Source organism: Littorina saxatilis, linkage group LG11, assembly GCF_037325665.1.
Source record: "Littorina saxatilis isolate snail1 linkage group LG11, US_GU_Lsax_2.0, whole genome shotgun sequence".
NCBI classification, from domain to species: domain Eukaryota; kingdom Metazoa; phylum Mollusca; class Gastropoda; order Littorinimorpha; family Littorinidae; genus Littorina; species Littorina saxatilis.
Window position 1 is genome coordinate 9,794,398 of NC_090255.1, and position 72,089 is coordinate 9,866,486.

At 42.3% G+C, this 72,089-nt stretch overlaps 2 long non-coding RNA genes across 2 annotated transcripts; both read right to left on the minus strand.

Moving 5' to 3' along the window:
- Positions 1-15,415: 15,415 nt before the first annotated feature.
- Positions 15,416-22,944, minus strand: LOC138980717 (uncharacterized). Its single transcript, XR_011460427.1, has 3 exons — positions 22,887-22,944; positions 19,470-19,486; positions 15,416-15,464 (listed from the first exon to the last, which is right to left on the minus strand). It is a non-coding gene; the product is annotated as an uncharacterized lncRNA (long non-coding RNA).
- Positions 22,945-25,445: 2,501 nt separating this feature from the next.
- LOC138980719 (uncharacterized) lies at positions 25,446-58,537 on the minus strand. The gene is made up of 4 exons (XR_011460428.1): positions 58,434-58,537; positions 48,816-49,046; positions 42,293-42,499; positions 25,446-25,557 (listed from the first exon to the last, which is right to left on the minus strand). It is a non-coding gene; the product is annotated as an uncharacterized lncRNA (long non-coding RNA).
- Between the last annotated feature and the right edge of the window lie 13,552 nt (positions 58,538-72,089).

Genomic DNA, 72,089 nt, shown 5'->3' on the forward strand with positions numbered 1-72,089 from the left:
TGCGTCTTCTTCTGGTCATGGCCCCCAAAACCACAAATCTCGGAAGGATTTAAAGGATTTGTCTGCAAAGGACACTGTCGACGCCAATGACCTTTTTTTCCACACGACCAACAAGTATCTCCACTCTGTCGGAATGAACCGCCTCTAAGACCACCTGCACGACTACGTCTACTCCCACGAGTACTGTACGTATCACCTTGTGAATTTGCCTGAGCATCAGACGTACCTCTTCCATAGCTCCAGTTACTCCGGTTACCACCACGTCTAGTAAAACTAGAGCCAAACCCTCGGGACTGCTGACCACCTCTGTAATTGTGGTCCTGTGAGAAAGCAGCAGCCGCATACTCTCCCTGAACGCACGAACCCGCAGAGAAAATAGTAGGACCAGACTTTCGTGATAAGTTCTTTCCCGGTCTCGCTAAACGGTAACTTTCGGCAGCTTTGACCATTTCATCCAGATTAACTATACCTCGTTCACGTATGAACGTTGCCAAGTCGGCCGATACACTCTCAAGAAACTGTTCCCCCAAAATCAAGTTTGTCAAACCACTGATATCTTTTGGTATTCCTGATAGTGCAACCCAACGGTCAAACAGCCTTTGCAACTCAATTCCAAATGTCTGGAATGGTTCTTTTTCGCTTGGTCGAATATTTCTGAGTTTATGTCTGAACGTTTCAGACGTACACTGAAATTTTTTCAGCAAGTTTTCTTTAAGACACTCATATGTCAGATCTTCTGCAGCAGCAAGGCTATGGTACAGGTTTAACGCATTACCTTCTAACAGTGCAGGCAAGTAAGTGATCCACTTTGATTCTTCCCAACCCAGAGTTTTTGCATGAGTCTCAAACCTGAACAAGTATGAATCTATATCATCATGTTGTTCTCTGAACGTAGGAAGCCTGGGATAAACAGGACGAGCACCAACACTAGGGTATGAATCCCGACCATTTTGCGGTGTACGCGACCCAGCATTAATTTCAGCCTGTTTAAGATCAAGTTCTCTTTGTTTCAACTGGTGTTCCATTTCTTTATCTCTTCGTCTTTCCTCAATTTGTGCATCTTCCCTTTCTTTTTGCATCTGTCTTTCTTCCCTTTCTTTTTGCCTATCTGATTCTTTTTGTCTTTCTTCCCTTTCTTTTTCTTTTTGTCTCTCTTCCCTTTCCAATTCTTTTTGTCTTTCTTCTTTTTCTCGTTTTCTCTCCAAACGCTCAAAACTTTCTTTGACGTATTTTTCACGTTTCTCTGCAGCAAGACCCAAAGTCTCTGCCTGTTTAACAAACTTTTCAAACAACGCATCATAATCATCTTCGTTCTCCATAGTGTAATCTTTGAACTTTCAAAATCACACTAAAATATCTCCAAGTTTAAAATTTGAAAAAGTTTCAAACAATAATGCAAGTTCAAGCAATCTACTTGAAAACTGTCAAGTACCACACACAATCTGGCACAAGAATAGTCAACATTAACACAAGACCATATCCAAACACGTTTTGGCATACATCTCACGCAAAAAATCCAACAATTCTGATTAAAGTCAGATACCCAGTCAATAAAGTCAAAGAAACCAAACTTGTTTCAAAACATATATACAAGTACAAAATATCAATACAAGCCTTAATTTTTAAGAAGAATTCAAAATTTTGAAAGTTCCAGCCACTTAAAAAAAAAAAACGAAATATGCAGGAATATCAAAACAATCCAAATACACACTAGCAAACTAAACTCCAAATAAATGAAGTCCAACCGACACAAAAAAATGTAGTTGGAAGCAAACAAGAACAGAGTCCAAAAAATTATGAAGTGACACAATCACTCCAAACAGCAGAATAAGTTAAACCAAAAAATGTCATAGTACCCAATCTATACCAGTTTAATCCTTAAAATAGCAAACCATATGAAAAAAAAACTTCCACTAAATATAGACCAACTCTATATACAACTAATGAAATTAACCTAATCAAGTTCCACAAAATCAACAAATCCAATCAATCACACACAAAAAAATGTCCAAATAAATAAAAAATGTCAAAGTCAGGAAAACCAAACAACTTAAATGAAAAAATTAATCAAAGGCAAACAATCCGCAATGTAAAATAAGGGCAAAGGGTTAACAAACGAAAGATAGTTCCCTATTCCAAAGCAGAAAAGAAAATATTTTTACAAATATTTTACAAAACTGAAAGTACAAAAAAGAGCAAAGAAAAAGAATTGACAGACCCCACAGGAAGAAAAATGAAGTTATTCCCTCAGTGCTCAGAACTATACAATAAGCACTACCGTAAAACTGGAGACGGTCACAATACAAAACAAGACATCAACAACACAATCACTCAAATCTTATGAAAACCTGTTTGTGTTTGACCTACCCAAAAAACTGCCTGAACTACTACCACTGGGAACAAAATCAATTTACAATGCAAGGGAAACAACTACAATTTTTACCTAACACAGAGAAAATCGGGGTCACCAAATGTTACGGATGAATTTTCAGGTAAGTGTCTGTGTGTATAGAAAATATGCGTGCTCTACTCTGTTTACTATCTAACTGTTACTCGCACACAACACTCAAACAAAGCACAAAGACTAAACACTCTCAATGCCCTTTGCCCTCGTACCTGTAATGAATCATCAACACAACAATACAAACATGTTATTTCTCATGCATTCTACAGATCACGTTCATTCATATATAGGAAGAATAATATCTTAACACACGTCGGAGACTAACTGTCTCACGTTAGATGAATGTTCCTGTTCCACACAATTCTGCTAATGTTTACAGTTCCTGTTTACCACAGTGTCATGTTACGCACATCACGTGTCGCGTAATACTTGAATTGACGACGTCTACGTCTCACACAATCTTCTCGCCGATTATGGTTCTTCGGTGGCAGTTCACACTTCCAGTGACTCCACAATTATGTTTCTTCGGTGGCAGTTCACACTTCAGTGACTCCACAATTATGTTTCTTCGGTGGCAGTTCACTCGTACAGTAACTCCACAAACTTAACGGGTACATACCCGGGATACATACCACCCACGCAATACCGCTCGTGGTGGCTATGGGGTGCGGCTCCACCCAGTTCCCAGTACTCCAGCGTTGCTACAACCCTGCGCTCTCAAACATCAATTCGTAGCGCCAAGGAGGGGATGCCCATCTCTCTCTCTCTCCCGCTGTCAAGTGGTCCCACCCATCACTCCGACCGGGGTGCTGCGTAAAAAGTTTAGACTACCATAAGTCTCAATTCTTAGCTAAACTTTTCTACGAAATAATACTGCTATTCTTTCTCAATACTGTTCAACTATCCGTCCACTAACTTATGCGGATATATTATTTACACCAGCTCATTTACAAGTAACTTCATTACCAAAAGAACATACGACCTTCCTTTTCAAAATGGCTGACACAGCGGCTCACGCTTTTCCAGCCCAATTTACAACATGACTCTTCCAGTCATTTCACCAGTCAATATTACTGAGCAAAATACAATTCAATAAATACCTGTATCTTTACAGCCTAGAACCACCCATGGTTCGTCCGCCACACTAGTCTTTCGGTGTTAGACCACAGTGTTCGGGAGCAGCGCTATCAAAACACGTCTGTCTCGTTTGACTGTCAAGTACGCTCTCACCTTTCACACGCCACGAAGCTAACCTCGTTTCCTCCTATTGGCCAAAGCAGCCAATGGAAATACGCCTTACAGAACTAGGCCACGCCGTGAAGTCGTGCTACTTCAAGTATGGCTAACCAATCTGTACACATGTGTTTAAACCATCTAATACTGACTTATGTACAAATCCATTTGTCACAGTGGCCTCTTTTTAACTTGAGGCTTTCCAGTTCCTTTTCTCCTGCATATTTTAAAGCACTGAGGGTTGTGAACTCCTCTTTTTCTAGAACCTCAACCACAGGTTGGGGCAGATTGTTTGCCCATGAAGTAAAATTGAACTCCATTTTGCAGAACTGAAAATCGCTGAACTTGCTTGCTGGCCGCTAATGACTTCGGTCATCGCTCTCTCTCGGACTCTCTTATCTGTTACCATTGTTTCATTCCAGATGCTCTCCTTCACTCATCACATCCCCCCTGCCCTCCAACTGCCCTCTTCCATTCCCCGCATTCGTTCCCACGGGACTCTGCTGGCACTTCCTCCTGCATTACCTCTACACCTCCCCCCCCCCCCCCCCCCCCCCCCCTGTTTTGCTGCATATCTGTCTCGTTTAAATAGAGTTTATGGTCGCTGACCGCTCCCTCTAAACTCACACTAAAATATTAGGGGCCTACGTTTTTGATTTGTGATTTGATGTTTTAGCATGTATTTGTTCAACGCCTGAAGTCCTTTACGTGCAGAAAGCAGGCGTGCACAGCTGCCAGTCAGTAGCACGCAGAGTAAATCATTGCAGGGAGAGACAGTATGGCCCCGTGTCTGATAATTATAAAAGATTTCAAGAAACATTTTCTGCTTCTTTTCCTAGTTCGTAACTATTCAGTTACCTGTTACGCATGCTTGTTTAAGGGATGCCCTTACCTAGCTTTGTCATGCTATCGTATAATTGGCCGGTTAAAAGAAAAATATGATTATTACTCGGCCATACATAATATGGAGATCATGAAAGTAATGAATACCAACGCTTACAGTATTTCTTCAAGGCGCCCTTCTCCCCGTGTTAACAGTAGTGCTCACCGTCTCATGTCGGGCCCGACTTTTACATGGGACCATCCCTCCACTTGGACACACACCAACACTCAACACCCTGACTGCTTGCTGTGGTCAGTTGGGATTGTTGGATGAATTTATTTCAGCTTTACTTCCTTGTGGCTTTTACAAAATTCAATTAATAAAAAAATCCCCAATGTGCATAAAGAGCACCCAGGCTGTTCAATTTCGGTATGTGACCAAGTGGAGGGATGGTATGTGACCAAGTGGAGGGATGGTATGTGACCAAGTGGAGGGATGGTATGTGACCAAGTGGAGGGATGGTATGTGACCAAGTGGAGGGATGGTATGTGACCAAGTGGAGGGATGGTATGTGACCAAGTGGAGGGATGGTATGTGACCAAGTGGAGGGATGGTATGTGACCAAGTGGAGGGATGGTATGTGACCAAGTGGAGGGATGGTATGTGACCAAGTGGAGGGATGGTATGTGACCAAGTGGAGGGATGGTATGTGACCAAGTGGAGGGATGGTATGTGACCAAGTGGAGGGATGGTATGTGACCAAGTGGAGGGATGGTATGTGACCAAGTGGAGGGATGGTATGTGACCAAGTGGAGGGATGGTATGTGACCAAGTGGAGGGATGGTATGTGACCAAGTGGAGGGATGGTATGTAACCAAGTGGAGGGATGGTATGTGACCAAGTGGAGGGATGGTATGTGACCAAGTGGAGGGATGGTATGTGACCAAGTGGAGGGATGGTATGTGACCAAGTGGAGGGATGGTATGTGACCAAGTGGAGGGATGGTATGAGACCAAGTGGAGGGATGGTATGTGACCAAGTGGAGGGATGGTATGTGACCAAGTGGAGGGATGGTATGTGACCAAGTGGAGGGATGGTATGTGACCAAGTGGAGGGATGGTATGTGACCAAGTGGAGGGATGGTATGTGACCAAGTGGAGGGATGGTATGTGACCAAGTTGAGGGATGGTATGTGACCAAGTGGAGGGATGGTATGTGACCAAGTGGAGGGATGGTTTGTGACCAAGTGGAGGGATGGTATGTGACCAAGTGGAGGGATGGTATGTGACCAAGTGGAGGGGTGGTATGTGACCAAGTGGAGGGATGGTATGTGACCAAGTGGAGGGATGGTATGTGACCAAGTGGAGGGATGGTATGTGACCAAGTGGAGGGATGGTATGTGACCAAGTGGAGGGATGGTTTGTGACCAAGTGGAGGGATGGTATGTGACCAAGTGGAGGGATGGTATGTGACCAAGTGGAGGGATGGTATGTGACCAAGTGGAGGGATGGTTTTATCTCATGTAAAAGCCTCACCAGATCTGAGGCGGTGAGCCAAGCTGTTTACACGAGAAGGAGTGTGTCGATGGACCATTACATTTGACAGGTCAAGAGGGTCACGTGATGCCTCATGGACATAATTTTCACCCACCAGCTCATATACTCACTAGAACAGCTTTGTGACACTGCGCACGATTCTCGTGTAGCAATATGTACCTACACCGAAGACTGAATATTTGTTTTCTTAACATGTATGACTCTTAGTGTTCTTCTATTAAAGATCACACACACACACACATACACACACATACACACACACACACACACACACACACACACACACACACACACACACACACACACAGAAAATAACAAATAATATTTCTTTAAATCACCCGAACATGACCGCGCAGCGACCTTGAACGTTCACGTTTTCGGTTTGTATTTTTAGCATGTCCCCAACGCGCGGGAAGCCGGCGTGCACAGCTGCCAGTCAGAAGCACGCATAGTAAAACCTGTATTTGTTCACAAACTATTGCAGGCAGTAGTACAGTATGGCCAAGTGACTTGTAATTACAAGAGTTCAAGAAAAAATGTCTGCTTCCTCTTATAGTTCGTAACTATTCATTAAACTGTTACGCATACCTGGAGTTTGAAAGATAAACTTACCATACAGCGGTCAACCTCTTCGTCGTCCCCCTAAAATGAAAAACAGATATAATATGAATATCATGCAAATAATGAATACCAACTCATGCAGATTTTCTTCATGGCAGCCTTCTTCCCGTGTGAACAGTTTGGCTCACTAGTGGCTTTAGCAAAAGTTATAGACAATAGACTGGGTGGCCGAGTGGTAACGCACTTGCGCTCGGAAGCGAGAGGTTGCGAGTTCGACCCTGGGTCAGGGCGGTAGCAATTTTCTCCCCCCTTTCCTAACCTAGGTGGTGGGTTCAAGTGCTAGTCTTTCGGATGAGACGAAAAACCGAGGTCCCTTCGTGTACACTACATTGGGGTGTGCACGTTAAAGATCCCACGATTGACAAAAGGGTCTTTCCTGGCAAAATTATATAGGCGTAGATAAAAATGTCCACCAAAAATACCCGTGTGACTTGGAATAATAGGCCGTGAAAAGTAGGATATGCGCCGAAATGGCTGCGATCTGCTGGCCGATGTGAATGCGTAATGTATTGTGTAAAAAAATTCCATCTCACACGGCATAAATAAATCCCTGCGCCTTGAATATGTGCGCGATATAAATTGCATAAAATAAAAAAATAAAAATAAAAATAAATATCTGCACTTACAACTGTACCCACGGAATACGCACGATATAAGCCTCATATTGATTGATTGATTGAATTCCCAATGTGAGCAAAAAGCATCCATGCTGTTAATGGTTGGCATGCGACCAGGTGGAGGGACACTCTCATCTCATGATAACCCCTGGCAAAGATGATACGTTGGGTCGAACTGTTAACACTGGAATGAGGGTGCCGATTGACAATCATATTTAACAGGTCAAGAGTGTTACGTGTTACCTCGTTGACAATACTTTCACCCTGCTTCTCATACTCAGAACAGCTTTGTGACACTGCGCGCGATTCTCGTGTAGCGACACGTACATGGAAGACTGACTTGTTCGACTCTCATTGTGTTTCTACACACCCACATACACCCAAACACACACACCCACACAAAGAATAATTTTTCTTGTGCGTTCCCATCTTCAGCAAATGCAAAACAGCACTCAGATCTGCCTGAAACTTTGGCACCAATTGCCTCAACCCTTTTTTGCTTAGCATGCTAAGTCACGATTTTTTGTCCGTAAACCCTGAATTAATAAGAATATTTGTTTAGATCTTTTGGAAATGTTACATAATACGACACACTTGATATACACGTTCACAAAAATCCACACACATTCTGGTCAGCCTATTGGTCATAACTTCTGAAATTTTCAAAGCAATTCATTAGGAACTTGAGCAAATATGGCTCTCTCAGCGGAGGACCCCCTCAAAAATGGCCGCAAAACGTGCCTTTTTTGGCCTCTGAAACAGTTGACACCTACCGCCTTTGACAAAAGGCTCCACAAATACTAAAGACGTAAGGTGCATGAAACAAATGCTCTGAACAGGAAATTGAATGGCCTTTCAAATGGTAGTCAGAAGTGTTTGGTAAGTGCACATTCTGATTTTTTCCAGATTTTAAAATACGGGGCATTGGTTTTTGTAAGGTCGATTTTAGGGGTGACCTTGTTTGACAGGCTGCCACGGGATGCCTATACAAAGTACCACCGATCAAACAAATGATATGAACAGTAGACAGAATTACCTTTTCCAGCATATACAGTTCATTTAAAATGGATTGTGGTTTAACGCTTTTGTGAGCGTGCGAAAATTGTTGCAATCATTTTTTGGACAAGTTTAGATTCATGTCTTGAGGTCATGAAACTCTTACTGCAAAAATGTCTAGCTTCAAAAACGTTTTGCAAATTGATAATAAATTTCACAAATCTGCATAAGTACACTCATTAGAGAAGCTTTGTGATACTGTTTCACGATTCCCGTGTAGCAATTATATTAAAGAGCGCGCGCAAGCACGCACACAATAACCACACACACACACACACACACACACACACACACACACACACACACACACACGCATTCACACCCACATACACACAATAACACCCACAACCACACGCACACACACACACGCACACACACACACACACACACACACACACACACACACACACAATCAGAGGTGCACAGAGGCACACACTACCGGCCAGAGACACAGAGAAAAACACGGACAAACACACACACACACACTTACACTTACAATTTGCGCGCAGAGAGAGAGAGAGAGAGAGAGAGAGAGAGAGAGAGAGAGAGAGAGAGAGAGAGAGAGGGGGGGAGACGGAGAGAGAGGGGGGGGAGAGACGGAGAGAGGGGAGAGAGAGAGAGGGGGGAGAGAGAGGGGGAGAGAGAGGGGAGAGCGAGAGAGAGAGAGAGAGAAAAGAAGAGAGAGACACATACAGACAGAGAGGGAGAGAGAGAGAGAGAGAGAGAGAGAGAGAGAGAGAGAGAGAAAGAGAAAGAGAGACACACAGACAGAGAGAGAGAGACACACATAGACACTTACAAGAGGTATTTGTGCAAACTACAGTGCATTATGATAAATGTTATCTGTAACGTTTCTACACTGGTTGACGCATGCTGTCTTTTCATTCTAGGAATCTGAGTGGTTTGGGTTGGTGAATATCTATCTATCTTCTTTCTCTTCAGCGTTCCAGAATTGTCTGGTTACGTGTGAGCTCGTTTGCCTATTTGGGTTCCCCAAACTATACTCTGAGAGCATAGTCAGCTTCACTCCGCTTTCGTTGAGTAGGCATGCTGGGTATTTTTGTGTTTCCATAACCCACCGAACTCCGACATGGATTACAGGATCTTTTCCGTGCGCACTTGGTCTTGTGCTTGCGTGTACACACGAAGGGGGTTAAGTCACTAGCAGGTCTGCACATAAGTTGACCTGGGAGATCGGAAAAATCTCCACTCTTAACCCACCAGGCGGCAGCGACCGGGATTCGAACTCGCGACCTCCCGATTAGGAGGCCGACGTCTTACCACCACGCCACTGCGCCCGTCGAATATCTATCAATATATTACCTGCTGTCAGGATATTTCGTTCATCTCGAAAAGTGAGCATGGGATCTTTAGCGTGCACAAAACTCAACATTATCTCACGATCTCAGAATCATAGTCATAATCCCAGCCGCGTACAACCGCATGATCACCGCAATGGATTAAACGTAACATTTAACAATCGTCTGTAATGATAACTGAGTCTTTAAACATCTAATGAACCCAAAACAGGGTTCGTAATCAAAACTCGACCGAGAGGTCAAGAAAGTTTTAAGAACGTGTACGTGTGACGTCACCAATTAAATCTTTTTTGACACACGTTTGCCAAGTTCTACACGTCGTGATAGCTAGTCACCACAACCTGTGGAATGGATTCTACAGAGCGACCGTGTTGGAGACTGATGCGTTTATTCCAAAATGTTCTCCGTCTGTATGATTTTAGCACAGTAAACTATCATGAAAAATGCGTAAATTTGGATCGTTTTATAAATTTTTATTTTTTTTTACAATTTTCAGATTTTTAATGACCAAAGTCATTAATTAATTTTTAAGCCACCAAGCTGAAATGCAATACCGAAGTCCGGGCTTCGTCGAAGATTACTTGACCAAAATTTCAACCAATTTGGTTGAAAAATGAGGGCGTGTCAGTGCCGCCTCAACTTTCACGAAAAGCCGGATATGACGTCATCAAAGACATTTATCAAAAAAATGAAAAAAACGTATGGGGATTTCATACCCAGGAACTCTCATGTCAAATTTCATAAAGATCGGTCCAGTAGTTTAGTCTGAATCGCTCTACACACACACACACACACAGACAGACAGACAGACAGACAGACAGACACACACACATACACCACGACCCTCGTCTCGATTCCCCCCTCTACGTTAAAATATTTAGTCAAAACTTGACGAAATATAAAAAGAGTGGGTCTCGGGAGTCACTAAATTGACGTCCTCGTAGGTTGCATCTTTAGACTGTAGTCGTCAGCTAAGTGCAAGGACCTAATTGACATGCTTGCGTACGTGCGTGTGAGTGTGTTTGTTATTCAGATGTCTGGAATATTCCGATGAAAAAGACGCATCATATATAACAAATTCAAAATGGGGGTTCCGGGACCCTCTAGGTGTGGCGTCTGTCGGTATATCCCTGATACACACCGAGTGGAGAAGTCATATGCTATTCACGCAAACTTTTCAATCAGAGTGAATCGTGCAATTATCTAAATAATGAACATTTCAAAGCAATTTCAGGAACATACGCGTTCCGTATACACAAAACAGCAGTGACCCTGACAATTGGCAAGGGTCCGTCAAACTCGGTTCATGGGTTGAAGTCATGAAACTCTTCCTTCATTTTGAGATAAAAAAAATAATGGCATACGTTTTTGATCTGTGATTCGATGTTTTAGTATGTATTTGTACTGCGCATGAAGTCCTTTACGGGCAGAAAGCAGGCGTGCACAATACAGCTGCCAATCAGTAGCACGCATAGTAACACATTTTTCCACTATGTGGCCTCTTTTTAACTTGAGGCTTTCCAGGTCCTTTTCTCCTGCATATTTTAAAGCACTGAGGGTTGTGAACTCCTCTTTTTCTAGAACTTCAACCACAGGTTGGGGCAGATTGTTTGCCCATGAAGTAAAATTGAACTCCATTTTGCAGAACTGAAAATCGCTGAACTTGCTTGCTGGCCGCTGCGCTGCTACTAATGACTTTGGTCCTCGTTCTCTCTCGGACTCTCTTATCTGTTACCATTGTTTCATTCTAGATGCTCTCCTTCACTCATCACCTCCCCCCTGCCCTCCAACCCTCTTCCGTTCCCCGCATTCGTTCCCACGGGACTCTGCTATCACTTCCTCCTGCATTACCTCTACACCTCCCCCCGCCCCCCCCCCCCCTGTTTTGCTGCATATCTGTCTCGTTTAAATAGAGTTTATGGTCGCTGACCGCTCCCTCTAAACTCACATTAAAATATTAGGGGCCTACGTTTTTGATTTGTGATTTGACGTTTTAGCATGTATTTGTACAGCGCCTGAAGTCCTTTACGTGCAGAAAGCAGGCGTGTACAGCTGCCAGTCAGTAGCACGCATAGTACATCATTGCAGGGAGAGACAGTATGGCCCCGTGTCTGATAATTATAAAAGAGTTCAAGAAACATTTTCTGCTTCTTTTCCTAGTTCGTAACTATTCAGTTAACTGTTACGCATGCTTGTTTAAGGGATGCCCTTACCTAGCTTTGTCATGCTATCGTGGTATGTGACCAAGTGGAGGGATGGTATGTGACCAAGTGGAGGGATGGTATGTGACCAAGTGGAGGGATGGTATGTGACCAAGTGGAGGGATGGTATGTGACCAAGTGGAGGGATGGTATGTGACCAAGTGGAGGGATGGTATGTGACCAAGTGGAGGGATGGTATGTGACCAAGTGGAGGGATGGTATGTGACCAAGTGGAGGGATGGTATGTGACCAAGTGGAGGGATGGTATGTGACCAAGTGGAGGGATGGTATGTGACCAAGTGGAGGGATGGTATGTGACCAAGTGGAGGGATGGTATGTGACCAAGTGGAGGGATGGTATGTGACCAAGTGGAGGGATGGTATGTGACCAAGTGGAGGGATGGTATGTGACCAAGTGGAGGGATGGTATGTGACCAAGTGGAGGGATGGTATGTGACCAAGTGGAGGGATGGTATGTGACCAAGTGGAGGGATGGTATGTGACCAAGTGGAGGGATGGTATGTGACCAAGTGGAGGGATGGTATGTGACCAAGTGGAGGGATGGTATGTGACCAAGTGGAGGGATGGTATGTGACCAAGTGGAGGGATGGTATGTGACCAAGTGGAGGGATGGTATGTGACCAAGTGGAGGGATGGTATGTGACCAAGTGGAGGGATGGTATGTGACCAAGTGGAGGGATGGTATGTGACCAAGTGGAGGGATGGTATGTGACCAAGTGGAGGGATGGTATGTGACCAAGTGGAGGGATGGTATGTGACCAGGTGGAGGGATGGTATGTGACCAAGTGGAGGGATGGTATGTGACCAAGTGGAGGGATGGTATGTGACCAAGTGGAGGGATGGTATGTGACCAAGTGGAGGGATGGTATGTGACCAAGTGGAGGGATGGTATGTGACCAAGTGGAGGGATGGTATGTGACCAAATGGAGGGATGGTATGTGACCAAGTGGAGGTATGGTCTTATCCCGTGTACAAGCCTGACCAGATCTGAGGCAGTGAACCGAGCTGTTTACACTGGAAGGGGTGTGTCGAAGGACCATAACATTTGACGGGTCAAGAGTGTCACGTGATACCTCATGGACAGAACTTTCACCCACCAGCTCATACTCACTAGAACAGCTTTGTGACACTGCGCACGATTCTCGTGTAGCAATATGTACGTACATCGAAGAGTGAATATTTGTTTTCTTAACATTTATGACTCTTAGTGTTCTTCTATTACAGATCACACACACACACACACACACACACACACACACACACCCCCCCCCCCCCACACACACACACACACACACACACACACACACACACACACAGTGAGTGGATTTATACAAACCGAATAGTGAAGTCATTCATGCTTACTTTTTCAGTCAAAGTCGTGGTCTCATCCGAAAGACTAGCACTTGAACCCACCACCTAGGTTAGGAAAGGGGGGAGAAAATTGCTAACGCCCTGACCCAGGGTCGAACTCGCAACCTCTCGCTTCCGAGCGCAAGTGCGTTACCACTCGGCCACCCAGACCGACAGCCTTCTTCCCGTGAAAACAGTTTGGCTCACTAGTGACTTTAGCAAAGTTCATAGACAATTCCCAATGTGCGCAGAAAGCATCCATGCTGTTTATGGTTGGTATGCGACCAGGTGGAGGGACACTCTCATCTCATGATAACCCCTGGCAATACATGTCACGTTGGGTCGAACTCTTAACACTGGAATGAGGGTGCCGATTGACGATCACATTTAACAGGTCAAGAGTGTTGCGTGTTACCTCGTTGACAATACTTTCATCCTGCTTCTCATACTCAGCCTATGTGACACTGCGCAGGATTCTCGTGTAGCGACACGTACATGGAAGACTGACTTGTTCGACTCTTATTGTGCTTCTATTGAAGAGAACACTCACACCCGCACATACACCCAAACACCCAAACCCACACTTACAAAGACAAACAGTGCATTTATTTAAATAATGAACATTCAAAACATTCTTACTGTTCTTCTATTAAAGATCACACACACACACACACACACACACACACACACGCACGCACGCACGCACGCACGCACACACACACACACACACACACACACGCACGCACGCACGCACGCACACACGCACGCACGCACGCACGCACGCACACACACACACACACACACACACACACACATACACACACACACACACACACACACACACACACACACACACACAGTGATTCCACCAAGTATTACTGCTTCGACAGGAAAGTTCATTGACAGAAAGCTACACATGAGAGATTATCCAGACTGAGAGAACGTATTGGAGCAAACTATACAGTATTTATTGTGGAAAGCGAGGAAGAAAATAACACGCGCACGCACAAACACATACGTACGCACGCCCGCACGCACGCGCATGCCCACACGATGAAGCATATTTTCACTGTTTCGTCCTCTCTCTCTCACACACACACACAAAAGCGGTTTCAGGAACGTATGAGTTGCGTACACACAAACAGCAGTGACCTTGACAATTGGTGAGGGTCCATCAAACCAGGTTCATTTCTCGAAGTCACGAAACTCTTTCTACATATTAAGTTTGAAATGAGTTTGAAAGTTCTAGCTCAAAAAACATGTTACATATTGATATTTTCAAGAAAATAACAAATAATATTTCTTTAAATCACCCGAACATGACCGCGCAGCGACCTTGAACGTTCACGTTTTCGGTTTGTATTTTTAGCATGTCCCCAACGCGCGGGAAGCCGGCGTGCACAGCTGCCAGTCAATCGGGAGGCACTAAACTTACGTCCTCGTGCGTACAGTAGGTTACATTTTTAGACTGCAGTCGTCAGCTAAGTGCAAGCACTTAAATGCCATGCTTGCGTACGTGCGAGTGAGTGTGTTTGTTGTTCAAATGTCTGGAATATTCCAATAAAAAAAGACTCATCAAATATAACACTACTCGTCATCACAAAGTGTTAGCAGTACATCGGGGATGTGGGGCCCCTGGAGTCTAAAACTCCGATGAGGGGGTCCATGGATCCTCTACAAATTCAAAATGGGGGTTCCGGGACCCTCTAGGTGTGGCGTCTGACGGCAGATCCCTGATACACACAGAGTGGAGAAGTCATGCCATTCACGTGAACTTTTCAGTCAAAGCGAATCGTGCAATTATCTAAATAATGAACATTTCAAAGCAATTTCAGGAACATACGCGTTGCGTATACACAAAACAGCAGTGACCTTGACAATTGGCGAGGGTCCGTCAAACTAGGTTCATGTATTGAAGTCATGAAACTCTTACTTCATTTTTAGATAGAAAATATTAGGAGCCTACGTTTTTGATCTGTGATTTGATGTTTTAGCTTGTATTTGTACTGCGCATGAAGTCCTTTACGGGCAGAAAGCAGGCGTGCACAATACAGCTGCCAATCAGTAGCACGCATAGTAACACATTTATTTGTTCACCAACTATTGCAGGGGGAGACAGTATGGCCCCGTGTCTGATAATTATAAAAGAGTTCAAGAAACATTTTCTGCTTATTTTCCTAGTTCGTAACTATTCAGTTAACTGTTACGCATGCCTGTTTGAAGCATAAACTTACCTTCAACATCTCCTGTCTAAATGTACTCGGCTGAAACGGAAAACAAGGATGATTATTACTGAGATATACAGAATATGAATATCATGCAAATAATAAATACCAACGCTTACAGTATTTCTTCAAGGCGCTCTTCTCCCCGTGTTAACAGTTCTGGTCACCGTCTCACACCGGGCCCGACTTTTACATGGGATAAACCATCCCTCCACTTGGACACACACCAACACTCAACACCCTGACTGCTTGCTGTGGTGAGTTGGGATTGTTGGATGAATTCATTTAAGATGTTCTTCCTTGTGGCTTTTACAAAATTAATTAATAAAAAACAATGTGCACAAAGATGTGACCAAGTGGAGGGATGGTATGTGACCAAGTGGAGGGATGGTATGTGACCAAGTGGAGGGATGGTATGTGACCAAGTGGAGGGATGGTATGTGACCAAGTGGAGGGATGGTATGTGACCAAGTGGAGGGATGGTATGTGACCAAGTGGAGGGATGGTATGTGACCAAGTGGAGGGATGGTATGTGACCAAGTGGAGGGATGGTATGTGACCAAGTGGAGGGATGGTATGTGACCAAGTGGAGGGATGGTATGTGACCAAGTGGAGGGATGGTATGTGACCAAGTGGAGGGATGGTATGTGACCAAGTGGAGGGATGGTATGTGACCAAGTGGAGGGATGGTATGTGACCAAGTGGAGGGATGGTATGTAACCAAGTGGAGGGATGGTATGTGACCAAGTGGAGGGATGGTATGTGACCAAGTGGAGGGATGGTATGTAACCAAGTGGAGGGATGGTATGTGACCAAGTGGAGGGATGGTATGTGACCAAGTGGAGGGATGGTATGTGACCAAGTGGAGGGATGGTATGTGACCAAGTGGAGGGATGGTATGTGACCAAGTGGAGGGATGGTATGTGACCAAGTGGAGGGATGGTATGTGACCAAGTGGAGGGATGGTATGTGACCAAGTGGAGGGATGGTATGTGACCAAGTGGAGGGATGGTATGTAACCAAGTGGAGGGATGGTATGTGACCAAGTGGAGGGATGGTATGTGACCAAGTGGAGGGGTGGTATGTGACCAAGTGGAGGGATGGTATGTGACCAAGTGGAGGGATGGTATGTGACCAAGTGGAGGGATGGTATGTGACCAAGTGGAGGGATGGTATGTGACCAAGTGGAGGGATGGTATGTGACCAAGTGGAGGGATGGTATGTGACCAAGTGGAGGGATGGTATGTGACCAAGTGGAGGGATGGTATGTGACCAAGTGGAGGGATGGTATGTGACCAAGTGGAGGGATGGTATGTGACCAAGTGGAGGGATGGTATGTGACCAAGTGGAGGGATGGTATGTGTCCAAGTGGAGGGATGGTATGTGACCAAGTGGAGGGATGGTATGTGACCAAGTGGAGGGATGGTATGTGACCAAGTGGAGGGATGGTATGTGACCAAGTGGAGGGATGGTATGTGACCAAGTGGAGGGATGGTATGTGACCAAGTGGAGGGATGGTATGTGACCAAGTGGAGGGATGGTATGTGACCAAGTGGAGGGATGGTATGTGACCAAGTGGAGGGATGGTATGTGACCAAGTGGAGGGATGGTATGTGACCAAGTGGAGGGATGGTATGTGACCAAGTGGAGGGATGGTATGTGACCAAGTGGAGGGATGGTATGTGACCAAGTGGAGGGATGGTATGTGACCAAGTGGAGGGATGGTATGTGACCAAGTGGAGGGATGGTATGTGACCAAGTGGAGGGATGGTATGTGACCAAGTGGAGGGATGGTATGTGACCAAGTGGAGGGAAGGTATGTGACCAAGTGGAGGGATGGTATGTGACCAAGTGGAGGGATGGTATGTGACCAAGTGGAGGGATGGTATGTGACCAAGTGGAGGGATGGTATGTGACCAAGTGGAGGGATGGTATGTGTCCGAATGGATGGATGGTTTTATCTCATGTAAAAGCCTGGCCTGATCTGAAGCGGTGAGCCAAGCTGTTTACACGGGAAGGAGTGTGCCGATTGACGTTAAAGGCACAGTGAACCTCCCTAAACCATCACAGACACTGTCAGGCTTTTACACACAGTACAAACAACCTTTCCTTTAAACACTCACCGCTTGAGAACATCATAGGTGCCCTCCGTAAACAGCAAGCATTTTTCAAAGAATTTATTTTTGCGTGGTTTATCTTATACCTGAGCCATCGTGAACCCGTGTGATCCAGTTTACTTTTTTTCACAATGTAGTCGTCAGTTTGTGATTTCAATGCGACTCGCTGTAAGCTTATCTGCAATAGCACGCTATAATGTACCTCTGAATCTAAATGCAACCAACGGCTGCGATTCACACGAACTCTAGCGATGGATTTTGACTGTTCTGAGGAACTGGCGATAGGCATAACCGTTGTCTGCTACGAGAACCACGACCTTGCGTGACCCTGCTTCCGGGCTTTTCTTTTTTCAAACTTTCAAAACTTCGAATTGTACTGATCTTGTCTTGATGAAAAAAGACTTCTTTTATGATTTAAGAATGTTTGTGTAACAAGCTGTCAATTCAAAATTTAGATTTTAAAAGTTAGGTCTAGCGCCAAAACGCACCGTCCGATTGTCTGATTAGACAATCCGCAAAATTAATTCTTTGAAAATTGCTCGCTCTTTACGCAGGGCACCTAGGAGGTAGGATGTTCCCAAGCGGCGAGTGTTTAAACGAAAGGGTGTTTGTACTGTGTGTAAAAGCCTGACAATATCTGTGATGATTTACGGGAGGCGTACTGTGCCTTTAACATTTGACAGGTCAAGGGCGTTACGTGATACCTCATGGACAGAACTTTCACCCACCAGCTCATACTCACTAGAACAGCTTTGTGACACTGCGCACGATTCTCGTGTAGCAATATGTACGTACATCGAAGACTGACACACACACGCGCGCACGCACACATACACACACGCACGCACATGATCGACCACACACACACACACACACACACACACACACACAATCACACACACACACACACGTATATACAAATAGTGATTCTACCAGTTATTACTTCTTCGATGAGAACGTTCATTGACAGAAAGCTACACATCAGAGGTTATCCAGACGAAGAGAACGTATTTTAGCAAACCATACAGTATCTGTTGTAGAAAACGGTGAAGAAAACACACACATATGTACGCACGTGCATGCACACACGATGAAGAACATTTTCAGTTTCGTCCTCTAACACACACACACACACACACACACACACACACACACATACTCACACACACAAACACACACACACACACACACACATACACACACACACACATACACACACACACACACCAGCAGCAGCAGCAGCAGAGTGAGAATCAAACAAATTGACAGACAGACATGACAGATAAAGACAGAAAAAGAGGGAAGTCATAAAACAAGTAGGTTTTAACACTTAGCACATGCATGGCGCAATTACATAGTGCACAAACATATGCCGCGGAAAGGGGCAAGGCGTGTGGAGGGAGAGGTTTCATCACTGCTTGTGCTGTATATATTTCAAGATAGTAGTATCAAACAGCATGTATGGTATCACTTTGCAATTCTTCAATCTTATACAGATATCATTTACAATAATTCAACAAATTATTGGCAGTTGAGGTATTTAATTTGGATTACAGTAAAAATCCGATGCTTTCATACACTAGCATTTAGCTGGTATGTTATAACAGCTATTTCATGAAATCCTTCTATCCGATGTCTGGCTGCTTAAGTGTTGCAGAACTAAAAAAACTAAAAATCTGTTAGAAAGAATTTAGTTTGCACAGCGGAGCCTCTTTTCCTCCTCCTCCTCCTTTGCCCGCCCTATATGGGTGACGTATCTCGATGGGATAGGTGAGGCCTTGGTGCGTCATGTGGAATGTAAAGCTCTCTAATTTACAGCAAACGGGTTACGCGAGAGTGATACTTTCTTCAGTGCAAGTTAAGAGCTAGCCTCTCAGTTTGTCCCGTTTTGTTAAAGATTGTTACATAATCGGTTACATAAACTTACCTCGGGCATCCGAGCATCTGAAAAAAATCACATAACAATTGTCAGAAAAAGCACACGGTGGACATAAATACCGAACTTAGAACTAGGAATGCAACGTAAACCATAATACGAATATTTTTGTTTTTACAAATCTTGGCTGGGATGGACATCCCAAAAAGTAAACCCCAGCTCTATGACTTTTCAGCGTGTTTTTTGTGTGTATCTCTTCTATCATTGGCCATGTTTACCTGTCCTTGTGAGTTCATTACATAAGTAATTCAATCGAAGCCCATGAACAAAAAACAAACAAACAAATAAACAAAACAAAAACACACAAAAAAACACCAACATCAATCGATATCAAAACATTTAGTCGGTCTGAAACTAATACATCGACACTTCAAATCTGGGATCAGTCATCATCTAGACTACTAAAACCTGGCTAGCCGAATCCCGTTAGCCAAGACGGGTCGACGACTTGGCGAAGCATGCCAACATCAAACCTTTTGTGTATGAACATAGTTTCTTCAATCCTGAGCACATTCTCAGATTAAATAAATCATATCTATATGTTTTTGGATTCAGAAAATGATAAGGAGCACAATGCAGTTTTTTTTTAAATCATGCTATCATTAGATGTTTGGGGTGGAGTTTGCTTTGAAACCTTAGTTACTTTAATTGCCATGTCTTTTTTCTAATATTCTACAGGAATGAAAACAAATTGATTACAAGAGGAAAAGCATACAGGGGGGAAGGGGGGGGGGGGGAGGCCGGTTCTCACGCAGGAGGCAAAATAAGATCCAGGGGCAATATCTCTATCGGAAGGAATATAACATTTCTAGATTTTTAGAACCTTAAATGGAAACATAAATGTACTGTTGTACATGTGAGCATGTAAAAAGGTCCCCGACAAGGAAAACAGTTGTAAATATAGCATTCAAATCCCCCCAAAAACAACGTTTTTTTTTTAATTTTTTTTATAAGACGAACAGTTTTACAAAAGAGAAAATGTCAACAAAAAAGAAAACGTGTTTATGCCTGATTCTTCTTAAGTTCTACATCTGCTTTCTTTCTTATCGATTCTTCATGAGCAGCACACAAAAAGATTGACTTCACACTGCATCAAATTCAGGTAGACTATCAAACTTTGTGTGTTCCACTATCTAAATGACTTTTCAGTTTCATATAATGTGCAAACGTCCTTCTCTCTCTCCTTGCATTCAAGCCGTTTTATTGATCTGAAACGCATCCAAGCACACACTTCGTGTAACAGAGACGTGGACTGACTTATGCTTAGCACACCTTGTGATTTTGGTGGCTCTGCGTGTAAAAATGACGGAAAGAGATCAATTCAAAGTTATGTAGTTGGAAAACACAAGCATACCATACGCATTACTTGCACGTTACAGCTCTCATTAAATTTTGGTTTTTAATGACACAGCTCTGGAGAATAACCCAAATTCTTATCTGCGACAAAACGACTGACAAACCGTAGCTTCAACAGTGCTTTGAGTGGACATTGTATCTTTAAAGGAACGTCCATTTAAACCTGCCCAAAAAAAAGAAAAGCAAGTTGCGGGCATCTTCCGCCTATAGGCCCATTGCAGAAACTCAAGTTATCAACAGCATTTCTACTCGGCGCGCGCGGTATGAGAATCACGGGTCGTAACTCTCTGGAATTGGTCATCCGCCGCCATGTTGGATGCCTTGCACGATCTCTGACAGTGCTTGAGCGTTGGGTGGCGACTCGACAAAAGTGAAAATGACACGTTGTGTGGCCAAAAACTGCAGTCAGCAGGCACACTTTAGGATCCCTAAAGTTGTTTACCATCAGGGTGACAACTGGAAGGAAGTTACTGAGCGGAGAAGACGATTATAACTGGTTATTTTTTGCTGTGTGCAGTGCGCTAATCAACAATTGTCCATCGGTTGTGCCTTTAGAGTGAACACTGTGATAGGATGCTTTGAAAATAATATTATACTTTGCAGTAGTTACCTGAGCTGCATTGTACCTCATTTGCCTGTCTTGAGAGCTTTATCTTGTGAATTTTGGTGCACTGTCTGCATGGTAATTTGAGATAAAGAATAAATAAATGAATATAATAATGTATTCTTGCTTTACTTTTTATGTTGTGCTGTTGTGTTAAAAAGGCAGATCCCCTTTGGACTCATGCATGCACAGTTTTCTTCATTTTGTCTGCATACACAGTGAAATACGCAAAAAGAACAAGAGTGCAATGAAGAAAACTAACAAAGACGGCATCCAATATGGCGGCGCGAAGAGAGTATGAGCGGAGTTGTGCCCCTTAGGGCTAAAGCTAGCCGATCCATTTGATAACGTCACGCCGAGTAAGAAGAATGAATTGGACCTATAACTACGAAAGAGCAGTTTGACTTTCATCGGTAAAAAAAATAGGAAAAACATTCTGCAAGCACAGAACAGGAACACACACGCCAAAGTCAGTCAGTCAGTCGGGGCCAGGGTCCTTCTCTCTCTCTCTCTCTCTCTCTCTCTCTCTCTCTCTCTCTCTCTCTCTCTCTGTCTCTCGCTCTCTCTCTCTCTCTCTCTTTTACATTTAATCACGTTTTGACTAAATGCGTTAACATAGACGGGGAATTGAAACGAGGGCCGAGGAGTGTGTGTGTGTGTGTTGAGCGATTCAGAGAAAACTACCGGACCGATCTTCATGAAACTTTACATGAAAGTATTATATCCCCAGATGTATTTTTCATTTTTTTGATAGATGTCTTTGATGACGTCATATCCGGCTTTTTGTGAAAGTTCAGGCCGCACTGTCACGCTCCCATTATTCAACCGAATTGGAAATTTGGTCAAGCAATCTTTGATAAAGTCTGGACTATGAGATTGCATTGCAGCTCGGAAGCTTAACAACTAATTAATGAGTTTGCTCATTTAAGTTGTCATTAAAACCGATTTTTTGCAAACAGATTTGAAACTGATTGCAGCGTATTCTTCATCAAATTCTAAATCTAAAAATATATACATGTGTCATGTTTACTCTTAAAATGTGATCACAATTAACAAAAATTTGTTCTGCGATAAAAATTTACAAAATCGATCCAAAAATGATTTAATCTTATTCTTTATCATTTCCTTATTCCAAACACATATAGATATAAGTTGTATTCAAAACAAGCTCAGAAAATTAAAAAGAATACAGAAAAGGGCGCTTTCCTGCTTAGAGGCAATACGCTACCGCGCTATTCTGGCTTCTCAATTTAACTCTGTTTTGCACATGAAAAGTGGGCCATTTTTTTCTCGCGATTATCGACGAAGCTGTATTGTCTTGGTGAGAGAAAAAAAATGCAGTGCGTTCAGTTTCATTCCGTGAGTTCGACAGCTTGACCAAATGTAGTAATTTCGCCTAACGCGACTTGTTCTGAAGTTATGATCAAATAAAAACATTATTCACTAACCTTGTGGATGTCTGCGACGGACTAGTTTTTTGCAGCATTGGTAACAGCAATTCCTGAAAATCAACAACACAAAGTAAATCAAAGTCGTCTCCACCTATTTAGAGAAAATTAACAAATTGCCCCACCGAACAAGAAAAGCAAATTCTAAAACAAAGTGACCCCAAATAATGCAACACACAAAAATGGCAATACACAAAAATGGTAATAACTTCTATAGGTGATGAACAAATCACTTCATATTTGGGGAACATGAATCTCAGCCTATGTATGACCCTTCCACTTTGATAGATCAAATGGTCTGACGTTTGTGCAATTTCAAAAACAGTTACAAAATTCGACTCAACAGTAGGAGGTTTGACATTGAGCGGTAGCTAAAGTAACCCGATTTAAGCCCTCCAGATCGTAACCTTTGGGGTAAATCGAATAACATAGTATACCTTAATCAAGATTAGACAATAGGTGACTTGAATACAGTAATTACAGGCAGGATCAGGGCATATCCTGTGAATGAATGTGTTCATGTTATTGATGAATTTTGCCCGACATTGCGCAAGTGTAACTTTAGAACGAAGGGGTTAATTTTTCCAGTCATTTGAGTGCAGCAAATATTGTCATAGATGTTGTGCATGAACTTCAGTTCATCCACGACCATTCTACAATGTTTTCGAGTCTGTAGGTAAAATGATCCGACATTTACCTTTTCTCCAAAATGTGTTCAAAATTACACCTTCGAAACTGTCAATGGCACGAAAGCTTTCCTGTTTAGAGATCGCCCTGAACCTAGCATTAACTGCTTTTTTCAAGTAACTGATGATCTAGTGTGTATTCTCAGACATTCAGATAATCCAAAGGGTAAAGTTTTAAATCAAGTTTTGCGACCGCTCAATGTCAAACCTCGTTCTGTTGAGTCGATAGCCGAATTTAGAAACATGTTTTGAAATTGCACACAAGTCAGACCATTCAATCTACAAAATACTTTGTGGAAGGGTCATGCATAGGCTGAAGTGTATGTCCTTCAAATAAAAAGTGGTTCGGTCAACAGATGTAGAAGTTATTAGCCTTTTTGAGGGTTGCATGATTTTTGGTCACCCTGTAATACCCTTTTGTTATATATGTATTACATATTTGCCTTTCCAGCTTCATAAAATAATGTTCAAGAGAATGTTGATTTACTTATTCACTCAAACTTGATCTTCAAGCGACATGTATCAATCCATTTAGTTGTCCAATCAAAAGAACATACAGTCTGTCAAACGTCCAAGGTAAATTTAAACCTATCTGGAAATCGTTTAAATGAGACGACGTAACAAACTTCTGGAATGTGACGGCATGGAACGCTGTTGCATGATGCGGTTAAAACAATTTTTACACCCCCGGTATAGGGGTGTGTATAGGTTTCGCTCGATGTGTTTGTTTGTTTGTTTGTTTGTGTTCGCATATAGATCTCAAGAATGAACGGACCGATCGTCACCAAACTTGGTGAACAGGTTCTATACATTCCTGAGACGGTCCTTACAAAAATTGGGACCAGTCAAACACACGGTTAGGGAGTTATTGGTGGATTAAGATTATACAAGGACTTATAGAGGGACATCTTCATGGTCAAAGGGAAATAACCATTCTCACTCAGTCACTGCCACCAACTGAGAAGGTTATTTCCCTTTGACGGGGGTGTTTTTCCTACCCCGGAGGAATTTCTTGTTCTTTAATCGTTCACAGCTTATACCTGATTGATCAGTCACTCAGTGATAATCACCTGGATGCGAGAGGTTAAGCTGGTACTTCTCCGTTTGCAACAAAGTTCTGTTTGTCCGCAGCATACTTTTCACAAAAGTTAATACCTTTTCTTTAACACTGACGCTGCTAATGCTCAGTTCCAGCACATGGCGATTTAAGAATATATGTGTTTGTATTTCACATGAAAACCTTTTCGGGATAGTACGAACTGCCTTTTATTCAGATGACAGCTCCTCAACAATTCACAGTATTCATGAACCATACAATACTGCGCCTAGTTCATCGCAGCCTGTGTGCAAGCTGAACCCATATTTTAGTGAATGAAGCATGTTTTTTGGTCAACTCTAAAGGCACAGTTTTTCCCATAAAACATTTCGCCTCACCATCTCAGATCTGGTCAGACTCTTACATGATATACGCCCATCTCTCCACTTGGACACATACCAAAAACCAACAGTCTGGATGCTTTCTGTGCACAGTGGGAATTCATTATAAATTAATCATTTTTGTGTCAATCTGCGAAATTAATTCATACAAAAACTTGAACTCAATCTGCACAGGAAGCAGTCAGGATATCGTTTATTTCAGTAAGCGCCAAAATGGAGGGATGGTAAAAGCCTTGGTAAATCAGATTGTTTGCGCAACTCTTTTTACGGGTAGGACTTTTTCTAAAAGGAGATTTTTGCCAACAATAACTGTAACACTGACCAATACTGACCATCTGGTAGTAAGAAATACTGATAATCAACTAGCAATGCCATCCTTGGAATTTACCATTACGTCAACTGACCGCTTCCAATTCAGATCACATGACCTTACCTAATGATCGTTAGCGGCAAGCAGAGTACGATAACAATAAGTGTAATCACAAGCAGGTTGCACACGACGAACAGGATGATTTCAAGAGTTGAGAAAGACTTGGCATCCTCTGGCTCTGCAAAACAAAACAAGTCGCATGAAGCGAAAATAAAACATTTAGTCAGTCTGTCTGCCTAAAACTGAAACAAGTTGTGTAAAGCAAAATAACTCCAGTAAGTAAAGCTGTCGACTAACGAAACTGAACGCACTGCGCGCGGGTTTTCACCAAGACAGTCGATTCACCGATTCCCGTTGGCAGAGAAAGCGCTGACACATTGTCTGAACGAAAGAACGAACGATCGAACGAACGAACGAACTTTATTACTCAAGGATGGAGATTTTAGGCTCACGCCTAGTCTTACAATCTGTCCCTGCTAAACTAAGACATTAAAATAAAGACAATAAAAGGACAATTGTCAATCGCAATCATACAGTATTACTAATTACAACATTACCTATACGACTACATAGTGCATAATAGAACATTGAAATGTACATGTATGTCAATATAATACAAAGGAAAAGAAAGATCGACTCGCACACACACGCGCGCCGCATGCCTGCAATCACGTTCGCACTCAATACAACACACACACTGACTCACACACACACATACACACACATACATACATACACACACCCTCACACACACACATACATACACACACACACATACACATATGCGCACACACACATACACATGCACGCACACACACATACACACACACACACACACGCACACGCACAACAACAATTTCATCATCATGATCATCATGATCATCGTCGACATCATTATCATCATCAACAAAATATATAGAGGTTAGTGATAGCAATGCATTCTTGCTAGAAACAGCTTCAGAATGTAACTGTTCGTGACAACAGATATTTGCGAAGCTGCGATTTGAAGTGTTTAATCGTGCTTGACCCCTTTATCTCACATGGTAGCGAATTCCAAATTGTTGAGCCCGAAAACGCTAAACTGGTTTTATATAAATCAATACGGGGTAGTGGGGAAATTAATTTGTTTGAGCCATATCTGTCTGTTGCTTTCTGAAATAATGATCGCATGTACTGTGGGGTCTCGTTTATTTGTACCTTAAACATTAAAAGCGCCTTATTAAATAATAACTGATCTTTAAGTGATAAAAAATTAAGACTGCTAAGCTTTTGCTCTGTTGATGTTTGCGGACCCGGCATGATAAGTTTAGCTGCGCGACGGTGAAGAGAATTTACTTTTTTTAAGTGAACATCGCTACAACCATCCCAAAGTGTAGATGCATAATTCAGATGAGGTAAAATATGACCAAAATAAAACAACTTGAGTGCTGAGGTATCAGCGTAATGCTTTAATTTGGAGAGAAGGAACAAGTTTTTAGATAAGGTTTTGGTAACGCGGTTGAGGTGGGACTGCCACTTTAATTCAGCGTCTATTGTGACCCCGAGAACACGATGGCTGGTTACTTGCTCAATGGGTGACTCATTTAAACTGAGATGAAGATTCAGAGGAGCGAGTTGGTGTTTCTGTCGTGTTGTGATCACCATGCATTTAGTTTTGCCTGGGTGTATAATCATTGAGTTTTGTTTACACCAAACAAATATCAATCAATCAATCAATCAATCAAAATGAAGCTTATATAGCGCGTATTCCGTGGGTACAGTTCTAAGCGCTTGTCAAAGAGTTGTCAACATAGGACTAACAAAGAAACTAACATCTTCAGACGGACACGCACCCTATCACACACTAGCAAACCCTGGTAAACATAGAACAAACAACTGTTTAACAACGATGTACACATCAATAGCTAGGTCCAAACAAAATAATATTAAGCACAAAGAAAACACCTCTCACAGAGCACAGCACAAGAATGTCTTTTGGGGCACAATACATCACGTCGAGCATGAAAGTCGCAGCCAGCTACGGGAAGAACCGAGTCTTCAACCTACTCTTGAACGCGTCAAGAGAGGGGCTCTGACGAAGCTCAAGCGGCAGGGAGTTCCAGACGGACGGGCCCGCGGAGGGGAATGCACGCTGACCAGCAGATGCGAGTTTCGAGCGAGGGATGTGGAGGCGGAGAGGGTCAGCAGCAGAACGAAGGGGACGGTCGGAGGGCTGGGTGTGCAGGTCCAGGGAAGATTGAAGGTACTCGGGAGCAGAGTCGTTGAGACACTTGTAGACCAGAGTGGACAGTTTGTAGGAGATTCGGGTGTTGACAGGGAGCCAGTGCAAGGAGCGAAGTAGGGGGGTGATGTGGTCTCGCTTCGTCTTCCTCAACGTCAGCCTGGCAGCGGCGTTCTGGACTCGTTGTAGGCCATGAATGGATGAGGCGGGGAGGCCGGCCAGAAGGGAGTTGCAGTAGTCCAGACGACTGAAGATGAGGGAGACAACCAGCTTGACACAGGCGTCGTGGGTGAGGTAGCGACGGATGGAGGCGATGCGTCGTAGGTGGAAAAAGCAGGTCTTGATGATGAAGGAGATGTGTGTCTGCATGAAGAGAGTGGAGTCGAGAAAGACGCCAAGGCTCTTGACAGCAGGGGAGAATGGAGCAGTCGCGTCATCCAGCTGGAGGTCGGTCACAGTGAGGGAAGCAATCTTCTGTCGTGTTCCAACGAGAAGGGCCTCCGTCTTCTCACTGTTCAGCTTCAACTTGTTCTCAGTCATCCAGTTCTTGATGTCAGTGAAACAACTGGAGATGGATCCAAGGAGATCGTCAACGTCCTCCGGCTTGGCGCTGTTCTGGAGCTGCGTGTCATCGGCAAAGGAGTTGTATTTCAGGCCGTGGCTTTCGATGACCAGGGAGAGGGGTTGGGTGTACAGGGTGAAAAGGACAGGGCCGAGGACAGATCCTTGTGGGACGCCGAAGCGGACAGGGACAGGCTGAGAAGAGAACGAATCAGTGGTGACAGTCTGAGAGCGGTTCTGGAGGTAGTTCCGGAACCAAGAGAGGGCGGTGTCGTGAATGCCGAACGTGGAACTGAGGCGATCGACGAGTAGCTGGTGGTCGATCGTGTCGAAGGCCGCGGAAAGGTCCAGCAGCACTAGGGCAGAGACGAGACCGCTATCTGTTGCGTTCAGGAGGTCCGTGGTGATTCGCAGGAGCAATATGTTGTTCAAACTCGTTTGAAGAGAGGTTTCAATAGATTGTAAACTTTTACCGGACGTGTAAAGAGACGAGTCGTCTGCGAAAAGGTCATTAATAACCGTCTTGTCTGATATATAGAGTGGTAGATCGTTAATGTAAATGCAAATTAAAAGTGGGCCCAAAACTGATCCTTGTGGGACGCCGTGCATGAGCCGTCCTATCGAAGAACGGTTACCATTAAGGGAGACAAACTGCGTTCTGTTCGCTAAATAAGAACGAAAAAAAGGTAAGTAGGATGCGTCGCCTAAATAACAAGATAATTTCTTTTACAGAATTGTGTGATCAACAATATCAAACGCTTTCTTAAAATCAAGGAAGACGGCACCGACTGTTTCCGAATGGTTAATGGCAGAGAGCCATGTATCGCATAGTTTAACGAGAGCTGTGTGACACGAATGTTTAGGGCGAAATCCTGATTGAGATGGAGCGAAAAGACCACGGCTTTCCATGTGGAGAAGCAAGCACTTTTGTACATGTTTTTCTAATGGTTTTGACAGAACAGACAATAGCGAAATTGGCCTAAAATTGTTTATGTCGGTTAAGTCTTTTGTTTTGGGAAGTGGAATTACTTTTGCGGTTTTAAATATTTCTGGAAACACATTTCGGTCAATACATAAGTTGTACGCATACGTAATTGGCTCAACAAGAAAGGGTAACGCTAACTTGAGTAAGGAAGCGGGTATGTTATCGGGTCCCATTGACTTTTTATTACTCAAGTCAGTTATTAGTCGCCCGACTTCGTGGACTGCAATGAATGGGATGTTAAAAGGTTCAACTTCTTTCACATTGGCCTGGCAAAATAATTGAAGAAATTGTGGGCATTCATACTCGCTTTTGTCATTTTCCCTATAGGTAGACTCCAAAAGCTTACTAGGAAGAGATAAGAAATAATCATTAAAGGCACTGGGTGAAATACCAACCGAAGTTGAATGTTGTCGGGTTTTTGATTTTGCAGTTACTTCGTTTATTGCTCTCCATAAGGAAGCGGTATCTTTCTTCTCAGAAACAAGTTTATTAAAATAATGCCTTTTGGCCCGGCGCACGACGTCTAAGACCTTATTTCTTTGTTTCTTGTAATCAGCTTTTAATTTGTTCTCTTTATAGAAATCGCGAAGAGCCATAGCGTTTATAATGTCTTCACTTAACCACGGGGGAAGTGTGGGGTGCTTAACCCTCTTTTTGCGCAACGGTGCATGCTTATCGATAATTGGCAAAAATGCCTCATACATAGCAGAAAAGGCATTATTTGGACAAGTATGATTGCAAATAAGATGAAAGGGCACAGAAGCAATGCCTCGCAAAAAATCCGTCTCATTGAAATTTTTAAAGGATCTGTACTTAATTGTTGTATGGCCCTTAGGCGGACGTTTTGGTAATTTAAAAGACCAAGTGCAAAAAATAGGGCTATGGTCACTTATACTTTCATTGGATACAAACACTTTAGAAACATTACACACATTGTTTGTGTAAATATGATCAATTAACGTTGCACTAGTACTGGTTACTCTTGTTGGATCTTTGATTAATTGCTGAAGACCAAACAGCGATGTAGTAGAAGACCATGCATGTTGCGGTTTATTTACATCATAATTAAAATCATCTAAGAGGAGAATGTTAGAATTACAGTTATTAACGTTGTCCATCATGCGCACAAAATCGTCAATCCATGCAAGTGAAGAGGCTGGATTTTTATATATAATAATAATAATAATAATGGACATTTATTAATCGCCGTTTCTCACAAGAGCTCACGGCGATTTACATATTAATTTCTATATATATATATATATATACCCCACTAACACAGAAGGAGATTTAGAGTGTTTTATCTCCGTCCAGGTGCACTCCACATTCTCTGACTCTAAATCAGTTCTCCTTCTTGTGATTTTCACAATACTGTCATGGATGTAAAGCACAAGTTCAGAATGACTAGACTGGTTGCTGTCGCGTCTTAAAATTGTATAGTTAGTTATGTCAATAGAGGTGTCGTCGATCCTGGAATCAAGGCGAGTTTTGCTAAGTCCAAACAAATGAATTGGCTTGTTTGGTCGGTTTAACATTAAGCACACATCTGGAACTTTGTTAAACAAATGATAAACGTTAAGGTGTCCTATACGAAGGCCAGATGTAGAATCACCCAACGGCATAATTAGGTCACGATGTAGGTCAGATCAGAGAAAAATATTTTCCTTTTGTCACAGTAAAACCGGACAAGAAAAAGGAAAAGCAAATGTCAGTGTCTACCAAGGCACTTATTAAATTGTCCGTGATGAAAACCGCAAAAGAGAGTTTAAAAAAACAAACAAAAAATCTCAGCGTAATTCAAGCACACAAGAATACTTTTGCAGAACAGGTACCACGGGTAGCAAAAGTAGAGAATAAAATTTATCAGAGAACTCAGCAGTATTTCTTTTCCAGATCACACCTTACGTGGTGTTATCAGGAAAGGGCCCTTTTGGGCTTCTACTCAGCACACAGAGACACTTCACGAACCAGCATCTACCCTACGCTACACATCTTCAAGACACATATTCCGAAACAAAGCACAAATTACTATTACACAGATATAATTGGACCAAGCCAGCTTCTCCTCTACACAACACACAGAGAGACAAGCCACACATTAATACGGCATGGCGATTGGTTGCTGGAAGCGAAAGGCCTGAAGGTAATTAACATAGGCCTGCATTACTGCTGGGTGCACAAGCGGCGGGACGATTGGACGGGCGGAGTCAGGAAGCACATTGTTGAACGCCGTAGGTTGGAGGTGACGTGGGGCGGGGTCAGACACCTGATAGGCGCCAACGCCATGTTGCATACCTGTCATTGGGCCTTGGACAGGGCGATAGTCTCCCTCCTCGAAGTAGGACCCACGTGGTGGGAAGGGGGCTGCAACCACAGCAGGGGGTAGCGCTGCTCTGAAGTCGGGAGGTGGCGGCGGCGGATGATGCGGAACGAAGTGTCCAGGCGGGAGGGTTGGCGTGACATCATGATGACGAGGTGTAGATGAGATGAAGGGGGGAGCGTTCCACGTTGATCACGCTGTTGCAGGGGCGGGTACTCAGCGTCGTAGTGATGACTTGGAGGGTTCACAAGGCTACTGGGCTGACCGTAACCATCTTGCTTGGAGGCCATTTGGGGGGGGGGGGGGCGGGGCGTGCTGTTTGTGGGAGATGGTTTGCCTGGGAGGACGATGTTGAAAGGGGAAAAGTGTTTCAGCCAACCTGGCTGTCCCCTTAGGGTTTGGGTGAATCCTGTCCCTGTACAGGGCCAGACGAGGAGCCCCATTGGCTGTCTGAAAGATCGGAGTAGAGTTGACGAGTTGAACACCCAGTCGTTCACAGACGGCGGCCAAGTTGGAGTTGGATGGGCTAATCAAATCATTGAGGGGGGAGCGGCCTCTGGCAAGGAGAATAGATGACGCATGGAGACTGGCTAGAGGAAAGGCGTGACGTAGAGACATGACTAGCTCAGCCCAGTGGTCGCTTGTAACCTCTGTGGACGTCTGCATGTAGGAGTTAACTCCAACATGGAATGTCGCCCGTCTACCAGAAGGCACAGGTTCTATGTGTTTTGCCCAGTCATTCAAGTCCTGTACCGTCATTCCCGACACGCAGATATTTTGGGGGGAGTCGTGCAGTGACGGTAGAGACTTACTTAAGTCAATAGATTTCACTGTTGAGTCGCCCAGTAAAAGGAACGTTGTGCTGGCACCAACAGCAAAAGCGCGAAGCTTCTCCCGGGGGGAATGACGTCTCCTGTTCTCTTTAACGGGGTCCTGGGCTTCACTACAGCCCCGGGGAACTGCATTGTTTGAGGAAGAGGAGGGAGATATGACACAGTTGAGTGGCGCTGACACGTCCGACGAGGCTGAGTTCACATCTCTCTGGTCGTCATTGAAAGCTACTGGTGTGAGGGAAGGGGGGGGACTTTGTCGGTGACTGTGAAGTAGTTGGGTCAGAGCGTTGCACAGTTGCGGTCTTGATGATGCTGATAGAACTGTTCACATCATGGGTGTTTGAGGAAGGGGGCGGGGGCGGGGGCAGGGATTGCGGTCGTTCCATTCGACGAAGTTGTTTCACCTGAGCAGTGAGATTTTGGTTTTCAGCCTCAAGCGACTGGATGCGTGACTGCAGGTGGCTGATTTTGTTACGGAGCTCCTCTTCGTGGTGGCTGTTGTCCATCTGGAGACTGGCCTTGATGCGTTTTTCAGTGTCACTAATGGCAGAGAAAGCTGCGTCTTGTAGCCTTCCGATAAAGTCATGCAGACCCAGTACTTCCCGCTCAAGCTCCTCCACACGACATTTGGTGATGTAGGGGGAAAGTTTGGGAGGGGCAAATCGGCTGGACTGACGACGCTGCCGCGGAGCTTTGGTAGTGCGGATTCGTGTACCGCGTGCAGGGGTGAGCGGAGTTGACACTTGGGTTTTGTGGGGGGGCATTGTTGACAGACGAAGATGGACTAGTGAAATTAGTGTCGCCCCAGTCGATAAAATACGAGCTGACAAAAAGAAGGGGGCGGATTCAATCTTTTGTGACAGCACGTCTAGGTTGGCGTTGTTGGGGGACAATGAAGCCATTGTGGCGGTGAGACTGGACAACTCAGTGAAGTCGTCCTCGCTCCAGGTCGGACAAGCTTGGCCCTGGGCGAGAAGGGTCCCCGACTGTGACTGGTGTTAAAAGTAAAGCGTAATAGTGATGAGCTTTTGATCCGTCTTTACTTCTGATTCAATTGAAGTGTCGTAAGTCTAATTACTGTGTTCCGCAAGTTGTTGGGATGGGAGAATCAGGCAATGGTATACTGATGCATTCTTTTTCACTATCTCTATCCTCTACCTCTAACACGATGTTGGACTGTAGTGATTGTAGGTTACTGTACCGACTGAGGATCACAGTGAAGATACAGCGAGCGGCCTACAGTCACTGTTGATCGCTCAAATGACAGTATAGCGCAGTCGCTCTTTTGTTGTATAGAAAAGCGCGATTTTTGTTTTTACCCTTGCTTTTTTGTAATCCAAACGTGACATATGTATATATATATATATATAAAAAAGTTCTTCAGCGAATTATGAAAAATACAATGCAATCATTTAGAATGTTGATGATTTTAATGAGCAAACAAATTAACCATTTTTTAATCTTCCACGCTGACATGCAATCCCATTGTCTTAGTCAAAGATTGCTTGACCAAAATTTCTATACAATTTTGTAAAAAGCCGGATATGACGTCATCAAAGACATTTATCGAACTAAATGGGGCCGATATGGTGATGACATTCGGTGCTTGGAAAGTAGTAGAAAATTGCTTGACCAAAATTTCAATCTGATTAAACAATGACGACACCACTGTTGCGGAAATTTACATAAGTTAGTCAAGTCTACACAAATAACGGGTTATTCCGTCAAAAGCAGTCATGTGTTGTTTATGAAAACCGTCAGGCACCTATGGTTTATCTAATTATGTGATGCAGCAAGTGCCTAGAATTGTCGGAAAACCGAAGTATAATTACGTCAAAGTTTCGCTATCAGTTGACGTCATTTTGATTGTCGTCAAGAAGTTGTCGTATTTCTTGAAGGAGTTTCCTTCAAAGCATATTCTTTTGCTTTCGGTGTGATCGTTGGTTTACTTTGTTCATTAGTATTGGCAACATAAGGAGTTAGATAATAAATGGGATTATTATTGGGTACGAAATTCTTGATCGCTATTTTCGCGTCAAGGATTGGATTGGATTGGATTGGATAAGATTTACAGTCCAGTGAGGTTACCCTCATGGAAATTCGGGCTGCTTTCTCCCCGGGGAAAGCGAGCTGCCATACATACGGCGCTACCCATATTTTTGTTTTTCCTGCATGCGTGTATTCATGTTTCCTGAGACTTAATGCCGTGTGAGATGGAATTTTTTTTTACTTTATTCCAAGTCCCACGGATTTGGTGGACATTTTTATTTATGCCTATACAATTTTGCCAGGAAAGACCCTTTTGTCAATCGTGGGATCTTTAACGTGCACACCCCAATGTAGTGTACACGAAGGGACCTCGGTTTTTCGTCTCATCCGAAAGACTAGCACTTGAACCCACCACCTAGGTTAGGAAAGGGGGGAGAAAATTGCGGCCTGACCCAGGCCTGAACACGCAACCTCTCGCTTCCGAGCGCAAGTGCGTTACCACTCGGCCACCCAGTCCCTATAGATAGATCGCGAATAGACAAGAGTTACCATTGGTCTAGGTAGGCTAGCAACGCAAAGATGAGTTTCGGTTGGCGGGTTGGGAGTCTGCGCAGGGAGAGAAAAAGAATAACGCTCGAAAAGGGAAAAGCAACTGAAAATTGGAGAGAAGGAGCGAAATCATGAAAGAACCGCAACGGCACCGTTCTATGCCTAGAATAAAAACCATCGCCAAGGGCAAACGAAGATGGCAAAGACTTCCACAGCGGAGACACCATGTCTTTGACGGGACGACCAGAAAGATGGCAGCAAGCGACAGCAGTAGCCGGTGGCCGTTATGTTGATGGAATCTTTTCTCGGTAAATATGTTTTCCTCTAGATCCAAGTAGATTTCCCCAAGGTTACCAAGTTAATTTTTATAAGAACTGCATTGGTCACGGTATCACAAGTTTGATCGAATAACAAGATTTTATGTGATCACTGTAGATCAAACGTAATACATTGTATGAACGTTGAGCAGCATGAGGAATGAATGTGGATAATTAATTGTTTATAAAGTGCTATAATGAATGATATAGTCGGATCTCCGTTTGAATAACAAGATGTGTTTTTATCACACAGGTCTCAGGGGAAACGGTTTGTATAATGATAGAGTAATTCCCAGTTCTGAGACTTGTTATTATTTCGACAGATATGTTGGTGTTTCGAGTTACGAGTTTCCAGTTCGAGATCCGAGGGACGAGTTTCCAGTTCGAGATCCGAGGGACGAGTTTTCTACGATCAACCCTCTAACTTCGTCCGATGTCTTCATGATCATCGACGATGAACTTTATGTAACCGTTCGACAATAACCAGCCTAAACCACACGACGTTCCGACCGTCTACATCATCACTTCGTATTTTCAAGATGAGTGACTTTTAGATCCAGGATATAAGAACGATACAAAAATGAAGAATAATCCGGCGACCTTGGAACAAGCAAATAAATAAAAAGTTGAATCTATAAATTTACAAATACGTCTTGTGTGTTTTGTGCACGAATCTGCAATAGTGGTGTGGTAGAATTTTTTTTAGAAACAAAATTCATTCTTGTTCTGATTCATAACGTAAAAGGTGAGGTCTTCGTACCCTCCGAGTACGTAACAGACAAGGATCCGCAACAACCACAATGCGGCCTCGACTTTTTACAAAAGGTTGGATATGACATCATGAGAGATGTTTATTGAAAAATGAACTGACACCTTTGGGGCCAGCCAAAAGTGACCCAACATTATACAGATAATATATTTTAGTAGAGATAATAGAAAAAAGGATAAAAGAAGGTGTACTTTCATGAGGTGTGTGCTCTTACCGGAGGGACCTCACATCGCAGTTACCACTGAACAAGCATTATGCACACGAACGTTCGAGCACACATGGTCTTGCTCTTTGTTCTCTTTCACATGCAGACACATGCAAGCACACATGTGCACGCACAAATACACACACACAAACACACACGCACGCACGCAGGCTCACACACACACACACACACACACACACACACACACACACACACACACCCCTTCCTCACTCATGCATGAATTATACTCTTTCCATTCAGCATGAATTTGAGCAGCAATGTATAAATATCAACAATTTCAGCAAAGGTTTATAATTGAAAAAAAGAAGCTGAGAAGTGTCCAAAAAGAGTGAAAAAGATGCATTTTGACAAGTTATATCAAATTAGAGAGAGAATGCATTTAAGGTTTTCTGATCCAGTGAATTATCATAACAAGCATCTTTCTTTTGCAGCCAGCACATTTGGACATACGTGGGGGTGCACGATACTGGGCCAAAACATGAGGACATGAGTCCACAAAAACCGTACGTCATAATAAATTTCCCCTCCCCTCCCACATTCGTTAGTGATGTGCAGCGGAAATAGACGAATTGCGAAAATAACTCAATAACTGTGTATGAGTTGTGAAAGAGTGAATACCTTTGCTTTTTACTCGGACAAACATTGGAGGGGCCAATCACTAGCGAGGCGTGTATCGGAAACACGTGGACATGAGCACGTGTGAATTTATTTGTCAGAGGAAATGTAAGAGTATTCACTTTTTCACAACCTATACTCTTCAAAAAAGTTAAGGACCGGTCGTGAAAATGAAGACAATTTAAAAAATGAATGCCAAAAATAAAGGGTTCGACAATCTGATTGGAACTTGATTATTTTGAATTCACAAAAGGACAGTGACTCTTGCTCTATGAACAGTTTTGGCAGGCAGTGTTACGGTGTCCTGCTAAACAGGCGGAAAAAGAGAGGTTTACTTTAAAAAGGGGGCATTTTCAAAGTCCTATGAAATCGGTGCAAAACATTCCAGAGCAAAAGCCAGTGATGCACGTTCTATAACAGGGTTCTGGCCACGAAATGTGATCACTAACTTGTCTTTGTAAAATGACACACTGACAAAATAATGCAGTGAAACAACATCCCCCTGCCACAAAAACTGAGTGACTTGGATCGGGCAAGGGCAGTTTGATGGCTACAAGATGTGGTTGCTGCCAGGCAAGTAATTTAGAGTATTGCAGTGACTCACTTCAACATCATCAGACTGAGGAAATTGCTTCAAGCAATTGGAAGATTGTAGTAATGACAATGTTATGATCGGCCTACAGTCACCACAACAATGAAGATTGTCGCATCCAAATGAAGGCCATGCAGCAATAAACGGTTACTGAAAAGGCAGCAGGCATCAACCATGAGCTGCAACCAACACTATCGTCAGTCATTAATAATAATTATGTGAAAGACACCCAGTCCGCAAAACAACACTGACTGCTTACCATCGAGCAACCCACCGAGCCTGCATGTTACGCTTAATTTTTGAGGTGGTAACATCATCGTAGGGCTCAGTTCTTGTTTACAGATGGGTCCAACTTCTTCGATCCTGCTGATGGACGCATCTGAGTCTGGAGACGTCGTAGAGAGCGTTTGCCGCTGTTCCAGAACGAAATCGTTTGATGGGGGCTCTGTATTGGTCCAAGGAGAGATCATCTTACGTCGTAGGACATATCTCATTACCAATTAGTGGGTAGCTTAAATGGCCATCACTGCCGGGATACGAATTTGCAGTTCTCCGTAGGAAGTAAAATTGCTGTTGTTAATTTGAAATTGGAGGGTTGTCTAAAGTAACAACCTCTTGCGTTGATTTGGCTGTCATGATTGAAATGAAATGTTCTGTAGACAATGTTCAGTTGTTCAATTAAACAAAAAATTAAAAAATAAAATCATTCAACCCTGTTATTTCTGTATGGCATGCGTTTGAAGAAGTGGTCCTTAAAATTTTTTGAAGAGTACATATAAGCCCGACGGAGTTGTTTTCGAAAATAGTCTATTCATGTAAAAGGAAGAACTCAATGTATGGTGTCGGCGTCTGCAGCTAATGGTATTTTTGACGCTACGGTGCCCATGAACACTCTCATGAATGGAAGGCAGTGTTCCATTTATCAAATTGACTGTATGAGGCATTGCTATCTGTAATTTGTTTTGAATAAAATTGTTTAAACCAAGACGTTTGGTGCTATTGTTTTCTTAAACTTACACATTTATCCAACTACCAGATCTTTTCATTTTTACAAAAAAACAACACATAGAACAACGATTTAGAAAATCTCTGAATCGTGTCTCATCTAAAAGATATGCGTAACCGAATGTGTAATGTTTTTCATTATTCATCTTTTACTGTTTGTTGTCTCCCTTGATTTTCTTATTTAAAAAATTCGGAGAAAAAAGATGTTCCCCTCAAATCAATGATATAGAGAAAACTAGGAAGACAAAGTGAGTCTTTAATTCCTTAATTTGATTTATTTTTGAAGGATATCATCATGCAATTTTATTGTTTAAAAAAAATTGCCTCAAAATTATCACCCTTGATCTCCCTTGCACAAAACGTTGGTTTCCACTATTTGATTTTAATTTGGGGTAAATGTTAAAGGAATATCAAGCAGAATAAATCTGAACATCCCTGCAAACTGTGTAAAATTAAAACAAATCTGCATGATGCACATGGTGTGTGTGTGTGTGTGTGTGTGTGTGTGTGTGTGTGTGTGTGTGTGTGTGTGTGTGTGTGTGTGTGTGTGTGTGTGTGTGTGTGAGTGTGTGTCTGTCTATCTGTCTGTCTATCTTTGTCTATATGCGTGTGTCTATGTGTGTACATGCGTGTGTGTGTGTGTGTGTGTGTGTGTGTGTCTGTATGTGTGTTCACGACAGTATTGATAGCACAACGGTCTCTTCAAATGCATTATTTGCTTTTATTTATGAGGGCCTTTTGTAAGTCAACCTCATGAACATCATGGCTTCAATTTCAGTGAGTACATGATTTTGCTATCACAGCGTTTAAATTAAAAAGTCATTAATAGTTTTAAGTCACAAATATTGGCTTTGCAAACAAAAATGAATTATGCGTAATTTTTGACTCACATGCGAAGCAAAAGTGAGTCTATGTACTCACCCGAGTCGTCCGTCCGTCCGTCCCGGCGTCCGTCCGTCCGGAAAACTTTAACGTTGGATATTTCTTGGACACTATTAAGTCTATCAACACCTGATGTGGCCTGATGGTGTATGGTTACAAGATCTCAAAAAACATGTGCGGCAACTTGACCTCACTTCAAGTTCAAGGTCACAGGGGCCGTAATTGTTGTCTTAAAAACGACCATTTTTCACATTTTCGCATTTTTTTCTAAAGTTATCGAGGATGGCAACCTTAGCTATGTATGCTATACAGGGCAATGTAAGCCCTATCTTTGGACACCAGTTTGGTTGACCTTGCTTCAAGGTCAAGGTCGCAAGGTCCTTTAAAGTTGGATTGTATACATATTTTGAAGTGACCTTGACCCTGAACTATGGAAGATAACTGTTTCAAACTTAAAAATTATGTGGGGCACATGTTATGCTTTCATCATGAGACACATTTGGTCACATATGATCAAGGTCAAGGTCACTTTGACCCTTATGAAATGTGACCAAAATAAGGTAGTGAACCACTAAAAGTGACCATATCTCATGGTAGAAAGAGCCAATAAGCACCATTGTACTTCCTATGTCTTGAATTAACAGCTTTGTGTTGCATGACCTTGGATGACCTTGACCTTGGGTCAAGGTCACATGTATTTTGGTAGGAAAAATGTGTAAAGCAGTTCTTAGTGTATGATGTCATTGCTAGGTTTAGCTATTTGACCTTGACCCTGAAGGTCAAGGTCATGTAAAGGTCAAGGTCAAGCATGTGAGTCGTATGGGCTTTGCCCTTCTTGTTGATTATATTAAGTGGCACCCAATGGCAGTGTTGGGATTGTAGATGCAAAACAATTATTTCACATTCATTACTTAAAGGCACAGTAATCCTCCCGTAAACCATCACAGATACTGTCAGGCTTTTACACACAGTACAAACACCCTTTCATTTAAACATTCACCGCTTGAGAACATCCTAGGTGCCCTCCGTAAAGAGCGAGCAATTTTCAAAGAATTTATTTTTGCGTGGTTTATCTTACCCCTGAGCCATCGTGAACCCGTGTGATCCAGTTTCCCTTTTTCACAATGTAGTCGTCAGTTAGTAATTTGAATGCGACTCGATGTGAGCTTATCTGCAATAGCACGTTATTATGTACCTCTGACTATGCACGAAACAAACGGCTGTGGTTCACAAGAACTCTAGCGATGGTTTTTGACTGTTCAGAGGAACTGGCGATAGGCATAAACCGTCGTCTGCTACGAGAACCACGTCCTTGCTTGACCCTGCTTCCGGGCATTTCTTTTTTCAAACTTTCAAAACTTCGAATTGTTCTGATCTTGTCTTGATGAAAAAAGAATTCTTTTATGATGTAAGAATGTGTGTATAACAAGCTGTCAATTTATTATTTAGATTTTAAAAGTTAGGTCCAGTGCCAAAACGCACCACGGTCTGATTGTGATGGAGACAATCCGCAAAATTAATTATTTACAAATTGCTCGCTCTTTACGCAGGGCACCTAGGATGTTCCCGTTTGGTGAGTGTTTAAATGAAAGGGTGTTTGTACTGTGTGTAAAAGCCTGACAGTATCTGTGATGGTTTACGGGAGGCTTACTGTGCCTTTAACAGACAACTTAAAATGCTTTTTTTTTTTTTATTAAACTGCACATATAAGTAAGGATAAAGAATTAAGATCCCGTCACATGCACATGTTGTCTGCCTAATTTTTCTCGATTGCATTAATTGCTTTGAAGTGGAAATCTTTTTCCACAACATTTTTAAAACATAAAATTCAAATGAGGATTTTTTTTCATTTTTTCCCCTTTAACAAAGCCCATTACCTTCTTCATATACGTTGTAATCGTCCATCTAGACAGATTTTAAACTGCTTTTAAGAGTACGTGTATAAGCTTAGTTCGTTCTGCTCCATTTATTTAATTAATTGTATGCGGCATTGTTATTTGCAATTATCTAAATAGAATTGTTAAAATCAAAATCAAATGAGCCAGTTAATATATACAAAAACTAGTCGCGTAAGGCGAAATTACTACATTTAGTCAAGGTGTGTAACTCACAGAAAGAAACTGAACGCACTGCATTTTTTCACAATGACCATAGTCCGCCGCTCGTGCAAAACGCAGTGACTAGCGCGGTAGTAGTTGCGCTGTGCTGCATAGCACGCTTTTCTGTACCTCTCTTCGTTTTAACTTTCTGAGCGTGTTTTTAATCCAAACATATATCTATATGTTTTTGGAATCAGGAACCGACAAGGGGATATCATGCCCAGGAACTCTCATGTAAAATTTCATAAAGATCGGTCCAGTAGTTTACTCTGAATCGCTCTACACACACACACACACACACACACACACACACACACACACACACACACACACACACACACACACACACACACACATACACACGCACACACACACACACACACACATACACCACGACCCTCGTCTCGATTCCCCCTCTATGTTAAAACATTTAGTCAAAACTTGACTAAATGTAAAAAGGGAACTGTGCATGTTCAATGAAGTATTTTTTTTACGGTACGATCCAGACTTAAACTAATTTTTCGATGTGTGATCTTTTAAAAAAAATCAAATGTTCTGGTAGCTACATCATTGTGCAAGTTTTTTCTTATTATTCTTAATCACTGAATACCTTTCAGCCTATTATGCTCTTTTGAAATGTCTGTGAGTACATGATTTTGTTGTAACAAGGTTAACATTAATAAAGTCATTCAGGGTATCAGTAGATCATTTATCTAAATCGTTTTTCTATGTGTTTTCTTTGTAAAAATGAACAGATCTGGTAGTTGGAACAATGTGCAAGTTTATGTTGTGTTCTGAGAGAGCTAGCCCAGTATGTGTCGTGGGCTACTCTGGTGTCACATTTTAGAAATTAGACCATTTTCAGCACTGCCGCTCCCTTACAACAGCTGACTAAACCAGCTAGTGGCAACAAAATAAATTAAACCATGTCAATTAAAGATAACACTCACCCTTTACGGTCAGACTGCACGCAGAAAAATTAGAAAGAGAATAGTTGTTCATGCTTAACATGCAGGAATAAACTCCAGAAAACCGCGGGGTGACATCAGGAATAAGCAGTCTGATGTGATTTGAAATGCCACCGTCGTATACGTAACCCTCTGCTGGCTCGCAGCTAGGTAAGTTTTTGTTGTGGTTTTTCCAGCACGTTAGCACATCTGCAATCAAAGAAAAATGCATACATGTGAAATAAATGTCGAATAAACAAACATACATACAAACAAACAAACAAACAAACAAACAAACAGGTCATATGCAATCAAAGAAAAAGTATACAAGTAAAATGAATGTTGAACAACAAACAAACAAAAATGTCAAATGAAATTATGCTAAAGAAGACGAAAGTAAATAGTTAATGAAGATAAAAAAAAACTAAATCAACAGCATTATTAAAAAAATAGAATTTCAATCGAACAGAATGTGTTTGCTGAAATTGAGACAAGTCGCGAATATTAAAACAAGGACTCTTATCAAAATATAAGCATTAATTCAGGTGTCTGTACACCTCTTACCACACATTGTAATACAAGAGGATAACCTTCTAATATCTGATATGTGAAAATTTGTAAAATTGCAGTTTAGCTGTAAGAGTTCTCACGGTCAGAGGAGGGGGGGGGGGGTAAGATCTAGGGCAGAGGGATGGGAACGGAAGAATTAGGAAATCTGACAGTTGACGGCTAGCAGGGGTAGCGGCGGGGAGGGGAGGGCAGGTAGAGTGCGGATGGTGGGTATGCGTGGGCGTGAGAAAGTAGTCACTGAGGAAGGGAGGGTGAAACTCTGGAACTGGAGGGAACTGAGGGTTAGTTGTAGGTCACTCAGTCGCCAGCCGCGCTACAGCAAAGCAGCAATTTCAATTCAGCATGGAGTTTTCGCTATCCGAGTGGATAGAGAAACACGAAATTGGAGAGGATGTGCAAGCTGCATTGAAAAAAGAAGGCTTGCTTGGCCAAAAGGCCCATAAGTGCCTTTGCTTGATTGAAAACCAGGACTTGAAAGACCTGCGGTTGTGCAAGGCAGACTTTCTGCTTTTGAAGGAAGCAGTGAAAGAGATACAAGAAGACAATGGTGGCAGGCCTTTGTGTGGACCAACAATCGGTGTCCCCCTAGGGGCTCCAGCTCAGAAACAAAAGCAGAGCCGAATGACTTTGGATGATCTGCTACAGCCTGTCCAGGGTCAAGGCAAACAGCCCCGGTCGGACAGGGTCGACCTGGACCCAAATAATAATAATAATAATAAATAACTTTTCTATAGCGCGAGTCCCATCAATTGGCTCCAGGACCCAAGCGTGTACCTGACAGCCAGGAGAAAAGACTCAGGTGAGTCAGCCCTTAGGGTGGTGGATTTTATTTCATCAGCGGCAAGGGAGAGTGAAGAGATCGACCTGGGTGGAGGGATATCTCTGAAAATGGCAGGGCAAAAACAAAAGCTCGAAAGAGTGAGCCCAGCTATGTGGATGGCGGCCAACGGCCGAATAATGGCGGAACTCATCAAAAACGGAGAGTTGGACACCGAAGAGTCAGTGTTTGATTACATTGCTTACACGGTGAAGGTGTCGGAGCTGGCGTGCAGATACACGTGGGCTTCTGTACTCATGTACGACGACGAGTACAGGAGTCTGCAGGCGGCGACCGGCCATCGATGGGGGGCCGATACTCCTCACCTGTCAGTGGTGGCGTTGCGGGAGAAGCCCATAGGGACAGGACAACAGCGCCAGCAACCTGGTACCAACGTGGCGGCACCGAACAAGCGTCGGACTAACGCGAAGGGAATACCGTTCTGCCTACAGTGGAACAAAGGGAACTGCACCTACGGCGACAGGTGCAACTTTGACCATAGTTGTGCTACCTGTGGTAAGGCGGACCATCCGTCTAAAGATCACGCACTGGCAGGCAGCGGTAAAGCAGCGGCCGCGGCGACTACTAGCATCGCCTAGGACAACGCGCAGCAGGCTTCAGCAAGGGTAGGTCCCCCACTTTCCAGCTTAGTTAGAACTGAAAAAACTTTTTCTGGGAATTTTGTTGGAAAAACAGGGTCCATAAATAGCAAATTAGACGTGTGGGAAGAAGAACTGCGGCATGATAGAGACAGAAAATATTTGCTAGACGGAATTAGACACGGATTTCGTTTGATACCTGAAAACATAGCGGTAGATAAGGTTGAAGTTAGAAATCATCAGTCAGCCAAACAACATAAAGACGGGGTCGAGAAAGAACTCCTAGACCAGATTAGCAAAGGACATTATATTGTTACTAACACTAAGCCAGACATTGTGAGTGCATTGGCAGCAATACCTAAAGATGATGGTGATATACGGGTCATTCACGACGCTAGCAGGCAACGTGGGGCAGCTATGAATGATTATGTCTCTGCTGACCCAGTTCAGTTCCAAACTCTAGAAGAGGCTTGTAGACTAGCAAAACCTGGGTACTGGTGTGCAAAAGTGGATTTAAAATCAGCGTATCGCTCAGTCGCTATTCATCCTGATAATTACAGCGTAACGGGATTGAAATGGAAGTTTCATAATGACACTCACTCTACGTATATGTTTGATACTCGCTTGCCCTTTGGGTCCTGTCTGGGACCCTCTATATTTCACCGCTTGTCACAAGCTGTAAGGAGGTGCATGGCCAGGAAAGGTTACAAAGATGTGGTAGTTTACATAGATGATTTCTTGATAGTAGCCCCTACGTACGACACGTGCAACGCAGCGCTGCATTGTCTGATTAGGTTGTTGCGTAAGTTAGGGTTCCTTATTAGCTGGAAAAAAGTGGTGGGGCCAACCCAGAAAATCACCTTTCTGGGGGTGGACATCGACACGCGGGCGAGCACCTTGTCCTTGGGTAAAGACAAACTCAACAAACTGGAAGAGCGGCTTCGGCAGTTTCAGCATAGAAAGCGGGCAACGAAACTCCAATTGCAGAGCATAGCTGGGCTTCTTAATTGGGCGTGCCAGGCAGTGCGAGGAGGAAAAATTTTTCTTCGCCGTATTCTGGACTTAATCGCCCCGCTGCAGCAGCAAAGCCACAAGGTCAGATTGACCTCAGGCTTTAAAGGCGATCTCTCGTGGTGGCTTACTTATCTACGAGTTTTCAACGGAACTGTGTTTTTCAACGAGCAAACAAATGTGCGCGTACACGTGGACGCTTGTAATCAAGCAGCGGGTGCATTCTGCCAAGGGGATTGGCTCTATACTGTGTTTCACTGTGATCTGCCAGCAGCGGAAAAGCTGCATATAAATTATAAAGAGGTTTGTGCAGTTTTTCAGGCTGTGAAGCAGTGGGTCCCCTTGTGGAGAGGCAGAACGGTAATAGTGCAAACTGATAGTACCGTCACAAAAGGCATTATTAACAAGGGACGTTCGCGAAATGCGTTTGTGAACAGGCTTCTCAGGCAAATGTTTTGGATATACGTGCGAAACATGACTGTGTTGTGCGGGCTATTTCTGTGTCAGGAAGCATCAATATTGTGGCTGATACTGTGTCTCGGTTGCATGAACGAGACAACATAGCTAAGTTGTTTGTGTTGTTGTCTAATTGGTGGCATGGTAAAGGTGGAGAAATATTTGATTTAACCAAACATATGTCTACTAAGGCTTTGTTATGTCTGTCCATTAGGCGAGTCAAGTGGTCTCAAGGTTGAGCTCAGACGGGAAGTGGCGATTTTTCGAGGACAGACATTTGCGACAAACACTAAAAGAACATATTCGACGCATCTGAGGATTTACCTTGACTTTTGTGAAAAACTGTGTTGAAAAATTGGGCCGGTGCCTGCTGATGAAGAGACTGTTACATTATATGCTGCATATTTAGCGCGCACTCGAAAGCCTTCAACTGTGAGACAATACCTTAACATTGTGAGGCTGTTGCACATAGAGTGTGGATTGGTCAACCCAATGCAAGACTCGTGGCTTGTGAAAAGTACACTAAAAGGCATTGAACGGATTAAAGGATGTGCTGTGCAGCGGAAGACACCCATAACACCAGAGGTGTTAATGAAAATAAAAGGAAAGTTGCGTTTGCATGTAACACAGGACTGCATATTTTGGGCAGCATGTCTTGTCCTCTTTTTCGGGTTGTTACGCAAGTCCAATGTGTTCGGCCAGGTGTTTGACCCTGAGAAGCAATTGACAAGGGACAGTTTTATTGCTGACGAGAATGGGTCTTTAACTGTGGTGGTCCGTTGGAGCAAAACAATTCAGCGGCGAGAACGGACTCACACTATCGTGTTACCAAGCATAGCACCACACCCGCTCTGTCCAGTGACAGCTGTTGTGAAATCATTCCAGTGCACTACGCCCGCTGCTCCAAACTCTCAGGCCTTTCCAATGGCCAGCTCGAAATTCGATGCCAAATTAAAAACACTGGCAGGCAAAGATTACTCTAGCCATAGCTTCCGAAGAGGTGGTGCCACCCACGCTCTCAGTTGTGGGATTCCCGGTGAGGTCATTAAGGTGCTTGGGGACTGGCAGTCGAACTGTTACCTTTCTTATTTGGATCAGCTGCCATGCAAAATGCTGGACTTCTACCGACTTATTTTTGCAAAGAAACTCTAACAAAAATGGTTCTCCCTTGGTTCCAATTTTGGGTGAAGGAATGGGTGCCTCCCCTTCCTATTTGGGTGAACATTGACCTGAAGGTCATGTGTCAGTGTTTATTCAATGTGGAATATAAATGAATAAAGAGGCCCCCATGCTTTGTATCCCAAAATTCGTACTTCACGTGTTGTAACTGTGAGTGAGTGTGTGTGTGTGTGTGTGTGTGTGTGTGTGTCTGTGTGTCTGTGTGTCTGTGTGTCTGTGTGTCTGTGTGTGGGTCTGTGTGTGTGATTGTGTGTGTGTGTGTGTGTGTGTGTGAGCGTGCATGCTTGTGTGCATGTGTGGATGGGTGTGCGTGTGTGCGTGTGCGTGTGGGTGTGGGAGCTGAGGCGAGGGGGAGGGGTTATTGAGTATCGTAGCAGCTAAGTGAAAATTTGTAAAATTGCAGTTTAGCTGTAAGAGTTCTCACGGTCAGAGGAGGGGGGGGGGTAAGATCTAGGGCAGAGGGATGGGAACGGAAGAATTAGGAAATCTGACAGTTGACGGCTAGCAGGGGTAGCGGCGGGGAGGGGAGGGCAGGTAGAGTGCGGATGGTGGGTATGCGTGGCGTGAGAAAGTAGTCACTGAGGAAGGGAGGGTGAAACTCTGGAACTGGAGGGAACTGAGGGTTAGTTGTAGGTCACTCAGTCGCCAGCCGCGCTACAGCAAAGCAGCAATTTCAATTCGAACCCACCACCTTCCCCATCACCTCCTTCCCCATCACCTCCTCACCTCAAGAGGATAACCTTCTAATATCTGATATTCATTATTTTCCTATTAAATTACTGTTGTATGTTTGAAGAATTTGTTCTGTCTTTATTTTCTTCTCATTAGTGTTTGCCATTGTGTTGTTCCCTTTTCATGTACCTTTCATACTAAGCACTTCACATCATATCTGGGATCAGTTATTCAATATAAATAAATAAAAATGGAACAAGCCTAGTACACGTATTACACGTTGCCAGCTTGATTTCAAAAGCATGATGACTATCGTAACGTTATCCCATATGCTATATCCACCAGAAACTTGACTAAAAAGCATGATTTGTTTACTTGCAGCTTTATTATATTGTCTACTATTGGTTTATAAATGAATACAATCAAAAGCATTTGTAACAGTTATGTCAATGCAATATTCGTGTTCCACTGTAACACTATTCACTTTTCAGGATAATTTTACAAAATTAACCAATAATGGCAATCCCTACTACTTTTCTTTTTATGGTTTTATATTCTTCAGTGATATAGGTCACTGCACAATCAATTTCAGAATTTTTGTCTAGTTTGTAAATTTCAGCCTCAATTCCCTCTTCTTTGTCACCAGTAGCAAAAATTGACTGATACACATAATGTATTTAGATTAAAAACAAGCTCAAATATCAAGAAAATCCGTTTTATGCAAATTAGGTTAATTTATATATGTGTTACAACGACTATTTGTTGGTGCTGTCTCAGCCACAGGGTTTTGGATAGCCTATATTTTACTAGTCTTGGTGAAAAAATGCATTTTGTTCAGTTGCAATTTGTAAGGCCCACAGATTGAATGTATTGATTTCGCTTTACGCAACATTTTTGGGGGGATTTCCACCCCTGCACCTTCTAAGGCATACTTTTGATTCCCCCCCCTCTCTCTCTCTCTCTCTCTTTTCGGTGTTAGTGTTCCGCCGACGTCTTTGGTAATTGGTTTTTCATTTCAACTAAATTTACCTATCTACGTTTATTTTCTATGTCAAACTACTCCGTGTCGGTGAGTGACCTATGAGCTTTAGCAAAAACCGTGGGCTCACTGAATATCCCCCTCCTGACATGGCAGTAATATGATTGTAAAAGGTCACACAATTGTCATTATAAAGGTCACAAACGAGAGTCGCAAGGGCTTAGCCCTTCTTCTTCTTCTTACTTGTTGATTTGTTGGTGATGTTAGAAGGAGACCACATCACATATATATGATTGTTGGATATGCTCTCATCTGGGCTGAAAACGCAGTCCACGAATGCGTCTTTTCCTGCAGTGAAGATTCCAGCGGAACAGTGAGATGATCTAGATTCACACAAATGAGTTGTTGCAGATATGACACACAAGAAGAGTAGTCTTGCCATTGTCACTTCTCTTCGGGTTTTATTTGCTGCACCTGCACACAAACACGCACACGCACGCAAACATACATCGATTTTAATGACAACTTGAATGAGCAAACAAATTTTAAAACAGTATTTTAAAGCTTCTCAGCTAAAATGCAATTCCATAGTCTGAACTGAGTCAAATAATTCTTCATCAAGCTTTCAATCAATTTGCTCTAAAACATGAGGTCACCACAGTGCAGCCTAAACTGTTGCAAAAAGCCGGATATTATGTCATGAGACACATGATTCATGTATATTCCGAACAGCAAAGTTTCATAAACATAAACGTATTTCCGGTAGTTTTCCTAGAATTGCTCTAAACACGTGAGCACACACACACACACACACACACACACACACACACACCACACACACACACACACACACACACACACACACACCACACACACACATACACCTCGTTTTGATTCCTGGTCTATGTTAAAACAGACTAGAAAGCATTTTTGGAATGGCGAAAACATACATCCCTTCCCGTGAAAACGATAATGTCAACCATCACAGATCTGTAAAGACTGTTACACCAAATGAGAGCTAGCACCCTTCTACCTGAACACATACCACAAATCAGAATGTTATGCTACGTAGGATGCCCTGGAAGTCCTTAGAATCTGATAATATCGCACTGCTCACCGTTAATTTGATCAGACTATTTTCTCGAAGAATCCTTCCAGAACTGCGATACACTTTCTCATTCTGTAAAAATACCTTTCAAACACGTCCACGGCGTGGGAGACATTTCATGCGTAAAAAGCTCTGAGACGGTAATTTATTTTAGCTCAGAAGGGCCACTTTTTCGCAGTCGGCTCACATTGCTCGCAACTGTAGGTGTCGTAGGCAGTGTACTGCTTTACTTTTATGTTTGTAACCTTCATGAATGCATTGGGTATCATCACAAGAAGCCAACTATGGGCTACAATGAATATATTTCGCACTAATAAATCATTCATGTCAAAAAGTGGAGATTTTTGTGTATTTTCGTAGTAATACAGACCAACACAGACCATCCAAACCATAATGGGCAGCTGAAGCAATGCAAAAGCAATGTTTTGGCGATACAAAATGTCACAGACTATTCTTAGATTTCTCTCAAAATTAATTAATTCGTTTCGATGATGTTCCAGCTCTGAGCAAAAGCGAAATGGGTGGAGCTTTGGTGTGTTCCAGCTCTGAGGCGATTTGCAAAACGGGAAAAATAAGGCACGAAGAGATGAATATTTACTCCTGCTGATAGAATAGCAACATTTCAACACTGCCTGTCAGTCAATTGCATGTTAAGTGGTGAAATCTGCATGTTGTGTGGCAAGAAAGAAATGTTCCAGCTGTGAGATGTTTGCTTAACAATAACAATAACAATAACAGCACTTTATTGTCCATTAAAATATTACATAAAAATGGAAATTTTTCTTCGGCACACCCTGCCTGCCTGTAAACGATTATAACAACAATTGTATAGGACGACACACATAAAACATAAAACATAAAACATAGGTTCACAATCACAAGCACACATCATATTTCCAATAACACTAACCTAAAGTGCTGTCCTTGTCATCTTAAAATTTAGTAATTTTACAGATAATATCTAATAAGGTAAAAAACGTCTTTGAGACTATCACAATCAAATATGATATTGCACTATGTAAATTTACCCTCTCATATCACAGGAGTTGGGTTTCACAGCAGAGTAATCACATTACAAATATTCCACACACACCTTCACACATTTTTTTTTTCCCCAGCCGACCAGCCTCTACGTGATGCGAGAAGAATTTTTGAAAATATTCCAGCTCTGAGCTAATCTTACCACTCCAGGTGTATCTCATTCTATATTTAAAGTATTTTTTTTAACAATAAGATGCATAAAAAATAAAGTAAAAAATCAAATTTTCATCAGTTGCCGATCAGTTTGGTTGGCGCTTGTCAGGTAGTCACCATTTTGTATCCCTTTTTAAAAATTTTAATTCAGGCTTTCTTTTTGATAGTACAGGGTGACCCAAAAGAAAAGCAAACCACAATAATGATAATTGTATAACTTATTTAGCGGTTGACCAAATTACTTTATATTTGGTGTACATTAACTTCAACGTATGCATGACCAGTCCTCAGAGTGCATGCTTTTATTGTCAAAAAGAACACCAAGGTGAAACATTTAAAGTGTACAAACGTTCCTTTGTCAAGATGAAGGCCAAAAAAAGTACCACCTTCGTGATTATCAACTGAAACCAGACAGAAGGGCAATCTGTATGTTGATGTGGAGGGTTGCATAACCAGAAATCAAGAGAAACAAATGCATACACGACTCGCCACGGTCGTGTCCCATTACAGTGACCCCCTCCCCTTTTAATACCCACAATAGAAGATTTCCTCCCCTTTAAGAAAAAACAGAATGACTCCTTCCATTCCTAACCCCACCCTCCCCCTCCCTGTACCACCCTATCTGACAGAAGACTCCATCGCTTTTAAGACCCTCCACCTTTAAGACCCTGTTTTCTCAAATATTCTGTTCATAACCTCTGTAAATTAAACCCCATTTTAAGATTTCTTCTCTTTTAAGACCTAATTTTCTCAGGGTTGTGTAGGTCTTAAAAGGAGGATTCCACTACATATGATCCCCCCACTCCCCCCCCCCAAAAAAAAAAAATTATTGAAGAGAACGTTTACAAACTTGATCAAGGCTAATGTGACTTGTATCATTCCATTTTGTTATTCAACTCTAAGAATATTTCACATATACAAATTTTCACCGCCCCTAACCCGACCTACACCATCACTAGCCTGACATACTCAACATCCACAACATTTTGAAAACAAATTCTTTTGTTTTACTTAAGGGGAGGTTCTAGCATGAGTGAAAGCGATTTTTCCCAAAAAATGTGATTTTGGGGTTCTTGCAATAATGGGTAGATAAAACATTGTATAGTATTGTGGTGGAAGAAATTTCACCAAATCATTAAACCGTTAAAATGACAGTTTAACCGCCAAAAAACACTCTGCTCCTTGTTTCTTGGTCCCTAATCGTCGGATTTACACCAAAATTGGCACAGTGATCCATTGTCCCTAACTGATCTCCAATACAAACTTTTCAAGAAGAAAAAGTTAATTATTGGCAGTTAAAAACCCGTTATAAACCGTTATTTTCTAATTTTTCACCGATCTTTATGAAATGTTGTGGTTAGGTTGGTTGTCCCTAACTGAATTTCAACAAGAATAAAAAGTTGATTTTTGGCAGTTAAAAAACCGTTAAATCCCGTTTTTTCACCAATCTTCATGAAATGTTGTGAGTAGGTCCGTTGTCCATAACTGAGTTTCAATACGTACTTTTCAGAAGAAAACCAAGCTTTTGTCAGTTACAAACCGTTATTTTCTAATTTTTCACCGATCTTTATGAAATGTTGTGAATTTCAACAAGAATAAAAAGTAAATTTTGGGCAGTTAAAAAAACGTTAAATCCCGTAAGATCTACGGCATTATTCCAATGTACTTTATTCATAGGTTTGTGTGTGTTCGTTTGTAAGAGCAGTGAGTGATAATAGCATGACGTATGAAAAAACCGTCTGGGGATATCATACCCAGGAACTCCCATGTAAAATGTCATGAAGATCGGTCTAGTAGTTTTCTCTAAATCGCTCTACACACACACACACACACACACACACACACACACACACACACACACACACACACACACACACACACACACACACACATACACCACACCCTTGTCTCGATTCCCCCCTCTACGTTAAAACATTTAGTCAAAACTTGCATTTGACTAAATGTAAAAAGAGAGATGGAGAAATATAGAGAGAGAAAGAGAGAGAGAGAAAGAACGTATGCGAGTGTGTGTGTGTGTGTGTGTGTGTGTGTGTGTGTGTGTGTGTGTGTGTGTGTGTGTGTGTGTGTGTGTGTGTGTGTGTGTGTGTGTGTCGGGTGTCACGTCACTGATTTGTCAGTGTGTTGTGTTTGCGATGTGTGTGTTCTGTGCGAATTATTTTTTTTTTTTTTTTAATTTTTAATTTTTTTTTGCGTTTGGTTGGCTTTTGCTTATTGTGGCTTTTTTCTCTGTTCCCTTTCACGTTTAACCGCCCAAAACTAACTTTTTCTTCTTGAAAAGTATGCTTTTAATTAAGTTCATTTTGGGAAAACGGATCACTGTGCCAATTTTGTTGATAATTCGACAATTAGGGACCGAGAAACGTGGGGCAAAGAGTTCTTTAAAGATCGGCGAAAAATTGGAAAATAACGGTTTTTAACTGACACAAGTTTGTTTTTTTTCGTATTGAAATCTATGTAGTGAAATTCAGTTAGGGACAACGGATCTACCCGCAAAATTTCATAGAGATTGGTAAAAAAATAAAATTTAACGGTTTTTAACAGCCAAAAAATAACTTTTTCTTCTTGAAGAGTTTGTATTGAAGTTCAGTTAGGACAACGGATCACTGTGCCAATTTTGGTGGAAATTCGACAATTAGGGACCGAGAAACGGTTGTTTTCCAGTTTGACGTCGTATCTAAACTTTGAAGCCTTTTTTCTCAGAATGATGTTTTCGGCACCTTGCTTCGCCGTTTCCTTGATAACTCAAAATGTTCTCAACCGACTGGAACAAAACGTGGCATGGCTTTTTAGTATTCATAGGACTACACTTTGAGTTTGTGGAAGGCGTTTGTGGGTCGGGATAAAACCGTTATATGTGAATATGATGAAATCAACGTTTTAATTAAAATAACGTAAATTTGATTCCACAAAATGTAGTCCAAATACATGTTATTCTATGTTTTGAATTTCTTTAAAAAATGTGCGCTCCTTGAAGAATTATCAAGGAAACGCCAAAATCACTATTTTCGGTTTCTAGATAATGTATGTTTTTCCGTTGAATTGTTTCTCAACGGTAGTTGTCGTGACATATTAACTAACACAATATATGGTTCAGCAATGCATTTGACTTTATTTGAGTCGAAAGACAGTTCAAATCCATTAATATTTCCCATTCTAAATTCTAGAACCTCCCCTTAAACCGTTATAATTACACTCTTTTTTTTTACCATTTACGAGTTTTGGCTGGCCAAGACCAAAATAATGTATGTACTCAGACACTTGTGTTACCTCATTTCTGACACTATGACATCATAACATGACGTCATCACCAATGCTCTAGCCAAGACTAAACTACCCCAGACACTAAGCTGTGACCAAATCAAAAAAACAGGGGTAAAAATCTTTTCTATCAAACATTTTCATGCTGTGACTCTGAAATTTGACGAAACAAGCTAAATTTTGGTCATGGCTGCTGATTATCAACACCTACAATTGTGTAAAGTATGGAGGCTTTTGCTCCCAAAATATCCGAGAAAACCTCAAAGTTTTAGGAACATGACCACAACGTGACCCCACAATGTGATGAGGGTCAACCAAACTGGGGTCAAATCGGGAGATAATCAAACCCTAGCAATGTGCAAAGTGTTAAAGGTCTAGCTTCAAAAACATCTGAGATAACTTCAACATTAAGTTTTTACACAAGTGGATGAAATACTACAAGTAGATAACATTGTTCATTGGCTCTATTGACGCCCGTTTTTAACCACTTGCTTCCCTTTACATGATAAACCGTCCATAGATCGTCGTTCTCCCAAACCAACTCCTTAGTATGTCATCGAGAATAGAGGATTTTGGGATATCCTTTCATGCGCCTTTCGGCGATTGGTCAATGCATTTCGTGTCAATAATGTCGGTCTCGCTTGAAATTATAGCTACTTGATAATGCTTTCCAAACTTAGCTGCTTCTATTATGATAGGCTTACGGTTTTTAAATCAAACATGACCTCGCTATGACCCCAACATTTGCCGAGGGTCATCCAAACTGGGTTCATGTTGGGAAATCATCAAACCCTAGAAGTATGCAAAGTTTCAAAGATGTAGCTTTAACAAATTTAAGAAAACCACAACGTTAACTTTTTGGTCCACTAACAATCCAAAAACAGATATAGACTGCCAACGTTCCAAAATGCAGAATCAAAAAACAAGATTGGTAGGTAATTGGAACGTTTCTTATAGACAAAAACCTGTTACATTTACTAGTACGTCGAACCAACGAGTCTTTGAAGTAGACAGACAGACAAGCCCTTATGAAACAGATAAAGAACTTATTTCAAGATTGTGTGGCTCGTTTGCAAAATGCCAGCGAGGTAATGATCAATCACCTTGAATTTGGACTCATTAAACCTTCCATATTCATCGTAAAAACTTTTGAGGAGATTGTTTTTAAATATTTTTGGCACGATATTTATGTATTCACGGAATTGCTGCATTCGCGGAATCGGTAAAAATTTTGCCTATTTCGTGTTATCGGCATAACGCTGCCCATTACGCGAAATTGGCAGCTTTTTGCCAAAAAAGCGTAAAGGCATCTAAAACTTGCCCATTTTGCGAAATCAGCAGCCAATTTTGGATTTTAAAGTTTTCAAAAGCCTTGGGTATCACCACACATAGCCAGTTTGATGCTAAAATGGATTGACATCGCAATAGGGGGCTACTTAAGCAGACCCTAACCGAAATTAAGCCAAGACGTAAAATGCATTATGCTTGACACAGACCATACACAGCATTTTTGGGAGCTAAAGCAATGCAAACGCAATGTTCTGGTGACACAAAAAGTTACAAATTGACTGCAGATTTCACGAAATAGGCAAGTTATAGAAGACTTAACGCACTTTCGTCAAAACGCTGCCGATTTCGCGAAATGGGCAGCGTTTTGCCGATTACGTGAAATGGATAACCATGTTGCTGATTTCGCGAATTCGGCAATTCCGTGAATGCGGCACGACATATGTATGTTACAGCAATATTACAAAATCCCCGAAAATGTCGGTAAATTTGTAAATTTTCTGTGTCACTCGGTGATTTTGTAAATTTCCTAAAATTTCTAGAACATTTGTAAATTTCATGGTTTGAAGGGCCAGGAAATTTGTAAATTTACTGGAAACATATTCAAATGAAAACGAGTTTTTTTTCTCATGGAATGATACTCACTTATTTAGACAGACAGACACACAGACACAGACACACACACACACACACACACACACACACACACACACACACACACACCCACCCACACACACACACACACACACACACTCTATCTCTCTCATCTTTTTCTGACTCTCAGAATGAAAAACATATGTTAGATATTGTGGATAGAAAAACAAGTCCAAAACAAAAACCATTGCGTTGTCGGAAAATTAGATTTAATCGGCTTGTGTTACTTAGACAAGATGTCAGCACAATCTTTGCCTTGTGGTTTTGGACAACCCATTATCTTCGTTATAGTATTTAGTGTGTTCCATCAATCAATCAATCAATAGGAAGCTTATATAGCGCGTATTCCGTGGGTACAGTTCTAAGCGCTTGTCGAAGAGTTGTCAACACAGGACAAACAAAGAAACTAACATCTAACACGAACCCTATCACACACTAGCAAACCTGATAAACATACAACAAACAACTGTTTAACAACAATGTACACATCAATAGCTAGATCCAAACAAAATAATATTAAGCACAACTGAAGAAAACACCTCTCACAGAGCACAGCACAAGAATGTCTTTTGGGGCACAACACATCACGTCGAACATGAAAGTCGCAGCCAGCTACGGGAAGAACTGAGTCTTCAACCTACTCTTGAACGCGTCAAGAGAGGGGCTCTGGCGAAGCTCAAGCGGCAGGGAGTTCCAGACGGAGGGGCCCGCGGAGGGAAATGCACGCTGACCAGCAGATGCGAGTTTCGAGCTAGGGATGTGAAGGCGGAGTGGGTCAGCAGCAGAACGAAGGGGACGGTCGGAGGGCTGGGTGTACAGGTCCAGGGAGGATTGAAGGTACTCGGGAGCAGAGTCGTTGAGACACTTGTAGACCAGAGTGGACAGTTTGTAGGAGATTCGGGTGTTGACAGGGAGCCAGTGCAAGGAGCGAAGTAGGGGGGTGATATGGTCTCGCTTCATCTTCCTCAACGTCAGCCTGGGAGCAGCGTTCTGGACTCGTTGTAGGCCATGAATGGATGAGGCGGGAAGGCCATCCAGAAGGGAGTTGCAGTAGTCCAGACGACTGAAGATGAGGGAGACAACCAGCTTGACACAGGCGTCGTGGGTGAGGTAGCGACGGATGGAGGCGATGCGTCGTAGGTGGAAAAAGCAGGTCTTGATGATGAAGGAGATGTGTGTCTGCATGGAGAGAGTGGAGTCGAGAAAGACGCCAAGGCTCTTGACAGCAGGGGAGAATGGAACAGTCGCGTCATCCAGCTGGAGGTCGGTCACAGTGAGGGAAGCAATCTTCTGTCGTGTTCCAACGAGAAGGGCCTCCGTCTTCTCACTGTTCAGCTTCAACTTGTTCTCAGTCATCCAGTTCTTGATGTCAGTGAAACAACTGGAGATGGATCCCAGGAGATGGTCCTCCGGCTTGGCGCTGTTCTGGAGCTGCGTGTCATCGGCAAAGGAGTTGTAGTTCAAGCCGTGGCGTTCGATGACCAGGGAGAGGGGTTGGGTGTACAGGGTGAAAAGGACAGGGCCGAGGACAGACCCTTGTGGGACGCCGAAGCGGACAGGGACAGGCTGAGAAGAGAACGAATCAGTGGTGACAGTCTGAGAGCGGTTCTGGAGGTAGTTCCGGAACCAAGAGAGGGCGGTGTCGTGAATGCCGAACGTGGAACTGAGGCGATCGACGAGTAGCTGGTGTTGACTTTCATCCTGTGAATTCGACACATTGATTTAATGTAATAGTTTCACTTTATGTTACTTCTTTTAGGTTGGGGGAGCTTGATTACACGCCACAAATCGACCCAGGTCTTTATTTAGGGGAAAATGCATCATTCCATTAAATGCATCACAGCTCCTTGAGTAGAATTATTTTTTTTACTAATTTTACAGACTGACAGTAGTAATAGTAATTACTTTTTTTCCAATTTTTCTGCACTTCACAGAAAGTAGCCAGCCTGTTGCTTTTTGGTATATGGACAAGTGGAATGATGCTCTTGATCTTATCACATGTTAAAAGCCGAATCTTTGATGGCTAATGCGGGAAGAAATGTACCTTTGAGGGCAATGAATTCCCTGGGGTTTTGACGAGTCAACAAAATGTTGGAACTTCTTTTGCCTGGGTGCAATGAGAAATGTTTTAGGAAAAAAACGTACCCTAAACCCTTACCCTAACCTAAGCTAACGCTGTGTTACTTATTTCATGATTTTTTCTTATATTGCGTCTGTAATGTTTGTTGTTGCAGGATACCCACATCCATACTTCCACATTGATCTGCAGCTCTCTTGGGGCAGAAACAGTCATATCAAATGCCATGCTACACTTAAAACAAGGATACAATATTTCTCACCTTTATTTGTATAAACAAACGTATTTGCGTATCAAGATCACCCCTGTAGCCTCCAATGATTGAGCCTAGTTCACCACTTGATGATATAAATGGCAGAATTGTTCCTGCAAGAAAAAGGAATTGTCAGTTCAATAACACGCGTTCTGTTACTTTCGTTGCAGCGTGGCTTAAAAGGGCACGCCCAGTTCGGCCGTTTTGCATTGTCATTCGAGACAATACAAACGTTCCAGTGTGATCTTGAAGGATAGTCTAAGGAACATCGACTACATAATTATGTTAACCAAGCTTGGAATAAACGCAGCTATTAAACGATTAAAGTTAGCATGGTTTTAAATGAAGGTGAAGGTGCATTCAAGCGTATTTTGAATGAGGTTTACACAACTTGAGTAGCTTGTCATATGTCTGGCAAACAGCGCTATTATCCCTCATATCAAAAGACGGTTAAAGAGCAGACAGGATAACTCTGCAATAAGTGTATCTATATTATAATACGCGACCGGTTTGGGGCCTTGCATCGCTATCTCCTCCCAAAACCCGGCCGATTTGGGCCCCGATCTCTGGGGTATCTAGAAACATTTTGCGGCGCGCACGATGCGCCCGGTTAGAATAGCCGATTCCGAAGCCAATTGGCTTTTTCTGGCAGACGAGGCGACCGGAAGGCCTCCCCATTGGCTGTTAAACGAACCGGGTCTCCCATTGGCTCAGACCGAATGAGCTTATCGGAGCGCCACCAGTCCGCCCGCACCGAAACGCATTCTCGACAAGCGGCATCGACAAGCAAGTTCGACTCGGCGAATGTTCGTTCAGGCATCGACCAAGCGCGACAGGTAAGTCAGTCTCCTTCTTAAAGTGTTCCGAAACCATTCTGCCACAGGGTTTATTCCAGGCTTTATTCGAAAAACCACGCCAGGGTCTTTCAACGCTGCATCAAGAATTGGATTTATTCTATGATAGCTGTGTAGAGATGGAGAAGGTTTTCACCACGCGGCACATGTCTCGCCCGACATTGTGATTTTGCCATTCTCTTACGCATAGGCCATTCGTGAGGCACGTGTCTCACCCGACATTGTGATTTTGACATTCTCTTTCGCATAAATGGGGTGGGGGGGAATTAGAGATGGAACATTTTTGCCGAAGTGGATTCACAGCGCGCGGCGCGTTGTGCAGCGTTGCGATTTACAACGCGCGGCGCTACTGAGGAGCGCTGCGATTCACGACGCGCGATGTATTCTGCTGATACATTTCCTTCACAATCGCAAAGTTTACAACTGCTACATCTATCTGATCTATTTGAGAAATAAAATTGAATTATGAGCTATGAATTTAACACGCTAAAGTTCAAATTTACCCATAAACCTGTGTACAATCTATATATTCTTTTTCCTCATTTTCTTTTTCCTCATTTTCTTCACATAGGAAGACGTCATTCTCTTCCGCAGACAAGGCGACAGATAGGGAGATGTCCACTCTCTTCCGCTGCTGTTAGTGTTCACGCATCGACAACTTTGTCCACACTTGACAGGTAAATCCCAATGAATTGATAGCAAATGCAGGTTCTACAAATGTCAGCATTTTTAATTTATTTGGGTGATTGCAAGTGCACGTTCTACAAATTTGGAGACTTAAATGCCTCTGAAATATGAGCTATGAATTTAACACGCTCAGGTTCAATTTTACCCATACACCTGTGTACAATCTATATATTCTTTTCTCTCATTTTCTTCACATAGGAAGACGTCATTCGCTTCCGCAGACAAGGCGACAGATCGGGGGATGTCCACTCTCTTCCGCTGCAGTTAGTGATCAGGTATCGACAACTTTGTCCACTCTTCATTGTGGGTGATGCGAACTGCGACAGGATTTCTTTCCCAATTCTATAATTGGTGTTACATATTGTTTTTACACATTTTAACTAGCATGCTTCTTAATTGAAGCGTGACAAAATCATTTTGTCACATTGACTGAATTCTCAGACTGTCCACATTGACTGAAATCTCATAAAAGGGCACCATTTAACGACAGAACCCACTGTATATTACTTTTTCATTCCTATTTGCTGATGTGTAACACCATGATCCACAACCCACACCCAATTTAGCTGCTACAGTGTGTGAACAAACTATTGATGTACTTTTTACAATGAGCGGTTTTGCTGCTAGCATTGGTCACCTCCCTGGGCCCAAGGGAGAGAAGCGTCTTACCTCCCTGGCGCGAGCGCTAGAGGACACGGGTTAAAAATTGCTTCTTTGCGATGTGTAAATCGGTACTTTTCTATTTAATTTCTGCAGCTTAGGTAACTGCGCCATGTGTAAAAGATGGGTAGCATATGATTCAGACATACCTCGACACCACACATTTAAAAAAACAATGAAGACTATGCGCAGTTACCTAAGCTGCAGAATAAAATAGAAAAGTACCGATTTACACATCGCAAAGAAGCGATTTCCCCCCGTGTCCTCTAGCGCTCGCGCCAGGGGAGGTAAGCAGGGCTAGCAGCAAAAGCGCCCATTACATGTGTTCTGCATCTGAAAATTGGTTGATGATGGTCTGGAAAGATAGCTTTTGTTGTCAAAGTCAGGGTACTTGCCTCACAGAGTGACTGGATGTGCTATGTTTGCATTCAGATCATTTCAAACCTAAGTTGGTGATGTGTAAATATTTGTTTTTATTCTCTTTGTACACACCTTTGCAACTTTAGTTCAGTGTGTTGTGTGTGGTTTAGTTGTTACATATATACATTGATATTTTGTTCATTTTGCACATGATTGCATTTTCTCAATCCCTTTGAGTTTGCTACTGTCTGTGTGTGTGTGTGTGTGTGTGTGTGTGTGTGTGTGTGTGTGTGTGTGTGTGTGTGTGTGTGTGTGTGAACAAACTGTACCTTTGCTGTACTTTTTGCAAGTGCGGGTGTACTGATGTGCAACTATGATAGTGTTCTTCATTGTGATCATTAGTGCTGTTTTTTTCTCCAGCTCCCAATTGTAAGCATGACGATGTGCACACAGTTCATTTGCACATTTAGCGTTGTGTGAGAGTGTTTTTCTCTATACATTATGCATGGTGATCTGTAAACATTTTGCTTCACTGGACTGTAAATCTTATCCAATCCAATCCAATCCACAATGCATATGTAAACATTTTGTTGTTCGCAGAACCAACTTCACATTTTAACTACTTTTTATTCACATGTTTGCCAAAGTGTAAACATTTTGTTCCATTAAACGCTGGTTGTTTTTTTCCTGTCTCAATACAGCTCAAGACATGTATGGTGATGTGTAAAAATATTGTTCTATGGGCACATTTTTTTGTGCACATTTATGTACTTCACTTATGTCAACTAATTTAAGTGCAGTCGATCGTACAAACATTTCATTGTGGGTGACTCGAGCTGTCGGCGAACTGCGACAAGATTTCTTTCCCAATTATATAATTGGTGTTACATATTGTTTTTATACATTTTAACTAGCATGCATCTTAATTGAAGCGTGACAAAATCATTTTGTCACATTGACTGAATTCTCAGACTGTCCACATTGACTGAAATCTCATAAAAGGGCACACATTAACGCTGTTTTATCCTTTCCCAATTATATGAAAATTTGATAGGCGTTTTATTGTTCACAGTACCAACTGTTACTTTTTCCTATTTGCTGATGTGTAAAACTTATTGTACGGTGCACACTATTTTCTCCCAATAAATTTATGGCATTTTGTTTTGTATGATGCCATCAAACATTTAACACGTTTTTGTTGCTTATTCACAATTAATTCTGTAATTTATAAAGAAGAAAATCCCGTGCGTAGCACGGGTATCACTAGTAGTTCTTAAAGCCGAACATCCGTCTCCAGGGGACCAAGCCTTGTTATAATAGAAGGTCACGGAGCTAAATTTGGTGTTGCCAGCACGAAAAACTAGAGCTACATCTGCCGTGCGCCCATATTGGCCCTTTTTTGTTTAAAATCTGGACAATAAACATTTCTGCGTTTTCCCGAAACAATATCTTTAGTTGGAAGAATAGGTCACATTTTTTTAAAATGCAGCAACTCTTTCAAAATACACGATACCTGGTTGCCAAGTCAATGCGAAGTACTTGCGACGTTACAAATATGCTTGTGCTCGTTGCCTAAGTACAGGGTGACCCAACAAAAATGCCATCCACAAAAATGCTAATGAATTCTACATCTGTTGACCAAAGTGCTTCCTATTTGATTTACATTACCTTCAGCCTCATTCTGATCATCATCGGTTCACGCTATCGCTCATGGTCTCTCTGACAGGATGCATAATTACTGCGCGGAATCTATCAAAACAAGAATAGAGAGTTATCTCCCAACTGAGACGAAAGTGATTGCAGATTGGCCGTCTTCGACAGTGATCTCCGTTCTGTTCTTTACAGTTATGATAAAGACATCGTTCTAAGGTTAAAACGAGTTGAAATGTTGTGGGAAGGAGACCGTGATATTGTTGCATCACTCCCAACTGGTCACGGAAAAAAGTGTCGTCTGCTTCGTAGCCAAAGTTGATTATCACGTGACACTTTTACCATATTTAGAATTGTTTGCACAGTAAATACCGTAAAGTACCTTGTAAGCGCCCACCCCCCCTGTGCACCAATTCCAACCCAAAGTAGGGGGTGGGCGCTTACTAGGTACTACACCATATGCACGAGCAGTTTTCAGTAAGAAATGTGATCTTTGATCACTTCGTAATCATATCTTCTTTCTTTTTTCATCTTCCATTGTTTTTCTTGTTCATATTGTCATTAGAAGAGCTTGGGGAGACAAATGTCGTCGCATCCTTTTCTTGTCTGCAGAGGTGCCGCTGTCGGCCGCACTGTGTCTGTTTCCCTTGAACAAGGGGTGCTTCTTCTGGATATGGGCAGCAGTCTATTTTACTTGGCCAAAGACTGTTTTCGGCAGAAAGAGAGAGAGAGAGAGAGAGAGAGAGAGAGAGAGAGAGAGAGAGAGGAGGGGGAGTAGTGTGTGTGTGTGTGTGTGTGTGTGTGTGTGTGTGTGTGTGTGTGTGTGTGAGAGAGAGAGTGTGTGTGTTTCCATTGGCGTTATTATCCAAATAGTCAAGAGCTGACAGCTTAAATGCAACGGTGTACGATTTGATCCGCGGCATCTTGTAATCATTGACTTGCAGGCGTTTAGATCCAAGGCGTGCAGACACACGTGATAGGGTTTGCAAGAAAGGGAAATCCTTCACAAAACTAGCAGATCAAGTGCGGATTTTTTATTTCCCCTGATTTCTATGGTGCAAAGTGGGGGGTGGGCGCTTACAGGGTACAATACCCTGTGCACGGTTTTGGACTAAAAGTGGGGGGTGGGCGCTTACTCGATACTGGGCGCTTACAAGGTACTTTACGGTACACCCGCGAAAGATAGCTCGCTTGAAACTGTCTTACATATCAATTCTTTTGTAATTTAAAAATTACACAACACCATGAAAAATCATTATCGACGATCGCGAATCTGCTTATATCATAACACATTACGAAAAGCATAAATAAGTAAAAAATCGATTTCTTACCAACAGAAAGAAAACCAAGGCATCCTCTCAGGGATAAATGAGACCCGAAGGGAAGTAACTCATTTTGACCTGAGTTCAGGATGCTTGAGCCTATGCATGGTTAGGTGCCTTCAAGCTTATTTTGAATGAGGTTTACAAAACTTCAGAAGCTGGTCATATGTCTGTCAAACAGCGCTATTATCCCTCATATCAAAAGACGGTTAAACAGCAGACAGAATAACTTTGCAATAGTTGTATAGTTCTTAAAACCAAATATCCGTCTCCAGGATACCCAGCCTTGTTATAATAGAAGGTCACATAGCTAAATTTAGCGTTGCTAGCACAATAAACTATAGAGCTAGGGGAAGGGCCTCTAATATGAACCACTTTTTGTTTCATGCTGATCGATAACTTGCTTGTTTTCTTGCAAAGAAGTTTCATTTTGTGTTTGGTAGTTCTTCTCTCTGGGGTTAACCGTTAGACCTAATTAGAGTGAATTAGCTTGGATAGACATTCAGCAAAAATTAAAGACAGAAAAATTTACCAATTGTCCATATTAAGAGCCTGGGCGCCCAATACGGACCAGTGAAGTGGCCTTCACGAATCACTGTAATAATCCCCCTATACTTCAAAATAACATGATACAACTTAGTGTGCAAGTCAGACTAATTAAAATATGGCCAGATTTATCTGTTTCGGGTTGATGAGAGTATAATATGAAGCACATCAGGAAACTAAAGAAGCTTATCGAAAAGAAAGTGAAGCTAAGTGAAATTATCAACTACCATGAAAAGAAGACTATTTGATTTTTTTTGAAATCTCGAGGGCTAGTCAGTTATAGGTTATTTTCAGCAAGCTTCTTAATGAGTTAATGAAAATAGCCCTTAGCTTTTATTTTCCTCGATTTGTCGAAGGTGGTCCATATTAGGCAAAACACACGTACTTTGAGATTGTGCTTTTATTTTTGTTTTCAGTAGAAACTCGGGGTCAACTCTGCTAAAATGTAACAAATACGGTCTTAGCTGTATAGCAATTTGTGTGTAATAACAGCTTTGGCTGTGGACAGAAACGAGTCCGTTTTAGGCGAAAAATTTAGAGTGAACGCTGCCAAAAGTGTTTAAAAAAAGAGAAAAAGCCTAACGGTTTTGAGGTTTGTGTTTTGACATGTGCAAGTTATCCAGAGAGGGTGAATACAGCGAATGGAATTGTTTTGAGCGCTCTAGTGCCGTTAGTTTGTCAGAACAGGAGGTGGTCCATATTTGGAGCCGGTCCATATTAGGAGCTCTTCCCTTACATCTGATGCGCGCTTTAAATGGCCTTTAAAAAAGATTTGTTTAAAACCTGGACATTAAACATTTCTACGAGTTCCCGTGACGACATCTCTATTGGGAAGAAAAAAGCACATCAAAGAAACTACAGCAACTGTTTGAAAAGATACGATACCTAGTTTTAGAAGTCAAAACAAAGTGCTTCAGACGTTGCAAAGTGCTGATACTTATTGGCTAGTTAAGGAGAGAAACAACAGTGAAAAAACAGATTTGTTTGTTTCCTGGACATTAGCGTTTTCTTTCTGATTCTGGATTTTAAACCTCTTCAGGTTATTCTGATATATTTATCTTAGATCAGAATTAATCATGAACAATAAAAACGGGTAAATGACCAATGTATGTGTATGCAATCCTGAAAAGACAATAATTCAAAAGACACAACACAGCCAAAAAGAAGGTTTGGGAGTTGACTGTGAGTTAAAAACATCGTCACCGGTGGTCACGTATGTATGACTGTAAGCAGTTTTTGTTGTTGAGAAGATTACCGTAAAATCCCTAGCAAACGCCCAGTATCTAGCAAACGCCCACCCCCCACTTTTGGGGCTAGGAGGCGAGAGTGTGTATGAAACCGTTTGATGGCTAGCTACGCAAGAATTAAACACCATTTGTTGATACCGAAAAGGTCGTCTGCACTGGTCGGTAAACAGCCATGGACAGCCAATCGGATTAGCAGCAGTGTGGCCGCCATGTTTTCTCTTCAAGCGAGCAAGCTCAAAGCTACCTAGCGTTCGAGGCGAGAATCCTAGCGTCCCTCGCGGCGAGAGATGTCCAAGAAACAGTACTTTCTCGCCCCATTCGCCAATCTTGCCTGTAAGAAACGGGGGACAGATCTACCTCCCGTAAACCATCACAGACACTGTCAGGCTTTTACACACAGTACAAACAACCTTTCGTTTAAACACTCACCGCTTGAGAACATCCTGGTTGCCCTCCGTAAAGAGCGAGCATTTGTCCAAGAATTTATTTTTGCGTGGCCAGAGAGAGTGATCAGACAATCGGACGACGCGTTTTGGCGCTAGACCTAACTTTTAAAATCTAAATAATAAATTGACAGCTTGTTACACAAACATTCTTAAATCATAAAAGAATTATTTGTTCATCAAGACAAGATCAGTACAACTCAAGGTTGTCAAAGTTTAAAAAAAGATAGCCCGGAAGTGTGTCCCGCAAAACGTGGTTCTCGTAGCAGACGAATGTTCTGCATGTCGCCAGTTTCTTTGAACGGACAACCGCCACCGCTCATTTCGTGTGACTCGCAGCCGTTTGTTGCGTTTTAGATTCAGAGGTACACAATAACGTGCTGTTGCAGATACAGCGAGTCGTATTGAAATCACAAACTGACTACTAAATTATGAAAAAAAGTAAAGTTGATCACGATGGCTCAGGGGTTAGCTAAACCACGAAAACAGGTGTGTGGTTTACGCGAACTGTGGCATTTAATGCTGTTAAATGGTATTACAAGTGTGTTGCATACGGTTAGAACTGATTTTTTCATGAGAAGATTTTAAATCGTTCTGTAAATCTTTTGAGACGGACTGGGGCTTTAAGTATAATGTGTAAAAAGTCCTCTGCCTCATTGCAGGTACATGTACAATTGTTATGTCGCTGTCTCATTGGCCACTCCTCAACCGTGTCTCTCTCTCTCTCTCTCTCTCTCTCTCTCTCTCTCTCTCTCTCTCTCTCTCTCTCTCTCTCTCTCTCTCTCTCTCTCTCTCTCTCTCTCTCTCTCTCTCTCTCTCTCTCTCTCTTAAAAATGCTTAACTTTCTTCCACTGGAAAAGCATCTCAAGTTAAACAAAGCCATTTTCATGCATAAATTGTATTACGGTAAAGTGCCGATTTACATTACATCATTATTTAATAAAGCTACCCACAGATATGGGTCGGTCAACTTGATCCCACCGATTCCACGAATTGACCTTTATAAGACCAGTCTTGCTTTTTCGGGTACTTCAGTTTGGAATTCACTTCCATCATCCTTTAAGCACTTAAAGTCATTACAAAGTTTTAAAAAATGTGTTAAAAACCACTTAATGTCTGAATAGTTTAACGCCTTTTGATTTGCCACAGTATTACGTCAAAGATATGCTGTGCATTGTATGTTCTGAAGATATTGTTGTTGTACTATTGCTACATGTTCGATGGCTACCAGCTTGTATTTATAATTACCTGCATAGTAAGCATTTGATTTTATGATTAACCACATATACATGCTCTTCATGCCTCATCTTCATCATCATCATTATCATCATCATCATCATCGTCATCATCATCATCATCATCATCGTCATCTTTATTATCACGTGCTGAAGTTTTCCGACCTCCTTTTGTTGGTTAACTTTTTAACTTTTATTTTTTTTTTTAATTATATAATTGTGTGACTATGCGTCCCAAGGACAGATTGTAAGAAAAGGCGTAGCCTTAAATCTTCATCCTTGTTAAATAAAGTTCAATTCAATTCAATTCTCTCTCTCTCTCTCTCTCTCTCTCTCTCTCTCTCTCTCTCTCTCTCTCTCTCTCTCTCTCTCTCTCTCTCTCTCTCTCTCTCTCTCCTTGACTTCGCGAACGAAGATTTAACAAGGTATTCCTCGCCTCGTTTATAATGTAACTCTCAAAACAAGGATACAATATTTCTCACCTTTTCCTGTGATAATCGATGGCGATGAAGGACAACACTGTCACTAATATCAGCCCGACGGTTGTGCCGAGGACGATGATTACTGCTATATATCCCTGGCATTTACCTGTAAGAAGAAAGAATAGTTAAGAAGTGTAGTTAAGAAGACCAAGCCTTGTTATAGAAGACGGCGACAGAGCTAAATTTAGCGTTAATGACCAATGTTCATACAGTAGTTAATTAAATAGTGCACCTTTCAGAGCGCAGATTATTGAGTATAGAGAGCTGCTTGTTTGTTTGTTTGTTTGCTTAACGCCCAGCAGACCACGAAGGGCCATATCAGGGCGGTGCTGCTTTGACATATAACGTGCGCCACACACAAGACAGAAGTCGCAGCACAGGTTTCATGTCCCACCCAATCACATTATTCTGACACCGGACCAACCAGTCCAAGCACTAACCCCATAATGCCAGACGCCAGGCGGAGCAGCCGCTAGATTGCCAATTTTAAAGTCTTAGGTATGACCCGGCCGGGGTTCGAACCCACGACCTCCCGATCACGGGGCGGACGCCTTACCACTAGGCCAACCGTGCCGGTCATAGAGCTGCTTGTCAGTTTTGAGTGATTCTGTAGGTGGAGAGAATAAACGTCTTTTTGTAAGCGGTAAAGTGTGCTACTGAGTATTCATACTTGGTGAATTATTTTCTGAACGGTTTATGTATCATTCTATTTGGGGATAAAACTTATTATTTGAATAAGTCTGAGTTACATGTTTCTGATGATTCACCTCCTACTTCTGAGTGTATACACAATTGCATGTTGATTTGTTACAATAATTCATTATTATTGTGATTGTATTTGTGTCATCACAACACGTGTGTTGTTACCGACTTGATAATATAATAAGATACTGGGTGACTAAATCCCTTGAATTTGTTGTCATTTCTGGTGTATACACGTTTGTTGTTTGTTCTGTATTTGTTTTGTTTTATAATAAGTAGTACTTAAAACCTTATTTTCATAACGAACAATTTACTTACAGTAGTGTGTGTGTGTGTGTGTGTGTGTGTGCGTGTGTGTGTGTGTGTGTGTGTGTGTGTGTGTGTGTGTGTGTGTGTGCGTGTGTGTGTGTGTGTGCGTGTGTGTGTGTGTGTGTGCGTGTGTGCGTGCGTGTGTGTGTGGAGCAATTCCCAAAAAACTACTCCACAGATTTTCATGAAACTTTATAGACACATTCTTCCAAATGATATGCCCACACAATTTCTTTTTCGACAAATGTCATTGGTGACGTTATATTCGGCTTTTAGTTAAACTTGAGGCGGCACTGAAACGCCCTCATTTTTTTTAATAAAAATAATAAAAAAAATTTGGTCATGAATTCTTCGACTAAGCCCGGACAATGGGATTGTATTTCAGCATGGAAGCTTAAAAATTAATTAAGGTAAGCAAACCCCATGGAAATTAGCAAAAACATCATCTGGTTTGCTTGAGGGTTTCGACACTATGACACACTTTGATCCATGTTCTTTCAGCTGTGCTTAACCAAAATGTGAATTGTCAATAAAGGCAATTTTTTTTACTTCTTTTCGTTGTGTTATTGGTTGCTTTGGAATCGTTTCTAAGTAGATATTCATTAACTTTAAATCGCCATAACTTTCGTTTAAAATAATAATAATAGTAATAATAATAAGGGTATTTATATGGCGCAATCCTAAACTAGTTCTAAGCGCCTTACAATCAATCTTCAATGTAACAATCTTCATTAAAGCAACAATACACATTTAAAAAATCTTCAAATACGTAAAAACACAATCACGTACACAATGCACATTTCAAATAAATCGATTATCAACTAAAATCACAGGTCACATATCGCTACACATAATGATTGGAAACCATCGCACACACACGCACGCACGCACGCACGCACGCACACACACACACACACACACACACACACACACACACACACACACACGCACGCACGCACGCACGCACGCACATACACACACACACACACACACGCACACACACACGCACACACACACTGACAGGCACGTGCGGGCATGTACAAATGCTCACTGGAGCAAAATACCAATATAAAACCTCTTAAAACATGCCCGGCTATTTACACAAATTATGTTACACAGTGTAAGAATTGTTTTCTTATAGTTGCAGTGAAGACTGAAAAGATGAGTTTAAAACTTTTTAACTGCTTTTTGAAAGAAGTGAATGAGGGGGCGTGTTGAATCTGAGTGGGTAGGGAATTCCAGTTGACAGCAGCAAAGAACGAAAAAGAACGACAGCCTTTGGTTTTACATTTATAAGCGGGAATAGTGAGAGTAAAAGAGATCGCTGGAGGATCGTAGAGGGCGAGCGGGTCTGTACAGTTGAACAACGTCTGGAAGATAGGATGGTGTCTGATAATGGATGGCAGTGTAGAACAGGCATGTATGTTTGTATTTTATGCGGGACTCACCAGGGAGCCAATGGAGCTGCTGCAGAAGGGGAATGTGCTGCAGAAGGGGAATGTCGTGCTGTCTGCGTGAAGCGACTAAGATCAGTATCGCCGCACAGTTTTGGACATGCTGAAGTTCTTTGATCAGATAGGCAAGAAGACCTGACAAAAGTGAGTTGCAGTAATCTAAGCGTCACAGAACGAATGATGTAACCAGCGTTTTGGTGGCTTCGGTGGACAAAGTGGCGAATTGAGCTAATGCGTCTGAGTTCTAGAAAGGTTTCCCAGATGTGGTTGATTTGTGTTTTCATGCTAAATTCTTTTTCAATGTAAGCACCGAGATTTGTTTTACTTTATCTGTGAAAACTATTGTGGCGTCGCAAATGAGCAAGGAGTTGGACGATTGGGTGACTGTCTTGCGTGATGTTTGATTAATAAGCATGGCTTCTGTTTTGTTGTGGTCGAGTTGCAGTTTGTTTTCACACATCCAGTCTTTAACATCCTCAACACATGTCTGGATACGGTATTATGCTGCATCAATTTTAGTTTCCTTGCCAGAAATTCTCAGTTGTGTGTCGTCAGCGAAGAGCTGATGTGGACAGGAGTGATTGGACGGTATTTGTGACAACTTGGTTAAGTGTACAGGACAAAAAGAATGGGCCAAAGAATGTAATGAGCCCTGGGGGACCCCAAACTCGAGCTTAACAGGCTTGGAGGTCGTGGCGTTAAGTGTAAGAGAGACTTCTGTCAGACAAGGACGTATGACAAAAACCAACTAAGGGCCTTCCCGGTGATGCCGAAATCATGTTCAAGACGAGTAACAAGAATTCCATGATCAATAGTATCGAATGCCGCCGAGAGGTTGAGCAGGGTGTAGTATAGACACTTGATTTTGTTCCGATGCAATGAGAAGGTCACCAACGCAGTTTCAGTGCTATGACCGGCACGGTAAGCAGACTGATATTTATTTTCAAGGTTGTTGACTGCAAGGTGATCCAGCAGCTGTGCAAGTACTATGCGCTCGATGAGCTTTGACAAGAAAGGCAGGGTTGAGACTGGCGGATCATAGTTTTTAAGTCGGTTTGGGTCCAAGTTTGCTTTTTTAAGCAGAGGTTTGACAAGTGCTGTCTTAAATTCTGACGGAAAACGCAAGACTTTAAAATGCCGTTCACAATAGATGTGATGGTGGGGGCGAGCAGGTCAGAACGTTCAACTTGAAGAGCAGAGATCAGTGTAGGCATAGGGTCAAGGTCACATGTTTTGGGGGATACTCCTAAGAGCTTTCAGGACTTCTGTATTTGTCACAAGGGAGAAATCTGTGAGTAGTTTTGTAATGGCAGGTGGTGATGTGTGAATGTGACGGAAAGGTTCTTTGTCCAACTTTTCTCTTATATGCCGAATTTTGCCAAAAAAGAAATAAGAGAAAGCCTCAGGCTGCTGAGAGGCAGGAATATTTGACGGTAGGGGTGAAGTGTTTGATTTACCAAGGAGAGAGTTAAGGCCATGTCAGACGCAAAATACAAAACAGTGTTTTCTTTCAAAGTAAACACAAAACAGTGTTTTCTTTCAAAGCAAACACAAAACGGCGTGTCTCCCGTGTGACATCGCCCAAAACGCGTTTCGGAAAACATTGTTTTGTGTTTTCGCATTGTGTTTTTGGTTTAAGAGCATGCTCTAAAACCTGAAAACACGTTTAGGTTATCAGCCAATGAACGTGGACGATAAACTCACGTGACTCGGT